Source organism: Poromitra crassiceps, assembly GCF_964638095.1.
Source record: "Poromitra crassiceps genome assembly, chromosome: 18".
NCBI classification, from domain to species: domain Eukaryota; kingdom Metazoa; phylum Chordata; class Actinopteri; order Beryciformes; family Melamphaidae; genus Poromitra; species Poromitra crassiceps.
In genome coordinates, this window is record NC_139636.1 from 28,084,930 (window position 1) to 28,153,453 (window position 68,524).

Genomic DNA, 68,524 nt, shown 5'->3' on the forward strand with positions numbered 1-68,524 from the left:
TCTGTGCCGCGGAACATACCAAGGTGGTGACCGATCACCGGCAAACCTTAGGGTTTTTGGTGAACTGGCAGAAGAGTTGCTTCGTCCCAGCGCAGGCGGCGACCTTCCTGGGGCTCGAGCTATACTTCCTGCGAGCCTTTCGCCAGAGCGACAGGCGCGCACGGTTCGGACAGCAAGCCAAGGACGTTAGGTCTGTGCCCTCGGTGTCAGTGCATCAGTGCACAGTAATGTTGGGCCTGATGGCCTCAGCACTGCATGTGCTCCCGCTAGGGAGGCTACACATGCTCTCGTGGTCCAAATATGGTTCTCAGGCTTCGCCTGGACTCGGCCGGGGACTGTCATCGCAGGGTTCCTCTGACAGGTCAGGCCTGGCAGGCGCTGGCTATATGGGCGGACCCCCGTTACCTCTCGAGAGGTACTCGGTGGGGCCCTGTCCCGCTCAGGATGGTAATTCGCACAGACGCCTCCCTCTGGGGAGGGGGTGCGATTTGCGGGCATTTTTCGGCGAACGGCCGGTGGGAGGCTCAGGAGCTTCGCCACATAAACGTGCTAGAGCTGAAGGCGATTCGCCGGGCTCTGCCTCAGGACAAGCCCACCATCAATGGCGCCGTGGGCCCATTGTTGGTTGGGAGCTCTCTTGGGGACCGCACTGCCGGACAAGTCCGCGTGCGGCCAGACTCGAAAGAGAACGTTGCCTCCGCAGTCCCCCCGGCCTGCGGAGGTAACACTTCCAGCGGCTCACACATGGGCACCATGTGCTGATTCGCTCGGACAATAGGGCAGCGATCGCCCACCTGAACAAACAGGGCGGTGTGCGGTCGGGGGCGCTGAACCATAGCGGGGATTCACCTGTGGGTGTTTCCCCGTCTCCTTTCAGTGTCAGCGGTCTATCTGCCGGGACGGCGGAGTTACGACCGGCCTGCTGTCTCGAGGCAATCCCCGTTATACGGAGTGGTGCCTCCACCCTCGGGTGATGGAACAGGTTTGGGCCAGGGTTGGTCGCGCCTGCGTCGATCTCTCGCATCGCGGCGCGCGACACACTGCCCACTGTGGTTCTCGATCCAGGAGGACAGCCCCCGTTAGGTCATGACGCGCTAAAAGCACACGCGTGGCCAAGGGAGGGGCTCTATGCGTTTCCCCCGACCCCTCCTGATCCGTCAGGTGTGGGACAGGGTGAGGGAACAGCGCCTCCGGCTCGTTTTAGTCTGTTTGGCACAGGCAGACATGGTTTGCGGACCTGGTCTCCCTGGCGCAAGATCCGCCCTGGGCATTGCCGGTACGGGCCGATCTCCTATCCCAGGCGGAGGGGGAGGTGTTCCACCCCTCCCCAGGCAGGTGGAAGCTAGCGGTCTGGCTCCTGAACCGGACCAGTTGCTAGCCCAGGGCTTGCCTGATAATGTGGGATGCACTATGCAGCAAGTAAGGGCGTGGATCCAGTGAACTGCAGTGTGCGACCAGTTCTCTGTTTCCTTCAGAGCCTGTTTGACGCGGGTCAGTCCCCGCAGTCGTTTAAGCTGTACGTAGCCGCGATTCTGCGTGCCATAGGGGAATTGAAGGGAGCCCCGTGGGGGCGTACCCTTTGGTCTTGCGCCTCATGAAAGGGGCGCGTAAACTGCGCCCGCCGTCGCGGTGCGTTTTTTCCCCCAAATCGGACCTGGTTACGGTGCTGGACGGGCTAACGGGTCATCCGTTTGAGTCCTTGGACTCCGCCGATTTAAGGGTTCTGTCTTTAAAGACCGCGCTGCTGCTGGCCTTGTCGTCAGGAAAGAGAGTTGGTGACCTGATTGCCCTCTCGGTGCAGCAGGCCTGTGTGGTAATGATGGGCGCAGGGTTACGTTGCGACCTAACCCGGCTTACCAACCTAAGATTATTAATGTCAGCTTTAGGTCTATGGTCATAGACTTATCAGCATTCTGTCCCCCGCCGTTCAGTTAGAGACGGGCGAGGAGAGACGTTTGCTCATGCTGTGCCCCGTAAGGGCGCTCTCGGCCTATGTGGCCAGGACGCGTTCTTTACGCATTACAGATCAGCTGTTGTTTTGCTTTGGGCAAAGGGCCCAGGGCGGACCCCTTTCCAAGGATCGCTTATCACACTGGATAGTGGAGGCGATCGCGTTGGCATACTCTGCCGTGGGCAAGGTTCCCCAGGAGGGTATCAAGGCGCGTTCTACGCGAGGTGTTGCGACATCCTCTGCGTTGTTGCGCGGTGTGTCGGTGGAGGACATGTGTGCCGCGGCCTCATGATCCTATCATCACACTTTCGTCAGGTACTACAGTCTCGACGTATCCGGTTCGCAGTTTGCGCACGCGGTGCTGTCGGTGGCAAGAAAGTAGTATCGTTGCCACTCTAATATGTCAGACGGTTAGGCATAAACGTTGCCGTATGGCCGTGGTTCACCGGTGCCTTTCGGGTCGCCCTGTGGGGTGCTCCCGGCAGCAAGGTCGGTTGAATGGAGGCACTAGTGAGAGCTTGAGTTCGAAACGAAGTAAAACGTTAGGGTTGTGCTACAACCCAGGTTTTACGAGTGAGAACGAGAGCTCTCACTACCCAGCCTTGCTGCGTCGATGCGTCTCTGGGTGCGTCGGATCTCAGCTGGCTGGAAGAAATGAGTGGCGGCCCCTGGGGTGACTGGCCGTGACGTAGTCACGGGGGCGAGGTGGGAGGCCCAGTCAGCCCAGGGGGGCACCACGTCACCTAAAGGGGCGTGGTCAGGTTTTAATGTAAAAGTAATTTTTGGAGCAAAAATGACAGTCTTCCATAATGCTGCGTACGCAGCGAAGTAGGCACTAGTGAGAGCTCTCGTTCTCACTCGTAAAACCTGGGTTGTAGCACAACCCTAACGTTTTCAATACATATTCTATTGAGATTAATTTAAGTTTCACTTGAAAATGTACGAAATGAAAGATAGAATGAAAGCAACAGAACGAAAGGACACCCCTTCTCTGTGATTCTCTTGTTTTACTAATTTTAACTTTATAGCAAAAAGTATAGTTTTGGTGTCTATTTAAGTTGTCTGTTTTCAATATATTTTCTAATGAGATTAATTTTAGTTTCACTTTCCCCCCACCAACTTAAATAATTAATAATTACATTAAATTAAATTAAATTAAATTAAATTAAATTAAATTAAATTAAATTAAATTAAATTAAAGAACGAACGAACGAACGAACGAACGAACGAAAGAAAGAAAGAAAGAAAGAAAGAAAAGAAAGGAACCCCCTCCCTCTTTGTGATTCCCTTGTTCTACTCATTAGGCATGTTAAGTACCAGGAATTCCAATCATTTCCTTGGAAAAGGCTTGTGAGTGGGCTGCTGCTGCCTCAAGCTAGCCTCCGGGCTTCTCCGAGTCTTGCCAGTCAATCCATTTGTTATGAGGGCAATAATGCTTCAATCAGGTTCCCATAGCAAAACCTTGACTCATTACTACACAAACAGGAACAAGTGGCGGGATAGCAGACCATGTGTATTTCCAGCGCCTGACAGTGTAGTAGTGTTACTGCTAGCGTCCACACAGAGAGGGATAAGCCCTGGTCGATGTCTCTCTCTCTCTCTCTCTCTCTCTCTCTCTCTCTCTCTCTCTCTCTCTCTCTCTCTCTCTCTCTCTCTCTCTCTCTCTCTCTCTCTCTCTCTCTCTCTCTCTCTCTCTCTCTCTCTCTCTCTCTCTCTCTCTCTCTCTCTCTCTCTCTGCGCTTCACACTGCTGAGTAAACACACATATCTCCACAGCGTAATGGGATCCATCGGCTCATGTTTATGATTGATAAACCTTGCCCTGGCCCTCCACGCAAATGTCATCACACAAACGCATACACACAAACACACGCACACGCACACACACACACACACACACACACACACACACACACACACACACGGGGGCACCACCACACATATCAAACGTGAGCCTGCCTCATAGGTTTCAGCAAGTGACGATGCAAGTTTGGGCTAAAGATCATTATTTAGCCAAATACCATTTTGATATAACATATCTTATGGAAGTCAAATATTTTACATTGAAATCCCTTAATCTGGGTTTTGGCTGACTTTAGACTTTCAGATTAGCCTCCAGCCCGAGCATGTGCATCAAAGCTGCACCTTTAGAGCAGATGTTGATGCTGTTTATCGAGGAGGAGGCCACAGAGAGAGAGAGCGTTTTCGGCGAAGGGACGTAATTGTCTCATTTTCCGGCCATCCAGCTGTAAACCCCGGGAAGGTTATTAGGAAGAGGAAGCCATTCCAGCCTCGGAGCTGAATGTGATGGAGTGCAGCAGCGCCAAGGCTGAACCTTTCATGTTAAAGAACCTCACGAGTTCCTGTCCATCAAAACGCATGTCCAGCATGTCCTGTGTGTTTGAAGCATGTCTAGAAGTATCTGTGATGGCTTTCCTCAAAAAGTCTATATCTCGCATGAAACATGTACCTACAGTAAAAAGCCAGGGCTTTGTATTGAGAAGTGATAACCATTCATATGCACTGAAGGTGTCAGAAGAAATGTAAATGTGTCAGAAATGTCCAAATGTTGGGGTTCTTCCAATGGGATCTCAGGGTTTCCACTAGTTCATGGACATTTGTACTGAAAAATGATCGCGAAACATCTGCTTTCATAGGAGACGGATATAGATCGATATGCTGCCCACCGCTCCTGGCCTGACCGAGAAGGAGGACGAGCCAGGATGGGATAAATGCGGAGGACATTTTTCACGGCGCCTCCAATTGCGTGTGTGTGTGTGTGTGTGTGTGTGTGTGTGTGTGTGTGTGTACTGGCTGCCGTGCACGTGTGTGCATGCGTTTCTGCTATTGCATAAAGAGATGCGTAATCATTCAGAAAAGGAAATGATCGAGAAAAGCGTCACGTTTAAATGTCCACTTGTATGCAGTTGTACTGTCGTTACAGCAGTGAGGGAGGGAGCGGGTCACTTATATTTTATTTATTTTCTTAAGCATGCATTTACCAGGGACAGTGTACATTAATCAACATGTCAGTTTGCACATCCATGTAAATGTACCAGAGTTAGCAAGACAGCTAATTTTCGTCTGTAGTCCCTGAGCATGATGGTAAAAGAACTAGGGTCAAGGGTTCATACTAAAAAGTAAACAAAGCAGTATAGCAAAGCAGTATGCAGTTGTACTGTCGTTAAAGCAGTGAGGGAGCGGGTCACTTATTCACCTTATTCACCACGCCCACTTTTTCTCTCTTCCGCGTTCAACGCAAACGTATTTGTTCTTCCGGTTCAGCGCTAGTTGCCTTCTGTGGCTAATATTAGCCGCTAGTTAGTTATGTTATATGGCAGTAAAATGCCACTGAATGACCAAATTGATATAACTTTTAACCATTTCGAGTAACACTGTTTCCATACGGATCACCAGCGTTAGTTTGTTGTTTATAACGTGGCTATATTCATAACGTTTCTATCTCGGATGCGTTATTTCGAATCGCACATAGGTTACGCCTAGCGCAACCTATGTGGGTTTCAGGACGCAACAGCCTCGACTCCACTAACGTCATCTTTAGAGCACAATATTCCTGGAATGCAAGTTTAACTAAACAGTTACATGTCCTCTGCATTCTACATAAAATTAAGATATTACGGGTTGTTTTATTTTGTATGTTACATACGTATTGGCCAAGATATGTTAGTTTATGGGGGAGTAATTTTGCCACTTTAGGAGGGGAGTGTGCGCGGCCATTTTGCCTGCGGGGTTTTTGGCAAGTCAAAACGGAAATACTATTACGAAATGACGTAATGCGGAAGCGTCCATGTGTGGGCAAAGAATAAGGTGAATATGCAGTTGTAGTACTGTCGTTACAGCAGTGAGGGAGCGGGTCACTTCCTGGTGTCGTATCCCTTCACACCTGCCACCTCACTCCGCCCCCTAATCCCCCGCATACTAGAAGTCATGTGACCAGCGATCTGGTGGGCCACTTCCCCTCAGTGGACCTCACTTCAAACACTGTGGATCAGATATCACACCCCAAACAGTAATACTACACTCCCCACCATGACAACTCTCACACAAAGACTCTCTCTCTCTCTCTCTCCTGCTACTTGAGGGACGAGCGGGCAGTAACACAGTCACACATACCTGCCAAATTTTACCATATTTTACTGTCAAATTTTGAAGCGCTTGTGCTCTCAGATCACATACACACACCACAAACACACACACACGCACGCACACACGTGCACGCACATCCGCGCAGCGCACACACACAGTCACAAACACACACCACAGAGTTTTCGGTTATACCGATGGACAGTTGAGGTGCAGTCAAAGACATATCTCCAAAACAAATAGTATTCTCCGTTACAACAATTACAGAGAACCAAATATTTAATGACTGGATGAAAGACATGGAATAATGAAATGGTTTCTCGCAAGATTCGGGAAATTGTCTACGATTCTCCGGAGCCACTTTAACTTTGGAGAAGATTCTTGATGCTGGTGATTCGTGAATCCTCCGTTCAGGACGGATCCACACACTGGCGCCCAATAGCCCTCACGCCCATAGCCAGCAAGTGCTTCGAAAAGCTGTTGACATGTTTTGTTGACATCACCAAATAAAGTCAGTCAGTCAGTCAGTACTCCACACCGCCCTCTCTCACCTGGAGGGGAAGGACACCTATGTGAGAATGCTGTTCGTGGAATACAGCTCAGCATTCAACACCATAGTACCCTCCAGGCGGGTAAGCAAGCTCAAGGATCTGGGACTAAACACAGCAATGTGTGACTGGATCCTGGACTTGCTGACAGACCGCCGCCAGGTGGTGAGAGTGGGCAACATCACCTCCTCCCCACTGACCATCAGCATAGGAGCGCCCCAGGGATGCATCTCCAGCCCCTTCTGGTACGACCTCTACACCCACGACTGTGTGGCGACTCAAACCCACGACTGTGTGGCGCACCCCCCCCCCCCCCCAATCACAATCAATGGCACAGTGGTGGAAAGGGTGGACAGCTTCAAGTACCTAGGAGTCAACATCCACCAGGACCTGACATGGGCCAGCCACACCGCCACTGTTGTCAAAAAGGCCCAACAGCGACTACACGGACTCAGGCACCTGAAGAAATTTGGGCTAAGGCCAAAAATCCTCAGGGACTTCTACAGAGGCACCATTGAAAGCCTGCTGACTGGCTGCTTCACCACCTGGTACGGGAACTGTACCACCATGGACCGCAGGGCGCTACGGAGAGTGAGACGCGCGGCCCAGCACGTAACAGGATGTGAGCTGCCAGAACTGCAGGAACTGTACAACCAGCGGTGCCTCAGGAGGTCCCTGAAGATCATCAAGGACACAAACCATCCCCACAACAGCCTGTTCTCCCTGTTACCCTCAGGGAGGAGATACAGGGTCCCAAAAGCACCCACAAATCGCTTGACAGTTTCTTCCCGCAGGCCACGAGACTCCTTAACACACACACAAATAAACAATCATGTAGTAGCTGTACTGCAGCTGCTACCATCACGTATGTTTAATTATGTCTATGTTATTTGCACCTGTGCAAACAGAATGTTTAATTATGTTTAAATTTGTCTATGCTATTTGCACCTATGTGCAGTGAATGTCACTGTTTCTGGCTTGTTTTTATTGCTTTACTGTTATTGCTTGTTGTTTCTCTTGTTTTCCTGCACCTATATGCCCTGCTATTTTGCACTATGTTGTAACGGAGACTACAGCACAAGAATTTCACACGTGATACTTGTACTACGGAGTGACAATAAAAATCTTGAATCTTGAATCCCACACACACACACACACACACACACACACACACACACACACACACACACACACACACACACACACACACACACACACACACACACACACACACACACACACACACACACACACACACGCACACACACACAGCGTTCCGTTGCTACAGCGAGGGCTATCCATTAGAAGAGCTAACATTTGCAATCATCTCACAAACTGTACAATCCTCCACGGGCTATGAAGCCGGCAGTCCATGAAGATGTATGTGCGCCTGGCCAGAGACTGCATATGAGCCAATCCAGTGACGGGCCACTTGAAATCAAGTGTTTAATTAAGCATTGTGAAGCTCAGCTGGCGGCCTGGAGGACAGCGTTTGACTGAACAGCGTTTGACTGCGGTCTCACAAACTAGCCCACTGACACACTTTCAGGTCCTCACACACACAGGGGCACGCCACTGACTCAACGCCGTCACGCCACTGACTCAACGCCGTCACGCAGAGTCCTGCTGCAGGACGCAGAGAGCTCCCTCTCTCTCTCTCTCTCTTTTGCACATGCACATGCACAGGTGCACACACACACACACACACACACACACACACACACACACACCATAGGGCTACGAACACTGACGACACTTTCTCGCCGAGGGTGAGACGCGGCGAGGCATTCCAACATCACCGCTCCATCAGCCCAGGCAGGGTTGGGGGATGGGCAGAGCATCATGCAGAGAGAGAGAGAGAGACAGAGAGAGAGAGAGAGAGAGAGAGGGGGAGAGAGAGACAGAGAGGGAGAGAGAGAGACAGAGAGAGAGAGAGAGAGAGAGAGAGAGAGCGAGAGCGAGAGAGCGAGAGAGAGTAACCATGTAGCCCTACTCTAGGGCTGGACAATATGGACCAAAGATCATATCTCGGGATTTTTAGGGCGAATGGCGAGACAAGATATATATCTCTGTATTTTCTACGAAGTGCGCTAAATACCAAGTGGGCTAAATGTTCAGTTGTAAGGCAAAGCTACATGTGAGATGTCCCCAGTAGCGATATGGACAAAATCCTTGATCAAATACCTCAATATGGATATTGCGACATATTGTAGGGATGACTATTGGTGCTGCAAAATATTTACACAATGAGATTTTTGGAGAAGTAATCATCAGTAATGTGGATATAAATGACAGTCGGGTAAATTCAGAAAATGACATGACTTTACTGTGATGCAGTCTTTAAAAGCAGGAAAAGACAACACTTCTGCCATATCACTATATGACAACATCCAACATTTAAGACGATACCTAGACTCATATGACAATATTGATATAATATCAGCCGTTATGGAGTGGGGAGCCTTGGAGTCAGAGTACACATTGGAGTCAGTCGCTCGACCCCACGCTGTCTGTCACAAGCAGAGCTAACAGCTTTGGGACTCGACCCCACGCTGTCTGTCACAAGCAGAGCTAACAGCTTTGGGACTCGACCCCACGCTGTCTGTCACAAGCAGAGCTAACAGCTTTGGGACTCGACCCCACGCTGTCTGTCACAAGCAGAGCTAACAGCTTTGGGACTCGACCCCACGCTGTCTGTCACAAGCAGAGCTAACAGCTTTGGGACTCGACCTCACGCTGCCTGTCACAAGCAGAGCTAACAGCTTTGGGACTCGACCCCACGCTGCCTGTCACAAGCAGAGCTAACACAGCTTTGGGACTCGACCCCACGCTGCCTGTCACAAGCAGAGCTAACAGCTTTGGGACTCGACCCCACGCTGCCTGTCACAAGCAGAGCTAACAGCTTTGGGACTCGACCTCACGCTGTCTGTCACAAGCAGAGCTAACAGCTTTGGGACTCGACCTCACGCTGCCTGTCACAAGAAGGCAGAGCTAACAGCTTTGGGACTCGACCCCACGCTGCCTGTCACAAGAAGGCAGAGCTAACAGCTTTGGGACTCGACCCCACGCTGCCTGTCACAAGCAGAGCTAACAGCTTTGGGACTCGACCCCACGCTGCCTGTCACAAGCAGAGCTAACAGCTTTGGGACTCGACCTCACGCTGCCTGTCACAAGAAGGCAGAGCTAACAGCTTTGGGACTCGACCCCACGCTGCCTGTCACAAGAAGGCAGAGCTAACAGCTTTGGGACTCGACCCCACGCTGCCTGTCACAAGCAGAGCTAACAGCTTTGGGACTCGACCCCACGCTGCCTGTCACAAGAAGGCAGAGCTAACACAGCTTTGGGACTCGACCCCATGCTGCCTGTCACAAGAAGGCAGAGCTAACAGCTTTGGGACTCGACCCCACGCTGCCTGTCACAAGAAGGCAGAGCTAACAGCTTTGGGACTCGACCCCATGCTGCCTGTCACAAGAAGGCAGAGCTAACAGCTTTGGGACTCGACCCCATGCTGCCTGTCACAAGAAGGCAGAGCTAACAGCTTTGGGACTCGACCCCACGCTGCCTGTCACAAGAAGGCAGAGCTAACAGCTTTGGGACTCGACCCCATGCTGCCTGTCACAAGAAGGCAGAGCTAACAGCTTTGGGACTCGACCCCACGCTGCCTGTCACAAGAATGCAGAGCTAACAGCTTTGGGACTCGACCCCACGCTGCCTGTCACAAGCAGGCAGAGCTAACAGCTTTGGGACTTTCCCCTGACTTATTACACCTCCGTCTGCCATTCAAGTTTCCAGGCAGGAGCGGCATGTCCTCTCTCAGTCATGAATAAGTGAGCAGGAAGGCCGTGTGCGCGCGGCCTGTCCTGCACGGAGCGGGACAGAGGGTGCCTGTACACTGCACCAGCGTGCCGGTGACATGTCTATTTATAAAGCACTCTCTCATAGTAGCAGTGCCAAGTGATGAAGTTAAGTGTGAAGGCTGCATTGGCCTCTGCACTGCACTGCCGGGCCGTGGAGAGGCCGCCCGCGTCAACAGCACACAGCCAATGAAAGCGTTCACAAACTCTCTCCTCTTCCAATCAACAAAACCATGTCTGTTTCCCTGGCAAGTGTATTTTTGCACATTCTATTTCAAAAAACACCAAGTCAGTCGCTCTCTCTCTCTCTCTCTCTCTCTCTCTGACTTGTTTGCTGCATACTTGGAAGCCATGGCATGGAAAGTTTACTGTGGTGAGAGTTAAAAGGGAGCTTAATTACATTTTATTGCCGTGGACAGATTATTAAAACGAACAGAGCAAAAAAGTTTTCAACCCCTAATGGAGCTCTTGTTACGGTTACATGGATCTTTCTTTCTTTCTTTCTTTCTTCATCTGCAAGTGATGATAGAACCTGGAAATTCTGACCTTGGAGTAGGGCTGCACGATATGACAAAAAAAAATCATATTGCGATTGTACTGACAGATATTGCAATATTGTGATACGATTTTAGTGGGAATGGCAATTTTTCTATTTCTTTTTCACACAAAAATAAAATAAGAATGTGATGCGATTTTTACTGGGGTCGGTACAAAATAATCATGTTCCCTGGAGAATCTGGAGAATATATGATTTGTAGGCCGGCACGTCTCTGTAGCTCCACAATGCTTCATACAATGGTGTGTTGTGACACATTTTTCCTTTATCAAGGAAAAATGTATTGCAGCTCCTGTGATTTGGATATTGCACTTAGGCATATTGCGATTTGGATTTGGATTTGATTAATTGTGAATCAGTCCCAAGTAATAAACTGGGCAAACCCATCCCTCCATATATTCACCGTGGTCTTTGTCTTTGAACGCTTTGTCCTGTAAATCTAGAAGCTCAAGGTTCAAGAGTAGCCACTTTTCTCCCGTCCCCCCAAATGCGTTCATGGGTATCTCCCTCGCTCAGCGGGGTGCAGAGAGAAGCGCACCCCCGTGTGATTCGGGTCACACCTCTGGTCAATAGGACTGAATTCAAATTTTCTTCCATTTGAATGATAATAGAGGGCTCATGTCTGCTTCCCATGTCAAATGATCTTCACCATCCCACGTCCCTTCTAAGGATACAGACAGACTCATTAAGGTCACGTGATGGCGCCAACGCAAATATAAAGACACAACAAACCACACCAATATCCCATATGAGAAGAAGCAGCCATGCATGATATGTGGCTTCAAAGTGGCTTTACTGACTATAGCCTACCATCATGCAACTGATGATGAGCTGCTGCTTGGTCCAGCATACAGTAGCAACACATGAAACATACAATGATGCAATTGGTCATATCTTTATCAGTCCAAAGTCATTGGGAAATGCCACCAGTGAGTGAGGAGCAAAGTTTTGAACTAAAAACCTCACTTTTCTTATTATGCACAAATTGCACATCATATTCCTCTCCATGTTTATGGAGAACAAATAATGATGACGAGATTATTTATTTTACAAATAGTCTAATTAATAACCCTATTTTTTGTTTTTTTGTTTTACTGAGCTAAATAGTTAGGCAAAATAGCAAGACTTTACTAAATAACCTATATATAATCCAGTTTGTCTTGGCCCAATGTATGTTTTTTAGGACAGATTCAGATGCGGTCCTTGTAGTGTCCATGGTTCAAGGTGGTATTTACTCTGAAAGGTTCCACTAAGCAGCTTAAAACATGATCAATGACAGTTGCAGAAACTAATTCTAATGTCTAAATATAGTGGCAAGTGATCAAAAGAAGAAGCAACTAATAACGTGACCACTGTTTCTCCTGACCCTCACTGTCTTCCCTCTTGCAGAGTTATTCTATTTGAGATTTGGCCACACACAAAACACACACACACACACACACACACACACACACACACACACACACACACACACACACACACCAACAACAACAACAACAACAACAACAACAACAACAACAACAACAACAACAACAACAACAAAAGGGTTTGGGGTGCTTTTTATACATCCAGTATTGGAAAGTTATTTTAAGCTAAAGATTAGATTAGAAAACGTAAACAAATTAGATGCCCTATTAATGCATTCTCAATTTCAAATATTAAAACACAGCACTGAAAAGATCATATACACACTATAGAGCAATGGTTCTAAAATGGGGGGGGGGGGGGGGTCCTCCGAAAAAAGGGGAATAATCTAATCACTAATTCCATTCATAATTAACATGATGACAGAATGTATGTTTGGTTATGGGTTTCATAAACGTTCTGTAATAACACATCTATGACAGAATGTATGACTGTTTTGGTCATGGGTTTCGTACACTTTTTCTGTAATAAAACATCTCAAAGCTAAAATCTTATCAGATGGGGGACCCTGGGACAAAATCTTATCAAATGGGGAGTCTGTGGTTTGTGTCAGTTTAGGGGTCCATGAAGTGAAAAGGTTTGAGAACCACTTATGTGGTTTAGCTTAGTTTAGGAAATCCCATTAACCCATTGATACCTGATGCAGCATTTGTGTGTATATCCCTCATTTGTGTGCGTATCCCTTTAAGACCGCAAACCTCGTTAACGCGGTTCGCGGTCTTAAAGGGATACACACACAAATGCTGCATCAGGTATCAATGGGTTAACAATAGTTAATACAATCACACCATTTGACTGAATGAGTGAAATGTGTAAAAAGTAGGCAAACAGCATGAGGTGCTGCTCATGAAATGGAATGCCCAACAAGGGATTTTTTTATGCTGTGAGAAAACCTCATCTCGCTGTGAATTTCCAATTTAAAGAATGAGTAGAACTGTCTAGTAGGGTCTACCTTACTGCTGAAAATACTCTTGTTAGAATAATTTGCCTAGAATTCAAATTTTTAGCAGGCTATTTAATTTTCTGGATTTGTTTGCATGCAAAGTGCCAAATCACATTTCTTTTTTAGTGTTGATTTGGGATCCGGGGAGCAAACCCATCTAAACTATATTCACTCAACTTTTTAGGCTGATAGCCTATATTAGCTATAGCCTATGTAGGCTATTAGGCTACATTATTTTTTATACCAGATCTAGTGAATAGGTTTAGATGTCAATTAAGTGACTAATATGCTATCCTATTTTATGGAGAGGTGGGGGTAAACGAATGCCTCAAAATAGAAGTGCGCTTTATTTAATGTATATTGGTGATTGTTTGCCTTTACAACGAGTAGGCTACAGGCTATATTAGCATGCCTTTCTGTTAATTACCACTAGGCTATATCACTTAGCAACATGGTCCTTAATCAAAGGGGAAGATGTTATCTCATATAGGCGCTGTTCATGCGCAGCAACGCCACACTACGAAATGCAAAATGGCCACATGGTCGTAGTAACCTTCACCACTGGTCCATGGATTCATCCTCCGGTTTCAGGATGTAGGCTACGTGCATGCCGACATGTGCTCGGTGATTTCTGAATACAAATCCAAGCTTTACCAAAATATATTGTTGTATTTCTACATAGCTATAGCCTACTCACAATTCAGCCTTGGTTAAATGTGAGTCCACCTACTGACTGATACCGCATGGTCTTCTGTAATAGCCTGTAGCCTATAACTAACAAGCCCTTATAGTGTAGCAACCTCATCATATTGAAAAACACTGTCACACTGTCAATACGGATTTGACCTATATGATTTTTTTTGTAGCCTATGTTTGGAATATTAAATGTTTAACTTTTGCTCCGAGGCATATAGCCTCTCAGGCTATAGTTACGCTGAGAGGGGCAAAAGACTAGGCTATTTGCTTTATGAAATGTTATTATACAAAACTGTTTATTACACACATTATTATGCTAAACATTTTACAAAACATTATAATAAAATATACTTACTCTCTCCATTTGCGGACCATATGCAGACACTGGAGACAGACAGCATCAGACCCAAAAACAAGGTCGGGCTACCCCTCTGTGTCTCCGATCTCATATTCCTGTTTCTGGAAATTATTCTCCTCTCAAAAAAAGGAAAAAGGGAAAAGGAAATATCTTGATTAGGCTCTTAAAAAGGAGCCTTATTAAGAAAAAAATTAATCAAATGTATATAGTCCCAAACAGGCTACTAGCCTACTCTCTGGTAGCATAGAAATGCGTGGTTGCTCGTCTATCAGTGCTTTTGCTCCTCCAGAAAATATAACTTGTTATTATAGGGAATTCCTTTGAAGAAGAAGAAAAAAAAAACTAAACAAACAGTTTGTTATTTTTGCCAAGCACACGATACTTTGACGTCGGCTGGCAGCAGCACGCACAAGCCACTGATTTGACTGGATAAATGGTAATCCCCATCTTCAGTCTCCATCTCTTGAGAAAAAAAAAGCAGTAGCCTATGCGTACAGTCTGGCCTGGTACTAGTAATAATTTTAATTATTATTATTATAATGATAACAGACTTAGATGTTGTTTATGATGATCATTATTCGACCGTCCGCCACAATAATAATCCAAATGTCACTCGCAATAATTCCCCGTGTGAATGACTGTGGGCTATATGAGGGTGGTGGGGGGGGGGGGGGGGTAGGTTGCTGGTAGAAAACACGTCCAGATCCACAGGGGTGGTGGCTGGGAGGATGAAAAATGAATGAAAACCCCCTTTTTGCGCCTATGCCATTCAGCCAGCACAGGCACTCGATCCCCGGCCCCGGACAACAACCAGTTTCCCTGCACCTCCTGGGCGCACCACACTTCAGCTTTCCCGTCAGGCGGACGGACTTGCAGCTTGAAAGAAAATAGCAGACTTGTGCCACGCAAGAAGAGAATCGGTCTCCAGCTCCAGCGAGACGACCTCGGCTAAGGGTGGAGAGAGGGAGAATACTTCACGTCCCAAGGAGTTGCCCTTTTTACAGTTTGTTCATCCTCTGGAGGGTAAAATGCAACAGAAAAACAAAGTAGTACTCCCGGTCGTATGCAGCTCAAGAGGCCAGAAATCCTACGGCTTGCCCTCGGTTTTAGTCGGCTGTGTCTCCGCTCCTCCGTGGAATCACTGCTGTAAACAAGAGTCGGCTTCTCTCACACAGAAACAGGCTAGTGCTGCTACGGATAAGGTGGCGGAAAGCCGGAGAGAAAAACCGGACTGGATTAAAACCCGGGATTCCCAAACCCCTTTTCAGAGCCATCCAGGACACACCTCCTCCTACTCTCCCCGCCCCCAGAATAAAAAAAACGGCAAATAGGATTGAAGATTCATTTGAATATATTGTAGCGTTCCTGATATTTCATGAGGCAGAGGCTTCTTGCTGGTACAGGTTCTTTATTCACAGTTATTCATATTCACAACTCTCCGCTGTTGTCATGCTCATAGATAGCAGCTTCCCCCTAGGCAGTGCGCGGAGACTGACTGCACATGCTCAGTCTCCGTCCGGAAGTGGTCCCACAGCATAGTGCTCCCCAACATAACACTCCCCCACACAGTTCCTATCTGTAGTGGAGACACTACCATTGCTCACCACTATGTGTGTACTGCTGATTCGCTACAATATATAGTGAGTAAATAGCCTATTGCAAATGCGGAGGAATTTTACTTAGTGCAGTAGGCTATCTGTGCAATGACGATCACATCAATAGCAGAAGATGGAGCAAATAGAAAACGATCTCAAATTACCGGTAGGCTATAAATTTGGGGTTGGGGGGTCACAAAGTCCTGATTTGTGGGGGCTTCCGGGTGGCATTGAAGAGGCAGATGGCAGTTGGGTAGAAACGGTCCCTGTGATGAGATAGAGGTTCTGGTAGACTGGTACTACTACCAGTGTTGGGCAAGTTACTTCCAAAATGTAATATACTTTACAATATTACTTTCTGTGTAGAGTAACTCATTACTTATTTCACTACTTTTGCATTACTTTTACCAAAACAACAGCAGCAGCAGAATGACATTGCCGCCCCAGAACCATCCCGAAAAATAATTTCAACCGCCTTGAAGTCAGTGTAAGCAATCCAAATTTCTAAATGTTGTTATTTTCCTTTGTTATTGTCATCTATAGTGGTTATTTGCCTAAAAACACACAGTTTGATTAGGAAATGATTGTATCTTTTTTAAATATGTGCTTTGATTTAATAAAATGTAACTCAATTTGTAACTTGAGTTACTTGACAAAGTAACTGGTATAATATTACTGAAATCCTATAAGTAATACGTTATATTACTGAGTTACTGCTAAAAGTAATATATTACATGTAATATGTTACTTTTGTAATGAGTTACCTCCAACACTGACTACTACTGGTAGACTGGTAGTCTGACGGTGTCAGACATCAGTCTTCTGGCATGGCATGGGGGAGGACCCTGAAGAGTTGATGTCCTGCATTGGGTCGGCCCTAATTTCCGGAGACCGCTTTAGCATCCTTGCAGTGTGTAGGTCCTGAATGGATGGCAGGCTCCTCCCGACCACCTTTTCAGTGCGACAGATGATGTGCTGCAGTCTGGACTCTGGAGATGTCCTTGCAGGCAGCAGCAGCATACCAGACGGTGATGAAGGAGGTGAGGATGGACTCGACGGTGGAGGTGTAATGCCAATGCTGCCTTGACACCTTGAACTTCCTCAGCCGCCAAATAAAGTATATTCATTTGAAAACCTTGCAGCCTTTTCAACATTGAACACAAAATTAACAACTTTGATTATGTGTAAAACAATTTTAAGGACTGGCATGCTCAATTTCAAAGGGACCTCTCACCTCAAAATATCTGAATGAGAATGGGATCTATGGGTACATCGTACATACATCGTAGCCTATATGATCTTCGTCTATTCTATTTGAATATTTCTGCATACTGGGCTCGCAAAACAGTCTGAGATCAAACAGTAGGCTACAGATCTTGTTACCCTGTAGTTATACTATAAGTACATATCTTGTTACCCTGTAGTACTATAAGTACAGATCTTGTTACCCTGTAGTACTATAAGTACAGGCTTGTTACCCTGTAGTTACACTATAAGTACAGTCTTGTTACCCTGTAGTTATACTATAAGTACAGTCTTGTTACCCTGTAGTTATACTATAAGTACAGTCTCGTTACCCTGTAGTTATACTATAAGTACAGTCTTGTTACCCTGTAGGTACACTATAAGTACAGTCTTGTTACCCTGTAGTTATACTATAAGTACAGTCTTGTTACCCTGTAGTTATACTATAAGTACAGTCTCGTTACCCTGTAGTTATACTATAAGTACAGTCTCGTTACCCTGTAGTTATACCATAAGTACAGTCTTGTTACCCTGTAGTTACACTATAAGTACAGTCTTGTTACCGTGTAGTTACACTATAAGTACAGTCTTGTTACCGTGTAGTTACACTATAAGTACAGTCTTGTTACCCTGTAGTTATACTATAAGTACAGTCTCGTTACCCTGTAGTTATACTATAAGTACAGTCTTGTTACCGTGTAGTTACACTATAAGTACAGTCTTGTTACCGTGTAGTTACACTATAAGTACAGTCTTGTTACCCTGTAGTTATACTATAAGTACAGTCTCGTTACCCTGTAGTTACACTATAAGTACAGTCTTGTTACCGTGTAGTTACACTATAAGTACAGTCTTGTTACCGTGTAGTTATACTATAAGTACAGTCTCGTTACCCTGTAGTTATACTATAAGTACAGTCTTGTTACCCTGTAGTTATACTATAAGTACAGTCTTGTTACCGTGTAGTTATACTATAAGTACAGTCTTGTTACCCTGTAGTTACACTATAAGTACAGTCTTGTTACCGTGTAGTTACACTATAAGTACAGTCTTGTTACCCTGTAGTTATACTATAAGTACAGTCTCGTTACCCTGTAGTTACACTATAAGTACAGTCTTGTTACCCTGTAGTTATACTATAAGTACAGTCTTGTTACCCTGTAGTTATACTATAAGTACAGTCTTGTTACCCTGTAGTTATACTATAAGTACAGTCTTGTTACCGTGTAGTTACACTATAAGTACAGTCTTGTTACCCTGTAGTTACACTATAAGTACAGTCTTGTTACCGTGTAGTTACACTATAAGTACAGTCTTGTTACCCTGTAGTTATACTATAAGTACAGTCTTGTTACCGTGTAGTTACACTATAAGTACAGTCTTGTTACCCTGTAGTTATACTATAAGTACAGTCTTGTTACCGTGTAGTTACACTATAAGTACAGTCTTGTTACCCTGTAGTTATACTATAAGTACAGTCTTGTTACCGTGTAGTTACACTATAAGTACAGTCTTGTTACCCTGTAGTTATACTATAAGTACAGTCTCGTTACCCTGTAGTTACACTATAAGTACAGTCTTGTTACCCTGTAGTTATACTATAAGTACAGTCTTGTTACCCTGTAGTTATACTATAAGTACAGTCTCGTTACCCTGTAGTTATACTATAAGTACAGTCTTGTTACCCTGTAGTTATACTATAAGTACAGTCTTGTTACCCTGTAGTTATACTATAAGTACAGTCTTGTTACCCTGTAGTTATACTATAAGTACAGTCTTGTTACCGTGTAGTTACACTATAAGTACAGCCTCGTTACCCTGTAGTTATACTATAAGTACAGTCTTGTTACCCTGTAGTTATACTATAAGTACAGTCTTGTTACCCTGTAGTTATACTATAAGTACAGTCTTGTTACCCTGTAGTTACACTATAAGTACAGTCTTGTTACCCTGTAGTTATACTATAAGTACAGTCTTGTTACCCTGTAGTTATACTATAAGTACAGTCTTGTTACCCTGTAGTTATACTATAAGTACAGTCTTGTTACCGTGTAGTTACACTATAAGTACAGTCTTGTTACCCTGTAGTTACACTATAAGTACAGTCTTGTTACCGTGTAGTTACACTATAAGTACAGTCTTGTTACCCTGTAGTTATACTATAAGTACAGTCTTGTTACCGTGTAGTTACACTATAAGTACAGCCTCGTTACCCTGTAGTTATACTATAAGTACAGTCTTGTTACCCTGTAGTTATACTATAAGTACAGTCTTGTTACCGTGTAGTTACACTATAAGTACAGTCTTGTTACCGTGTAGTTACACTATAAGTACAGTCTTGTTACCCTGTAGTTACACTATAAGTACAGTCTTGTTACCCTGTAGTTATACTATAAGTACAGTCTTGTTACCCTGTAGTTATACTATAAGTACAGTCTTGTTACCGTGTAGTTACACTATAAGTACAGTCTTGTTACCCTGTAGTTATACTATAAGTACAGTCTCGTTACCCTGTAGTTACACTATAAGTACAGTCTCGTTACCCTGTAGTTACACTATAAGTACAGTCTTGTTACCCTGTAGTTATACTATAAGTACAGTCTTGTTACCCTGTAGTTATACTATAAGTACAGTCTCGTTACCCTGTAGTTATACTATAAGTACAGTCTTGTTACCCTGTAGTTATACTATAAGTACAGTCTTGTTACCCTGTAGTTATACTATAAGTACAGTCTTGTTACCCTGTAGTTATACTATAAGTACAGTCTTGTTACCGTGTAGTTACACTATAAGTACAGCCTCGTTACCCTGTAGTTATACTATAAGTACAGTCTTGTTACCCTGTAGTTATACTATAAGTACAGTCTTGTTACCCTGTAGTTACACTATAAGTACAGTCTTGTTACCCTGTAGTTATACTATAAGTACAGTCTTGTTACCCTGTAGTTATACTATAAGTACAGTCTTGTTACCCTGTAGTTATACTATAAGTACAGTCTTGTTACCGTGTAGTTACACTATAAGTACAGTCTTGTTACCCTGTAGTTACACTATAAGTACAGTCTTGTTACCGTGTAGTTACACTATAAGTACAGTCTTGTTACCCTGTAGTTATACTATAAGTACAGTCTTGTTACCCTGTAGTTACACTATAAGTACAGTCTTGTTACCGTGTAGTTACACTATAAGTACAGTCTTGTTACCGTGTAGTTACACTATAAGTACAGTCTTGTTACCCTGTAGTTATACTATAAGTACAGTCTTGTTACCCTGTAGTTATACTATAAGTACAGTCTTGTTACCCTGTAGTTATACTATAAGTACAGATCTTGTTACCCTGTAGTTACACTATAAGTACAGTCTTGTTACCGTGTAGTTACACTATAAGTACAGTCTTGTTACCGTGTAGTTACACTATAAGTACAGTCTTGTTACCCTGTAGTTACACTATAAGTACAGTCTTGTTACCCTGTAGTTATACTATAAGTACAGATCTTGTTACCCTGTAGTTACACTATAAGTACAGTCTTGTTACCGTGTAGTTACACTATAAGTACAGTCTTGTTACCCTGTAGTTACACTATAACACATAACACTTCGCAGAAGCAACCGTCCTCGGCTTTCACCTTGGACGGTTCACGCCTCCGCGTCGTCCATTAATTTCTGATAATGGACACCTCGTCGTGCATTAACCCTTACATATACAAGGGGGTAGCTCCGTCTGTGAAAATTGAAGCCAATGCGGAGGTCAGTTAAACCAGCATTTTTGGTGACCCACTGGTTTGTGGACTTCCGTTTTGGAGCCTCAAGTATGGCATTTTGGCCGTTGCAATCTTAGTTCTTGCATCGTTTTGAATTAGCCCATTGAGTTCATGTTTAGTTTTATCAGTAGGCCTAACGGTATGTCTCCACATGTGTTTTCATTGTGTATTGAAGACAGCTGCGCAATGCATTGTGGGGCAGGCGGGGAGGTCCACGAGCGGGGAGAAGCTGTGAAGCTGTGTTCACACCGAGATATTTATTTTTCTCACTGTCGCTCGAGTCAACCCTTTGGAATCGCTCTGCCGCTGTGTTTAAATCGCTCGTCAAAAAGCACGGGGTATGGTGGTGCAGTGGTAAGCGCTGTCGCCTCACAGCTCAAAGGTCCTGGGTTCGATTCCCACCTGGGACGCTGTGGGCGCTGGAGTTGTGCCCCCCCCATATCTTCAGTGCCCACTGCCCAGGTGGGCTATCTCGTCGAAAGGGCCTTTCTGTGTGGAGTTTGCATGTTCTCCCCGTACCCCCCAGGGGGTTCCTCCGTACATAACCCCCCACTAAAAACATGCAGAAGATCGTCATCCGACCAGTGACGACAACATCTGAAGTTGGTCCAATGATGGTCCAATGAAGGTCCCCGGGCGCTGGAAAGAAATAGCGACCACTGCTCCTGGCCTGCCCCCTGGAGGAAAGGACAAGCCTGGATGGGTCAAATGCAGAGGACATATTTCACCGGCCACGGTCAGCATATGTGTAGTGGCCGCATGCATGTGTTGTAGTGTGACAATAAAAGACGGGCTGCCGTCTGAAAATCGTGTTTTGAAACAATTCTCTGTCTCGCTTGTATGACATCATCGGAGCGATCGCGCCCCGGCCTGGGATTCCTGGGATGTTTGTCCACTATGAGCCACCGTAGTTGTTTACAAGCTAAGCCTATCAGCGCGCTCCTAACGTGAGCTCTATACCGGTAGTACAGACTTCACTTCATGTCAGCTGTCAGCCTGTCAATCAGCTGTCAATGCGGTTTGTTGCCACACAATAAACCAGCGGTTTGTTCCAAGCCAGTGTGATCCTTGACTCACTCTCACACGGCAGCCAATCAGCGTTGAACAGCGAGTGGCTGTTGGCAGCGAAATTTCGCTCTCGAGTTGGGATATTTCATCTCGGGCGACGAGCGAATTTTCACCCTATCGCTCTGTCGCTGTCGCTCGGACGCCCAGCGATTTTTCTCCCGGGCGAATATACGCTCAATCGCTTGTTTGCATTGACTTTGTATGTAAACTCGATGCCAGCGAAAAACTTTAATAGGTCGGTCTGAACGCACCTTTAATGGACACCACTGGCAGAGTGGTGACAGCACACGCCTGTGATTTTGGGTGCAGATCTCTCTCTTTGTTCAGTTCGACAATCATGGTCAACCCAGACATACCCGAGGCCTTTCGACTGAGGGCCTGGTATGACTGAGGAGGGCTATGCTCTAAACAGCCAATACTTGACAGAGATGAACAAGGTCTGCGGGCAGTGGAGCAAGGGTCAACCGAAGGCCGGGCCCACACACAAAAAAAATTGACATGTTATTTTACTAAAAATAATGCATTTGACCATCATTTCAAGTAGAATGATACCACCCAAGCAAGAATATTTCAAGTGTTTCAAGTGCTTTACTGAAATATTTGGACCATATAATGATAATACAATTATCTCAACCTTAAAAGGTTACATATAGGTGCCAAAAAGCCATAAAATCACATCAAAGAAAAAGAAAAACAACAACTATAATTCAAGTTTAAACAGTAAGTGTGCAGCTGTAGCATTTATAAAAAAAAAAAAAAAAACTTTTTAACTGAGCATGCAGACAATTAAAATAAGGGTGCAATGCATGCTTTTGCACCCCCGTAGAACCGGGCCTGCGCTGAGCATTGCAGTTTCTTCTGTACATACAGTTTTACCAGAGAAGAAGATTAAAAAAAAATAATAATAATCAGAACAGATACAATAAGGATCCACGCACTTCGTGCTTGGACCCCTAATAATAATGCATAAATGACCTATAATGAATGAATGAAGAATGTAGTTTTTCTTGTCTTGCTATACAGATCATGTGCTGTAGCCTAGGCTACACTACAACATGCAATGTTCTGAAATCAGAGTTAGCCTATCTCAAATTGGGAGTTGTTGGATTAGGCTAATATAGAGAGGACCATCCAGAAAGTGATTTAACAACCATTCTGCCAATGTTGTTATTCAATTCAAGTTCAACATCAAAAGTAGGCTAATAACAATGATTCTAACCATGCTACTTTAAAGCAACAACTGCTAGTTAGGCTACATCATTTAGTGAAAACTACAGTCCCAATTTAACTAAATATTCTATAGGCTATAACTACAATATTCCCCTCCCTCTCTTTTATACCTATATAGGCGTATTCTACTTGCTTTCTTATGAGGTGAAGTGAATAGAGCCACTTTCTACCCCTCAGTCCCATGCAGTCTATTTTGTGCACTGGTGCTGTGTACGATAGGTTACGCTCCGGACACCACCGTCACAGTCACAGGCCTAAAGTAAAATGTGACATGGAGCTTCATTCAAGTGTCTGGACAGGAGTCAGGGCTGCTGGCCCGCATTTTATCATTCATTCATCCGATACATCCAGCAGGGCCAGCGCAGCGGAATGGGCGTCGCTATAGGCTACTGTAAGTCTGTAGCCATATGACTCTATACTGCAGTTTAGTTTATTCATAGAACTGGACTCAGTCCATTGGACTCAGTCCATTGCATGTAGGTCTACTCAGAGCCGTATAATAGAAGAGTTCTGACATCTCCATTCACTCCAATGGACCAATTTTTTTCCAGGAAGTAGAAAGTGGAACTCTTCAGTAAAAAAAGCAGCACTGTCGAGTTGCATCAAAATAGACAGTGTTGTACTTTGAAAGGGTTTTTCATCCCTTGAAATGAATCAAATTGTACATTATCGGCTTTATTTTAGCATGCAAAAGTAGCGCGAGACCCATTCCTGGCTGTTCATTGGCTAATGATTCTTGCATTTTGGTCCTCCGCTGACGCCACTCTCTTACTAGAGGACACTAGGTCTACTTGGTCAAATGCAGACCAGACTGGTCTGCATTTGACCAAGTAGGCCTACATGCAATGCAATTCACTGTTTTTGAGATGTTGAGGATTTCAAGAACGTTTTAATTCCTTTCATTTTCAGATTATTATTTTTTGCCATAATGATGCACTGCTATTGAAACTCGCTTTTAATAGGATAATTGTCGATTTTCCCGAAATAGAAATACAGACATGCAGTCTAAAACAATAATTAGGCTAGTTTTGATATATGTCCAAGTAGGCCACACTGCATATGATTATCTACGGCACCTATTTGGTAGTAGCCTAATTAGCCTATAGGCTACTGCCTGGTATTGGTCTGGTATGGTCGTTGGGCTTTTACACTCATCCCCAGGAATGTTGTGACTAATGATTCAGGGGCGGAGCCAGGCGTTGTAAACATTCAAACCTATATAAGGGAGTCCCATCTACAGCAGCACTATTTTTCAAGTCTTTTGAGATGATAGACTGCCTAAAAACAGAGCATCTGTGAAAACACGATAGTTGCCCTGCATAAAGAAATCCTAGACCTATATCTACTTTGTATCTATCTAATTGTTCTCCAACTATCATTCTGAAACCATACCAATTGTGGAGAGTGGCTCATTTTCCCTAGCTCCTGCCACCTAAGAGGCAACAAGTGTCAGATGTTAGTATTTTGTAAGTTACATAACAGAATTTGGCATAAACAGCATGACTAATCTTGAAACCTGAATGAATGATTAGCTGACAAATCTGCTATATTTGAATCCATGACATAATAATCTGGGCTGCTCTAATTGCAAATTAAGGATCCCGAACAGTGCCAAGTAACAACAACAACAACAACAACAACAACAACAACAACAACAACAACAATGATAATAATAATATAATAATAATAATAATAATAATAATAATAATAATAAACTTTATTTGTATAGCACCTTTCAAATGCAGCCCAAAGTGCTTTACATGCAGAAACATTAAAACAAGACAAAATAAAATTATAGCATAAAAGAAAATATTAAAACCAATTACACATAAAAAGGAGCAGAGAGGATTCTGAGCAGCCGAAGATGGCGAGTTCCACCTCAGGCTGAAGGGTTATTTTATAGACCTCAGAGTACCAATCAAATATTTTGGCCCAGAATCCAGATAGTGAAGGGCAAAACCAAAAAGCATGGGACAGTGTACCCTCTAACACCTGACACCTATCACATAGTGGTGACACAGAAGTGTAGGCCTAGATCTTGTGCAACTTAGAAAACATTTAAAAAAAGTATGTTCATTTGGGAGAACTTCAAAGTCATGAATCTTGGATCGAACATAATGTCTGACTTATAGGTATCCGAGCCAGTGCGTGTTGGGCAACTCAAATTCCCTCTTCAGAAGTTCGTCTTTTCTTCTTATCTCACCCTCTTTTCTGAGGTAAAATAATGGAAGCGCATTCACACATGAAACAAGGAATTCATTCTGAATACTTCTGTGTTGAAAAATTGTACAATTTTAAAATGATTTTTTAGACGTTTATGGTTAAATCTGGTTTATGAAGTCAACAAATGCAGAGTCACTGACAGAATCTGAGCAATTAAGACTTATGAGGCTGGGTCAGGCTGCTGTGGTCCTTTCAATGTTCAAGAGCTGCCCTCTGCTGCTGCAAGGGCGCCATTGCAGTTGCATTGTAGTTTTGTGGATCATACACCATGGGGACTTCAAAATACACTAAACGAAGGCAAATGCTTCAGATTGTATAAACAATAGCCCTATTGATTGTCATTTAAACAAAACGTACAGCCAAATTACTTTTGTGTGGTCGTCATTCCACCTTTAATATAGGCTATTGGAATTAGGTGTCTGATGAGTCAAAAGTTTAGACAGACACATTTTTTATTTATTTTCAACTCTAAACTGTGAAAAAACACAATGGAATTATGCAGCAACCAAAAACGTGTTAAACAAATCAAAACTAACTGAAACCAAACTATGTTCAGATTCTTTAAAGTAGCCACCTTTTGCCATGATTGAAAGGAAGTCTATCCAAAGAAATTGTTGAAACACACACACACAAAATAATTCAATGACCACCCTGTCAAAGACCAAAGACAGTTTATATCTTCTTTTATAATGTGAATATTTACAGTCACAAAAACGACTTCAAGTCATTTGAATTTTAAAACACTAAGAAAAATAAGGTGTAATTCTATAGGGTGATATTCTTCAGGGATGATCCTAAATACTACTAAAACCCTGATACCCAATCCAACCCCATAGAGACAGCCTCCACTTGTGGAATGTTCTCACTGAGGAGCAGTCAACCTCACTGCCTCAGGTATTTGCCATCACCAGTAGCACACATCAGCATTTAGGCCACTGTCAATAAATGCAGACAGGCACACTTGCCTGTACGAGAGCATGGGCAGCGGCTAGAGAATTCAATAACGTCACCTGGGTCAACTTTACCTTCATGAGAGCCACTGCAAACAACTGAGAAAAAAGACGTTCTATGTACAATGAGATATCTAGCATTTGAAAAAGCTTTTTGGTTGGTCAAAAGTCAATCACACTTTGGATTATTGCTCAAGCCATGTGTCATGCTTAAAGTCACACTTAAATGAAAAAGATTTTCTGCTTTTTTAGCCAATTCCATCTTTCATATCATACAGCTATTTGACAATGTATGGCAAAAATAAAAGAAAGAAGTGCTTTAAATGCATTTTCATATCAAACTTGTATACGTTTGCTTCATGGAAAACAGATAATCTTAAGTGGTGACTTCATCATGTACCAGGAGCATACATACAAAATCAAATAAAAAAATCCAAGTAATAAAACCATCACATAACCATTCCTTTAAACCAGTGGTTCTCAAAGTGGGGTCCGGAGACCCCCAGGGGTCCTTGAGGGGGTTGCAGGGGCTCCCCAGCAAAAGGGGAATCATTTATTTTCACTATAATTCCATTCATAGTAACACAATGACAGAATGAATGGCTATTTTGGTCATGGTTTTCATACACTTTCTGTAATAAAACATCTACAAGCAAAAACCCTATCAGATGGGGACCCTGGGACATGGGGACAAAGTCTTGCGGGTCCGTGGTCTAATTTGTGTCAGTTTAGGGGTCCATGATGTAAAACAGTTTGAGAACCACTGCTTTAAACAATTTGCCCCTCTGATCAAATAAGACTATACATGTTTCTGTCCCTAACTGATCAATGATCCGATCCCACACCACATTACAGACCTCAACATCCTGCAGCAACAGGAAATACATCACATTAAGGAACTTTACTTCAAGCAAACAACTTACATTGATAAGAACTGAAAGCTAATAGGTCGTTCCATTGCGACATGGAACCACATTAAGACCCACCCTACTCTGCCTCTGATTGGCTGGCATGGTTGTGTGCTGTTGTCCTATTGGCACAAGGAGGCGTTTTCAGGCCAAAATGGCGGCAGCGATGTTGTCAAAAAAGCACCGGACTTCCAGCTCTAGAGTTCTATACTCTTTGCTTCAAGTAAGTAAAGTCATATTAAGACCTTTGCTTAGTTACAAAATAGTTAGTGTTAAGGAGGATATAACGTAATCTATCTTTTAAAATGTGAATTTCAGAAAGCTTTGTTTCGATTTAACAAAATCAACATTTCTTTTTACCAAAATCTACATTAGAACAAAACATTTTTCACAAATGTATTTCATGCATGTTACAGATAATCAATAGCTTGCCTAATATTATAAAACCTGTCTCCAACAGCTTATTATGGCAAGTAAAATATTCTATTATTTTGTGCAATACGATATGATGTGATTATAGCACATCATTATCAAAGTGTATAATTTCTGATCCAAGAAGTACAGAAAAACAATGTGGTTGTTTAGTGATTGAGCATGTTATATCATAGTTCAAGTAATTCCAAGGTCCATCAATTAATGCATAGAGGGCCAACTTTTTGTGTGTGTGTGTGTGTGTGTGTGTGTGTGTGTGTGTGTGTGTGTGTGTGTGCACGTGCGTGCGTGCGTGTGTGTGTGCGCGTGCCTGCACTCTGTGCAGAGGAAAAAAAGCAAATGAGAATATGCACGAAGAACGGCTTGTGTATCTTTTGGTTAAAGTTGTCCTAAAGTTCACACTACAAGTGGGTGCTATGGATAGGGTTCAGTTTCTCTTGGGGAGTAGGTTTTTCCTCGCTCTCTGACTCGCACACTTTCTCTCCAAACACTCGCAGCACATCCCAGGAGTGAGGCAGCAGGCGGCGAGAGAAGGCCAGCTCGGCCAGGCAGGACACTGTGGGAATACACAGCAGAGAGGCGAGCATGGCCAGAGTCCTGAAGGGGAAGTACTGTCTGATCACCCCCTCCTCCTCCCTCCATCCGGGGAAACGGATGACCGGAGGGATCCTCAGCAGCGGCTCCCCGCTCAGCGTGCGCAGCAGCAGCCCCGCCGCGTAGCCGCTGATGGCTCCGTAGCTGTTGGCTCGGCGGACGTGCAGCACGCACACCAGCTGCGGGAGGATCATGCAGTAGATGAGGTCCCCGCTCACCAGCCAGAAGGCAAAAACACTGTCGTCGGCAAAGGCCAGGCCCGTCCCCGCCAGGCCCACCACCAACACGCAGGCACGGATCACCCACTGCAGCTCCCGCTCAGAGGCCTGCGGGGAGGAGAGAAGGGGGAGGGAGAGGACGATCAAAAGAGGGCCGCATTTATGCTGGTGCTAAACCACACACACACACACACACACACAACACACACACACACACACACACACACACACACACACACACACACACACACACACGCACACACCTGTATCCTCAAAGTCGTCTTGTATATGTTTTGGGTAAACATGGATGCAGAGGATAGCAGCACAGAGTCCATGGAGGACATAACTGCTGCAGCCACAGAACCGATGCCCAACACTGCCACCCAGGAGGGTGTGAGGTACTGCAGGGCCAGGGGCAGGATCTTCCCTGCCTCCCCTCGCTCATAAGGAGGGGGCAGACCATACGCTGTCTGGTTCCAGTCTTAGAGAAAGGAGATAAGAGAAGAGAAGAAGAGATTGATAGAGAGGTGTGGAGAGAGAGAGAGAGAGAGAGAGAGAGAGAGAGAGAGAGAGAGATAGACAGAGGCAAGGAGAGAATAAATAAACGCGGAGGGTTGTAAGTGCTAAAGGTTAGGGTGAAGGTTTGCTGGGAATTTACAAGCAATGGGCGTGGAGGAGTGAAGGGTACAAAACACTTGAGCACATTGAGTATGCCTACAGGTACGCATGCTTGTAGACTCGCATGCCGAGTGTACGTGTGTGTGTACGTTTGTGTGTATTTATGCACAAATGTGTGCTTGCATTCACGGGTACCTGTGGAGGCGGCCACTGCGCCAATGACCACTGAGGGGATTCCCATGATAAAAACCAGGCCAGCAGCAGCAAAGCAGGTGAGCTGAGCCTGCACAGAGGAGGCTGCAGAGAGGAGCCGCTGGTGCAGAGCCTGATAGGCCAATCCTCCAAGAGCCTGCAACACACACACACACGCACGCACGCACGCACGCACACGCACGCACACACATGCATGCATGCACGCACGCACATGCACGCACGCACACACACACACACGCACGCACACACACACACACGCACGCACGCACGGACACACGCACATGCACGAGCGCACACACGCGCGCACACACACACGCATGTGCGCACACACACACACACACAATTGATGACGTGTTATATAGTGATGTGTTATATATATATGGGTTATGTAATATATGGGTTATGAAACTACCACACTTGCACACGCGCGCGCACACACACACACACACACACACACACACACACACAAAGGACTAAAATCTGACCAATAGCAGCATCTCGTCCGCCCATCTTCCTGCATCCTCCAGTTTGAGCTCCCCCATCCATGGCTCATTATTTGATTGGTTGAGAAAGGCTGTGTGTGTGATGTCAGTGGAGGCAGGGTTGAGAACCAAGAAGGGAATGCAGAGCCACTGAAAAGGAAGAGCAGCAGAATCAGAGACATCCATCACATTGCCTAACATTGTCCATGAATGCCTGCCTGTCTCCTTCCCATTACTCGCTCTTCTCCCCTCCTCCATCCCTTCTGTCACTCCGCTGCCCCCCCCCCCCCCCCCCCCCCCCCCAAGCGCCCCTCCCCCGCCCCTCCCCTCCCACCCCCGCCCCTCCCCCGCTGCCTTTATATCTCACCAGGCTGAAGAAGATGAAGGAGAGCTGAATGATATCAGTATAAGCGACAGAGTAAAGACCGCCCAGAAAGGTGTAGGTGATGGACACGGCCGCTGAGATAATGATGGAGAAGGTGGAAGACAGCCCAAGAATGACACTCATCGTCCCCCCTGGGAATCACAAGAGAAAATTAACTTTAGGGACGGTAAGGACAACTGTCCATGTTAGAATCACACAGGGTGAAGACAAGAGATTGGGGGCTTTTAGTCAGACATGAAGTGTTTACTAACCCAGAGCAGCGAGGATGCAGGCGACCCACAAGATATCGCTGATCAGAGCAGGAAACAAGAGCGCTGTGGTGAAAGCGTTGCCATAGCGACGTTGAAATGGGTCCAACATGGTCACGTAGCGCTTTGATCTCATTGGTTTGGCAAAAAATAATCCTCCTGTAGACAAGGATGTCAACAAACAACAAATAAAACAAGCAGAGATCATTAAGAAAAACAGTTGAACTCTCTCATAGGAGATGATTTAAAGCAGCCTACACACATACATAAAGAAGATCCTATTGTTTGTTGAAAGATCATATTGCATAGAATCAGGGGAGCATTTTGAGAGAGAGAGAGAGAGAGAGTGTGTGTGTGTGTGTGTGTGTGTGTGTGTGTGTGTGTGTGTGTGTGTGTGTGTGTGTGTGTGTGTGTGTGTGTGTAGGCTAGGAGTCTGTGCATGGTGCAAAGCCTACATTTACGGCCTCGACCTTATTCAACATTTGCTGAATCAGACACTTCCTGTCCAGGGATTCTGCCCAGCTTCTGATCTCTGTCTGGACTACTGTGCCTCCTCTCTGGAGTATCAGCCCTCACTACTCCTACTGTGCCTCCTCTCTGGAGTATCCTGCCTCACTACTCCTACTGTGCCTCCTCTCTGGAGTATCCTGCCTCACTACTCCTACTGTGCCTCCTCTCTGGAGTATCAGCCCTCACTACTCCTACTGTGCCTCCTCTCTGGAGTATCAGCCCTCACTACTCCTACTGTGCCTCCTCTCTGGAGTATCAGCCCTCACTACTCCTACTGTGCCTCCTCTCTGGAGTATCAGCCCTCACTACTCCTACTGTGCCTCCTCTCTGGAGTATCAGCTCTCACTCCTCCTACTGTGCCTCCTCTCTGGAGTATCAGCCCTCACTACTCCTACTGTGTCTCCTCTCTGGAGTATCAGCCCTCACTACTCCTACTGTGTCTCCTCTCTGGAGTATCAGCTCTCACTCCTCCTACTGTGCCTCCTCTCTGGAGTATCAGCCCTCACTACTCCTACTGTGCCTCCTCTCTGGAGTATCAGCCCTCACTACTCCTACTGTGTCTCCTCTCTGGAGTATCAGCTCTCACTCCTCCTACTGTGCCTCCTCTCGGGGGAATCAGCTCTCACTCCTCCTACTGTGCCTCCTCTCTGGAGTATCAGCCCTCACTACTCCTACTGTGTCTCCTCTCTGGAGTATCAGCTCTCACTCCTCCTACTGTGCCTCCTCTCTGGAGTATCAGCCCTCACTGCTCCTACTGTGCCTCCTCTCTGGAGTATCAGCCCTCACTACTCCTACTGTGCCTCCTCTCTGGAGTATCAGCCCTCACTACTCCTACTGTGCCTCCTCTCTGGAGTATCAGCCCTCACTGCTCCTACTGTGCCTCCTCTCTGGAGTATCAGCCCTCACTACTCCTACTGTGCCTCCTCTCTGGAGTATCAGCCCTCACTACTCCTACTGTGCCTCCTCTCTGGAGTATCAGCCCTCACTACTCCTACTGTGCCTCCTCTCTGGAGTATCAGCCCTCACTGCTCCTACTGTGCCTCCTCTCTGGAGTATCAGCCCTCACTGCTCCTACTGTGCCTCCTCTCTGGAGTATCAGCCCTCACTACTCCTACTGTGCCTCCTCTCTGGAGTATCAGCCCTCACTGCTCCTACTGTGCCTCCTCTCTGGAGTATCAGCCCTCACTACTCCTACTGTGCCTCCTCTCTGGAGTATCAGCCCTCACTACTCCTACTGTGCCTCCTCTCTGGAGTATCAGCCCTCACTGCTCCTACTGTGCCTCCTCTCTGGAGTATCAGCCCTCACTACTCCTACTGTGCCTCCTCTCTGGAGTATCAGCCCTCACTACTCCTACTGTGCCTCCTCTCTGGAGTATCAGCCCTCACTACTCCTACTGTGCCTCCTCTCTGGAGTATCAGCCCTCACTGCTCCTACTGTGCCTCCTCTCTGGAGTATCAGCCCTCACTGCTCCTACTGTGCCTCCTCTCTGGAGTATCAGCTCTCACTACTCCTACTGTGCCTCCTCTCTGGAGTATCAGCCCTCACTGCTCCTACTGTGCCTCCTCTCTGGAGTATCAGCCCTCACTGCTCCTACTGTGCCTCCTCTCTGGAGTATCAGCCCTCACTACTCCTCCTACTGTGCCTCCTCTCTGGAGTATCAGCCCTCACTACTCCTACTGTGCCTCCTCTCTGGAGTATCAGCCCTCACTACTCCTCCTACTGTGCCTCCTCTTTGGAGTATCAGCCCTCACTACTCCTACTGTGCCTCCTCTCTGGAGTATCAGCCCTCACTACTCCTCCTACTGTGCCTCCTCTCTGGAGTATCAGCCCTCACTACTCCTACTGTGCCTCCTCTCTGGACTATCAGCCCTCACTACTCCTACTGTGCCTCCTCTCTGGAGTATCCGGCCTCACTACTCCTACTGTGCCTCCTCTCTGGAGTATCAGCCCTCACTACTCCTAAGCCACTTCTTAACATGCAGTGGAATCCGTATTATAACCCGCTCCTAGCCGGTTGGCCTGCATGTTAAACAACAATTAGCCGGCCTACGCGCACTCCCGCGAGTCCGTATCTTATTCATCTCGGTCGCCGGTGTAGGATCCGGATTAGCGCAAAAGCAGCTGCTGTTTAACTCTGGCAGCTCATGATCCTGATCATGTAGGCTAGCTGTTATGTGGGTGGGTGGTGGCACTTCACGTTCACGTAGTTTATTAATTAATGAATCGTTCGGGCACTTGTTCAGGCCACAAGTGCTGCAAAAACGGCTTGAATTGTTTGGTAGAGGGATCCCAACGCGCTTCAGCTATGCAGGCAGCCAGGTCCGGTGCATCAGGAGGGACGCTTACTGCTGCGCTGCTTGCTTGCTCCCATGTCAGAAAAAGCCTAACTTTTGTGGGGAGAAATACATTGAAAACTAGTCAGATATGACTTGAATGCCACTTGTAAAATAAACCACCCACAGTGATTGACGACGGTCCGACCACTATTTTGACTGGGCGGCTTTATGTAGCCTAACAAAGGCGGAAGCGCTCATTTTTGGCACATTGCCACTAGGGGTGGGGGAAAAAATCGATTCACCTAAGTATCGCGATTTTTAATGTCACGATTTTTTGGATCGATCTTTTATTCCAGAATCGATAATCGAAAAAAAAAAAAAAAAAAAAAAAAAATTGGGTGCTTGCAGTCAGGCCACTCACTGAACAGCAGGCCAGGCGCCGCCTACTGGTTTACTAGTGGTTTTATTACTTTATTAGTTAGTCTGAAGTAATAATTACACTTCAGGGTTAAAGTGGGTGCATCTCATTGTAAAATTGGACTTCAAACGGCCCAAATCTGGCTTCAAACGGCCCAAATTTCACGCGCGTTGGCCCATATCGGCCTGGCCTGCTTGGTATCTAATGCCCGGCCTGAATTATGATCCCAGTCCGCCCCTGTTTTTAACTATATCGCCCAGCCCTACTCATGATATATAATATACAGTCTCTAGTGTATGATTCAACTTTTCCCATGTTCTAATCTAGTGTAAAAAAGCAAACAAACTGAAAAAAGAAAAGAAAAAAATAAACAAAAATCGCAATAAATCGTAATATCGAATCGCAATAATCGTAGAATCGCAATACTTAAGAATCGCAATATAAATCGAATCGGCACCCAAGAATCGTGATAGTATCGAATCGGGAGATAAGTGAATCGCCACAGCCCTAATTGCCACCCTAATTGCCATGGACTCCGTTAAAACGGCATGTTTTTGAATGGAGTTTGGTTAAAGATTCGATGAAGCCGTTTCAATTGAGCACAGCGCCGCCGCCGCCGACTCACACGACACGACAACTATTTGCCTTGTAGGGAATAACGTGCATGCTCCCGCACCCCCTCCCCCCCGCCCACTGGCAGAGAGAATACTGACCATTTCCAGCTGTTTCTAAACAGAGACCCCTCATGTTTAAAAAGGTAAAACCGGAAAATATCCTGCTCTGGCTAGGCAGAGATGATCCAGACTTCATGTTTAAAAGCCACTCTTATTGTGCCTCCTCTCTGGAGTATCAGCTCTCACTACTCCTCCACAATGCTGCAGCCTGCTGCACAATGGCCCCTTTTTCTTGCTTATATTAAATACAAACCCCTGGTGCTGGTATACAAGGCTGCTCAGACAGAGCTGGTGTTGGTATACAAGGCTGCTCAGACAGAGCTGGTGTTGGTATACAAGGCTGCTCAGACAGAGCTGGTGCTGGTATACAAGGCTGCTCAGACAGAGCTGGTGCTGGTATACAAGGCTGCTCAGACAGAGCTGGTGCTGGTATACAAGGCTGCTCAGACAGAGCTGGTGCTGGTATACAAGGCTGCTCAGACAGAGCTGGTGCTGGTATACAAGGCTGCTCAGACAGAGCTGGTGCTGGTATACAAGGCTGCTCAGACAGAGCTGGTGCTGGTATACAAGGCTGCTCAGACAGACAGAGCTGGTGCTGGTATACAAGGCTGCTCAGACAGAGCTGGTGCTGGTATACAAGGCTGCTCAGACAGAGCTGGTGCTGGTATACAAGGCTGCTCAGACAGACAGAGCTGGTGCTGGTATACAAGGCTGCTCAGACAGAGCTGGTGCTGGTATACAAGGCTGCTCAGACAGAGCTGGTGCTGGTATACAAGGCTGCTCAGACAGAGCTGGTGCTGGTATACAAGGCTGCTCAGACAGAGCTGGTGCTGGTATACCAGGCTGCTCAGACAGAGCTGGTGCTGGTATACAAGGCTGCTCAGACAGAGCTGGTGCTGGTATACAAGGCTGCTCAGACAGACAGAGCTGGTGCTGGTATACAAGGCTGCTCAGACAGAGCTGGTGCTGGTATACAAGGCTGCTCAGACAGAGCTGGTGCTGGTATACAAGGCTGCTCAGACAGACAGAGCTGGTGCTGGTATACAAGGCTGCTCAGACAGAGCTGGTGCTGGTATACAAGGCTGCTCAGACAGAGCTGGTGCTGGTATACAAGGCTGCTCAGACAGAGCTGGTGCTGGTATACAAGGCTGCTCAGACAGACAGAGCTGGTGCTGGTATACAAGGCTGCTCAGACAGAGCTGGTGCTGGTATACAAGGCTGCTCAGACAGAGCTGGTGCTGGTATACAAGGCTGCTCAGACAGAGCTGGTGCTGGTATACAAGGCTGCTCAGACAGAGCTGGTGCTGGTATACAAGGCTGCTCAGACAGAGCTGGTGCTGGTATACAAGGCTGCTCAGACAGAGCTGGTGCTGGTATACAAGGCTGCTCAGACAGAGCTGGTGCTGGTATACAAGGCTGCTCAGACAGACAGAGCTGGTGCTGGTATACCAGGCTGCTCAGACAGAGCTGGTGCTGGTATACAAGGCTGCTCAGACAGAGCTGGTGCTGGTATACAAGGCTGCTCAGACAGAGCTGGTGCTGGTATACCAGGCTGCTCAGACAGAGCTGGTGCTGGTATACCAGGCTGCTCAGACAGAGCTGGTGCTGGTATACAAGGCTGCTCAGACAGACAGAGCTGGTGCTGGTATACAAGGCTGCTCAGACAGAGCTGGTGCTGGTATACCAGGCTGCTCAGACAGAGCTGGTGCTGGTATACAAGGCTGCTCAGACAGAGCTGGTGCTGGTATACAAGGCTGCTCAGACAGAGCTGGTGCTGGTATACAAGGCTGCTCAGACAGAGCTGGTGCTGGTATACAAGGCTGCTCAGACAGAGCTGGTGCTGGTATACAAGGCTGCTCAGACAGAGCTGGTGCTGGTATACAAGGCTGCTCAGACAGAGCTGGTGCTGGTATACCAGGCTGCTCAGACAGAGCTGGTGCTGGTATACCAGGCTGCTCAGACAGAGCTGGTGCTGGTATACAAGGCTGCTCAGACAGAGCTGGTGCTGGTATACCAGGCTGCTCAGACAGAGCTGGTGCTGGTATACCAGGCTGCTCAGACAGAGCTGGTGCTGGTATACCAGGCTGCTCAGACAGAGCTGGTGCTGGTATACAAGGCTGCTCAGACAGAGCTGATGCTGGTATACAAGGCTGCTCAGACAGAGCTGGTGCTGGTATACAAGGCTGCTCAGACAGCAGTCCAGCTCATACCTCTGGGCCAAGTCTAGCTTGTGACTATTGCTCTGCTCCAATCGGCTGCTTAGCTCTCCCTTTCAGTGAACTGTCCATGGCTCTATTTAACCTCAACTCTATCCAACCTAAACTCTATCCAACCTAAACAAGATAGTACAGTGGTCACTCGACTCCTTCTCTGAAAACCGATCTATCCTAGCACCTACCCTAGTGTCCTAGCACCTACCCTAGTGGTCTCCTAGCACCTACCCTAGTGTCCTAGCACCTACCCTAGTGGTAGGTGGTAGGAGAGATCAGTTTCCAGCACTAATAAACATCAGGACTCATTCGAGGCACGGGAATATCTGGTACCTGCTACATCACTTGCTTGTTTTGGCTTTAAATCGAGCGGGCCCTCATATCGGTCGCTTGTAACGACGGCGATCTGGGAATGTACGATTATTGTACTGTTGACTTGAGTCAGTCCAGATATGAAGCAAAACTGACACGAAATTAAAATGTACATGACAAGTCTTTGGCCAACTTGTAGTCGATCAGCTGGTGTGCTGCTTTAACAGCAGGTGCCACTGGGGGGGGGTGTGTGTTGACATGCTGTATTGAAGACACAAGGCCACGGTGCTGCTTACCCACAAGGAAATTGATGAGATAAGCGAGAGGTCCCATGGCCCAGATGAGACCTTGAGCGGGAGAATAAACAGCCTCAGCGGTGCCCAGAACATAACCTCCTCCAACCCAGGTGGCTGGAGAGGAGACAGGGCACAGAGCAGAGAAAAACAGTGAGGAGGAGCAGAGCCAGAAAGTACTTCGCAAGAAGAAGCACAGCATTATCCAAGTACTACAAAATGACTACAAAATTGCAAAGAGAGAGTGTCACCTGTCATGGTGAACACCCCCACCAGGACATTAATGTTGCGGCCCCCGACGATGGTGACCTCGCTCTTGCTGCTGTCACATTTCTTCTCCTCTCTCTTGGATTTTCGAGATGCCCAGATCCCAATGGCCAGAATGACAACATAAAAAACCAGCACGACCAGCAGCCCGGGGACGTCCACCGCCATCTTCGCTTGGTTACACAATACACAACATTCACCTCCAATCAAGTCAGGCGGCCCGTCACATTGATGAGGGCAAACATAAACAACACAATAAAGTGACCTAGACACACAAAGACACATGCATACAAAAGAGTTAGACATACGGTTAGATAACATATATTTGCCTGGTGTGTCTCTCGAGTGTTTTTAGAACTTACAAAAAAACATCGCCAGAGTGCCACTTACAAGTGTTAGCAGGGTCTCCCAGCAGGTCCAGAGCTCACTTGTGGGAGAAACTTGTGGGAGAAACAGTTTCTGCCACAAGTTTAGTGAGCTCTGGACCTGCTGGGAGACCCCGCTAACACCAGTAAGTGGCCTCTGGCCATGTTTTTTGGAATTCCCCCCCGCCATCAAGAGCACCTTCTATACAATCTTAATACTCGACACACTGAGCCTGCCAGCTGTTTTTCACTGTTGAATGTTTTTGGAACCTCTTGTAGCCTACGGTGTTTGGTCATTGGATCCTTTCACACTACAGTGGATATTGTGTTGACTTATTTAGACTGGTTCCCTCCCTCCACCACAAGACCAGCTCAGTGGCCTTGTGGTCTGAGTGTCCCCCCTGAGACTGGGAGGTCGTGAGTTCGATCCCCGGCCGAGTCATACCAAAGACTATACAAATGGGACCCATTGCCTCCCTGCTTGGCACTCAGCATCAAAGGGTTGGAATTGGGGGGTTAGATCACCATATGATTCCCGAGCGCGGCGCACACTGCCGCTCACCGCTCCCCCAGGGGATGGCACAAATGCGGAGAACAAATTTCACACATTGTGTGACAATCAGTGGGACTTTACCTTTACTTTTCCATGATCATAATACTAGTTGAAAATACATACAATAAATACAATAAAGAATTTGCAGTTTCATTCATATAAAAATGTAATTAAATGAGTTTGAGATGGCATAAGATAGATCCTGTACAGGCGCATGGCTATATCAAATTTGGTGCCGACGTCAAAATCTAAAAAGTAGATGTCACATTACTACTTCCAGTTCCAATGTAGACAAAACTTCTTATTTGACTAGTGGTCTACAGCCTCCCTGAACATGCTACCAAATCCTATGCAATTTCATCATCATAGTTTTTTTTTGCCATTTGTAGCGCCCCCTACTGTGCAATTGTAAAACAGCTATGCATAGTCATTGATGATATCTGAACATGATCACAAAGTTTCGAGATGATTGGATTATTGGTCAGTTATGACAATTTAGCAGACAGGCCATGCCCTCTCACAAATGTAAAAATGTATATCTTCAACAACCTTTTAACAAATTGTAATGAAATAGGTCTGTCGATACATGAGAAATGTGGTGGTGATCGGACAAACGTGTAGGAGATGTTTTAAAAAGTTTCAAAATATCGGGGGGAAAAAAAAATCCAAGCAGACATTGAGGGTCCGAGGGAAATTTGTAGAGCAAGATCAGCTGAAGACGTGGATTGTTTTCCAGTGAAAATCTGACTTACGTGTGGAAGTTATGCCTGTCAAAGTCTGACATTTGAACCTTTAACTATAGTGCACCCGTCAGGCCGATTGAGGAAGTATTTGTGGAGCTAGTAATGATTACCAATATCTGTCATTGGGCCAAATTTGATGTCTCTGTGATGCCAATGTACCAATTCACAGGAATTTCCAACCTGGACACCTCAGTAAGTAATGACTGACTGACTCACCCTAAAATGCCTCCTTATGACCACGGGTTCGCTAGCGGGCGCCGTGGTAAAAAAAGAAAACACCTTTTCATTGATTATACACACACACACGCACGCACGCACGCACGCACGCACGCACACACACACACACACACACACACACACACACACACACACACACACACACACACACACACACTTTACTGTTTTCTGATGTTTACATTGGTTTACTTTGTTTTCAAATATTTATTAAATTAAATGCCGTTTTCACAGGAGGATTGCTGATTTCATTGCAATTTGTTTATTTATTAGGGCTAACTGGCTATCTCTGCCACTTTTTCAGCTAGGGTTAAAAAACCAAGTCTGAAAATAGATTATTTGTATGACTTTTATCTAATTTCAATTAGCTAGTTTTGAAGGCAGATTTGATTTCTTAGCAAGTTTCACATTTGAGTTTTTTCATATTAGCAGAATATTTTTTCAGTGTAGTTTAAAGGATTTGACAACATTTTGTTGCCAAAATGTAACATAGACGAAGAGAAATAGAATAGAACAATATGTTTCAGCAAATAATTTTAGGCCTAGCCTAATACAGCCCATTGACCATTCATCCATCTGACTTCAAATCAAATCACCGATAGCCATGCGTTCCTGTTTGATCTCAAACCTCCAACATCTAATCTCTATAAACATCCAATATTTATCAAAGTCTAAACTTGATCAAACATTTCAATATTACCTGTGTTGTTGTTGGTCAAGTCCTTTCTGGCAAACGGCTGTCTCTCCAGTCAGGTAGCGATCCTAACGGTAGCCTATTAGAGGAGGTTTGGTAGCAGGTTGGTATAATGCACTGCTTTCCTGCTGCTGCTGCTGCAATCTACACGGGATGCCAAGATGGCTAACAGCCATGCCTTCTTGAACCCACCATGAATAAAGCAGCTAGATGTTCAGATGAGGAGCACCTCCCACCACACATTAACATACTGTAGGTATAATGCAGCCTGAAATGTGACACCATACTCCAGCCTCGCGAACAGAACACGTGCGCTGCTGTGCAGTGTGCACGCGGAGCACACAATTTAGAGAGATGAGGAAAACCAACGGCTATCTCACATCTCTATTTCTTTGTTCGCGCACATGTCCCCCTCCATTGTCTCTTGTTTCATCATATCTAGGCCATTTATCCCTCTCTCAATCGGGCTCGATTGTCTTTTGTCGTGTGGGAGCGCATACGCGTGCACGCGCTTTACTCACAACCCTCCTACCTTCTGTCTGATGATGTGTGGACCGCTGCCAGGGATGCTCTCAGCAGGACATGCGTTGACTGCCATCTCTATGTAGGCTATATTATAGGGTTCTACCACATCAAAGAAATAGCCTACTACTGTCACGACTCATCACAGCCGGTGACAGAAAGGCTAGATGCGCGCGAGAGATCCGATAGTGTGCCCTGGATTCTCTGGTCCGCGAGCCCCATCGACGGATACCGGGAGGACAAGTTGAGCCAAAGTCGACGTGACTTCCTGTTTCAGCATGCGCACCAAGAGATACACCCGCAATTTATTTTCCCAGGGCCTTTTCGTAAATGCATATAAAAAATAGTTTGATCTATGTTGCATTCCAGACAACTGGGACCTTCTGGGACTTTCTGACATCCTATTAAGAAAAGTGCACAGGAACGGCACTCAAAGTGGGAGCTGACTTGAAAATTGGGAGAGAAAAAAGTCTACCCCCACTAGGCTGGGAATCAATTGTCTGACGTCACACAACAATGGCCGCAAACATGGAGTAATGTAGTCCAAAGTATGAAGTGCCAAAATAAAATGTAGGCTATAATGTAATAATCTGTAGCGGATGACGTGCCATTGCCGCTCCTCGTTTTCGTTTAAATATGGAGGGTGCTCCGCTTGTTAAGCTGTCTTGTTATTTGCCCAAAAATAATTTGTTTTGTTGCGGAGCAGTCCACCATGTTTCTTGTTTGCATTTGGCCTTTGTGCAGTGGAATGCTTTGAAGGTGGGGGGTGGGATTTTTCCACTGGGAAACACTCCCGTCCCAGTTGTCTGGAAGGCCAAACGATTCAGCTATATTTCGAATCAGGAGAGAAATTTCACTTGGACAAAAAAGAAAAAAAAGTGTTTAATACGCTATTTTTAATGTTGTGGTCCAAGCAGGGGCGGTTTTAGGATGACACCTTTGGGTGGGCTCAGCCCCCAAAGAATGTATATGGTGGACCGCAGCCCCCCTAGGGGGGCCCGGGGGCATGGCCCCCCGGGAGATTTTTTTTTACATTTTAAAGTAAAAATGTATCAATCTGGTGCACGTTGAGATCAAAATGAAGAGACTAGATCTATGAAGAAACTTAATCAATTTATCAGATTCACTCTTCTTCTTCTTCTTCTTCTTCTTCTTCTTTTTCTTCTTCTGTGTGTGTGTGTACTTCTAGCAGATACAGCTTCTTCTCACAGTTCCTCTGTTCTCCACCTTCACACAAAATCAATAAAACAATAATCTAAGAGTGACTTGAGGTTAATGAGGTACCAAAGAAGTTAAAGGAATTAACTTTATAAACTGTATGGCAACCATGAATAAAGCTAACCTTCACACATAGCAAGCAACACTCCAACAGGCATATCAGTGGCTATTCTAAACATTGACTACGATTGAACACATTACCAAAATGGCTGGCCACTTAGCATTATGCTAGTGTGCATTTGCATATCAACAGACTCATTAACAAACAGCTTAGCACTAGTAGCCTAGTTTGACTAGTGACTGATATAGCTATTTCTGATCATTTCTGTGTATTTCTGAAGCACGTCTGCCTGTAACCACAGGGACAAACAAGAGTGCCAGTGCCAGGCAATCATGTAGCCTGCATTTAAAGAGACACGGGGGCTTGTTTGACAGGAAAGACAAAATGTCTGAGAGGAAATAAGAGAAAATAAAACAAAAAAACTTGTTTGACAGGAAAGAAAACAACCACACACAAAACGCACGCACGTGTGCGCGCGCACACACACACACACACACACACACTATCCCTACTCTGCTTGGCATCACTCATTCTCAGCAGCTTAGATTCTGCATGAGGCCAGGCCTGACCTTAATTAGGAATAACATCACTGTTAGGGGGCTTGCACATCTACCTTGTTTGGTCCGGACTTTCCATTTTGATACAAAACCACCCTCCAATCCAACCTCTCGCAAACAGCCGAATCTTGGTCCGATGAAGAGAGGTGGATGTCTCTGTCCGGATCAAACTGGACCATGGTTCGGTTCATTTGTAGTGTGAAAATATTTTTTGGATGGTTCGGATTTTCTGACCAATTACAGGAGGTTCCAGCAGGCTATCAGAGGAAAAAGGAGCCACGGTAGTACAAGGAGGAGAGTTTTCAATTGAAATGTGATCTACTGTACATTTGGTCGGAAAGAAAAATCAGACGATGCTATAAAGTCAACTGAGGGGGGGACCATATAAATGATAACACTTTCAAGGTATTTTCAGAGAGTACACTCATACTCTCTGAACTTCAACACCCGGGTGTGATTTGTTTTTATTGAGGAGAGTGAGCCTACACTGCACAAGCATGTGAAACATCAAATTGCCTCCTGGTCCCTGAATAAATAAAAATGCTATTGCAATTGCTAAATTTGCACTGGAAATGATCCAAAATGCCCCGAAACATTTTAATTTTCCCTGTTACTGTGATGTTTTCTATGACTTATCATAACAATATCGCCCAAAAAGTTTAGTTTCTGTTTTAGCCTCTGCTCCATGCCTGATAGAGATAATGTTGTTCTTAATGGCTGTCACTGACACTTCTGTCACATTCCAGAAGCAGTGCACCTTATGCTGTAACAGTTCAGTTCTTTGCTATGGCAGCCAGCTGGCAGCTGAAAGGGTTTCGTGTGGGAGTACCACCTGAAGATTCCTGCCACTGTTAAGTTTCTGTGTTGTCTTTGTTTAATCTCTGAGAGAGAGAGAGAGAGAGAGGGCACGGGTCGAATTCTAACCCAGCTTGGCCGTGTGAAGGACTAATAGTCTAGCAAAAAAGGCCCTCAGATTTTGAGATACCCCTACCCGAGGTAGAACAAATGACAACAATGATTTTTCGTATCTTTAGGGTCTCCCATTAATGAAATTGATTGTTGTCACACAAAAAAAATTGGGGGAATTTTTTTTTTGGCTGTTCTTTAGAACTACCCCTACCAGATATCTCCATACAACTACTGGTCAGTGTTCAATAGCACCCTAGACAACTCCGTAATGGTATATTTTTCAGGGATTTCAGTTTTTCTGATAAATGAGAGAAAAGTGATGGAGTCCTATGTTCCTATCACCACAAAGTACAATTTCCGCCTAAACTAAAGCTATATTTACAGGACTATAATTCATTATCTTTTTAGGTACATCCTTTTCTGACTATTTGGTGATGTAGGGCAGCCACCTGCATACCTCAGCAAATCTGGTGAGGAAAAGAGTGAGCATTCTCAAGTTATTGGCTTTTTTGTCACCTTTCCCCTATTCGGACTGGCCTAATTTGGCTCTTTTTCAGGGATTGGGGTAGTTCTAAAGAACAGCCAAAAAAACATTTTTTCCCCCATTTTTTTTGACAACAATCAATTTCATTAATGGGAGACCCTAAAGATAAGAAAAATCAATGTTGTCATTTGTTCTACCTCGGGTAGGGGTATCTCAAAAACTAAAGCCTTTTTTGAGGACTTGCTGCCTTTGTGGTACGTGCCCTACCAGGTCAGCCACCGGGACGCCCTGAATTTCTGAGGTGGTACTTACTTGGTATAAACAGGTTGAGAACCACTGCCCTAAGCCAGGGATACTCAACTTGCTTTGCCCGGGGGCCACTTTTGTAAAATGACAGGAGGTTAGGGGCCACTTAATAAACACAGATTAATATACATTTTTCTGTTGGAGATTGTTGGTTTTTGGGGGTGTCAGCCGGCGTTTAGTAGTTTAGACAATTTTGTGCACTCAGGATAGTTGGTTAAGTTAGTTAAGTACATACAGTACATGTAAGTGGCTGGGTGGCGAGCAGACGGCGGTATTTGACAATTTAGCTGGACCTCAGTCAAACTTTATTTAACATTAGTTTTCATTGTGAATTAGAAAATGGTCGGGGGGGCCACTCTGCACCCTATCGCGGGCCGCATCTGGCCCCCGGGCCGCAGGTTGAGTATCACTGCCCTAAGCCATTCCAGCCACTCTTCCCGTCAAGGAGGGGCCGTGGAAAAACTCTCAGAAATGATCCCGCCTGCTGTCTTGAGCTTGGCCTTTATCACAGTCCTGAGTAATCTGAGGAGTATCCAGCAGAGGAGATGACTCACTCACAGCAGCTAGGTCAGGGCCATCGCACAACTTTCACTCTCAAACCCTCCTCTGTTTGCTCCAACACATAGATCACACGTGACTCTCATCAGAATCACATGGTGTGTCGCTATCAAGACTCGGAGGGGCCCAAGAGAAGCCCTCTAACGTCAGCAGAATTTATGACTCTTGGGTCACTCAGTTTCTCATGATCCACAATAACACCTCATCTCCACCTAATCTGTCCCCCCCCCCTTCTTAAACACTGATCTCAGACTCCATAACCTATATATTCCTGTGCCAGAAAATAACCTCCAGTCAGTGGAAAACACAATGAAATAGTCACAACAACAATGAAGGACTTTATAGTGAACTCCCTAGAATGTGTAAAGCAAGGAGAACTGGCGAAAAGTGGTGATTACAGATATCCGTCTTCCTGGCGTCTGAGAATATGGACACAAAGTCTATTCTGATAGTGTCGCTCTCGTGTTTTACATCGTTATACATAGTGATTGTTCCCGGTGGGAAGAGATTAGTGCCAGTACAGAGATTGTATTGTCATGCTCAGCTGGGAAAAAAATAAAAGATTTGTTGAATGAATTCATTTGAAAATTGAATTTTGTAAGGCACAATTTAAAACTGAATATAATGGTGTGAAACTGATTTTGATTGGCACAGAATTTAAGTGTAGCTGTAATTCTTCTTAATTTTTTCAGATTCAGCTTCCCGAGAAACCGAGAAACACATCCAGGCAGAAGGCCGCACCTACACCTATCAATATATCCTGTCTTTCTTCATTGACTATACAATAAAGGGGGAAAAGCTTCTTTGTACAGTTGAGTGAGAACTGTAAAATGTAAATCTAGAACAAATCGATAACCCAGACCCAGAGAAACCATCTTTATTTTAAAAAGTGTTGTTGATGTCAATGATGGTGTTGTATCCCTGTGCCCTTTTGTACTTGTCTGAGTGGATTGGTTTTGGGCTTACAGACCAGTGTCTACCTGTGTGAGCTCCATGGCTTTGGCCGCTGATTGTGGGCGGTCAAGAAGTAAAAGCCCTTCTCCTGCAGGGTCAGAGGTGCATAGCACCCAGTGGTTGATCTCCTTCTCAGCTTTGTGGGAGTCCAAGAAGGTGTGGGCTGTCACCTCATACTCATTGCCATATGTAGTCCTGCAGAGACAAGAGTGTTGTCTGTCAACAGTGTCTTAAGACAAATACGTGTCTTTTTTTAACAGCATTTTTGCCTTAAGACACTGTCGACAGATACTTATCTTAAACCATAAAACAGCCTTTACCCAAAGCGCTGTAGATGGCTTTTAGGCAACGCACTAGAGGTCTTCAGCTCTTGGGCTGTCAGCTGGTTTAGTTTCTGGTACAACTTACCCCTCTCAACAGAACTGAATAGGCATGGTTAATGCCGTTTTGACTGAGAACTGATCATTTCGCCACTGATGCATCTAATCATTTGTCAACCAATCTGATTTGCTAACTAGGTAAATCTAGTAGAAACTAGCGTGAGCAGTGGCCAAACCAGGCGTTTGTTCAGGTTTACTGAGCTGATATTCTCAAGCAGCACTGCTCTGGGCGTACGGATAGGGTAGCGGTAGATTCCCTGCCTACCAACACGAGGGTCGCAGGTTCGCGCGGCCGCGCCCCTGTGTTACATCCGGCATCCATACAGGCACGATTGGCTGGCGCCTCCTCTGGTCGGTCGGGGGGGACTGTTCGGGGCGCAAGGGAACTGGTGGGAATGGCGTGATCCTCCCACGTGCCATGTCCTGCCGGTGAAGCTCCCCGCTGTCAGGTGAAAAGAAGCGGCTGGCAACTGCTAGTCTACGGCTCTCCCCAGATCGGCAGAGAGGGTGGAGCAGCGACCGGGGCAGCAAATTGGCCAAGTACAGAAAATGGGGGGGGAATCAGAAGGGGGAAAAGCAGCACTGATGATCTGAGTAGACTGGCAGTAGGCTATAACAAATCCACCTTATCGGACAATTAACTTTTACTCTTACAACATTGCTGACCCATGCCCACACCACAACCATCTTTCTCGGGTAGGTTATGTCTATCTTTTCCTAACACAGGTTTGGTGAATTTTGGCATTATTTGCACACAGCCAATTGCCCAGTGGACTTCCATGATGGTGTCAGACATTGTTGCTGTAACTGCAAAGCCTTTGTATTGCATACGTGACAATATATGTGTGACTTTGTTTGAGTTTATTTTAAATAGAAAGACGAAGTTACCAAAGGACTTGATCGCCCAGAACAGCCAGAGCCTGGTTTGTCTTGCAGTGTATGATAAGCACCATAACATTTGCCTGTAGGGTATAAACAAGGAAGTACATGTTAAAATAACCAACCCCATATACAGTATGTTTGCATGTGAATTTTGAATGCAATACAAAAAAAAAAAAAAAAAAATATCAGCATATCATCGCCATGATTTCTTCCCTAAAACGAAAATGGTTTGGGTACACCACTATCTATGCTGAAGCGACTATGTATTCCAGTAAAAAGTGGAAAGCACTAGCCTTGATACATATTGGTGTAGCCAATTTTTAACGATGGAGATCAAATATTTTCAGCTTGTAATAGTATACTGTAGTAGTAGCTACATGTAACTACTCTAGTGAGTAGGAGTGACAGGTGAAACCGTTAACCGGGGAGGAGACTTACGGGAACAGGTCGACCCTCATATTCAAGCCTCTCTTGGGGGTCAAAGTGCACAATCTTCCACCACGACACAAAAGAACGATCCTCATCCAAACTCACTTCCTGGAGGCGGGACTTCTTCGCGCACTTCAAATTAAGTCACAATAGTTTCAGATTGACAGGATGGCAACGATACAGTAGAAAATGAAAAGCTTAAAATGTTGCATTCTACCTTTGACCTTTTCATGGATGTAAACAGCCTTGTCAAATAACTTGCAACACTTGTCTTTCCCTTGCTTACACCACACTTTGATTTACAACCAAATGTGTATTTATGCACTACATTACTGTATGATAACTGTGCACATAAGTTTCCTGCAATAGTTCTGTTACACACACATGATCCTTTGGTGATTACTGGGGAAATTATCATTGTGTTTGTCTTTAATAAATGATGAATGTCAATCACCTTGTGAAAAGTCCGCAGGTCGCTGGTCAAATACAGCTGAGGGGAGAGGGGGAGAATGTTCACAACCATACTGAGAGGTGACACGTGATCACAATGTGATTCATTTAAGCAACAAGTCTACGCAAAAGTGAACCGTCTTCGCATTTCAATAATCAGTGTAAACACAGCCTAGTTGGCTTATTGCTTTAATTAATGGATGTAAAACATAACTGCAATAAATAATGCAAAGTGCTGCACTTACTCAAAGTGTGTGTGTGTGTGTGTGTGTGTGTGTGTGTGTGTGTGTGTGTGTGTGTGTGTGTGTGTGTGTGTGTGTGTGTGTGTGTGTGTGGTGAGGTTACTCACTCCTCCAGCAAAGCCACTTGTTGTTTTCAGGGCAAAACATTGCTCATAACACAGAGCCGATCCCTCAGGACTGCCATCTACACTAAACACAGACAGTCAGTGTTAGACGCAGTGTTGTAGTCCAAGTCCTCATTTTCAGGACCCATGACTCCACTTGTGAGGTGTCACGTGATTGCTGAGCTCTATTGTGACTTCACTACAACACCGGTTACAGGTTGTCTATGTGTGAATGAAACTAGTAAACGACCACGTGTGGTGGGGGTGTGCCGTGTGACTGTGTACCTGGTGATGATGAAGGCAGTGCGTGTGCAGGGCTGCACATTTCTTCCTGCACTGACTCCACATGGGGCTTGAATGACAGGCTGAGGAGTCTTTGTCAAACTGTTGATGTCTGCATTGATGCTGACTGCAGTACACTCCCTATCAGGCCCTCCCATATTCACCAACATCACAACATCCCCGAAGGACAATCCACCATCCTTGGACACTGAGATATTCACCTGCGCGCGCACACGCACGCACACACACACACACACACACACACACACACACACACACACACACACACACCATAATTATCATTATGATCATCATCTCAATATTATTTATCATCATCATCATCATCACCATCCCAACTCATTAGCATGATTGTTGTGGTGTTGTGGAGTATAGTGTCACCCATTTTACCTGGCTCAAATTATTCTGTTTGAGGAAGGCTACTTTCTGGACAGTGAGCTCACCCCTCTCTTTTCTCTCCAGGAACTCTTTCAGTGCATCCTTAGGAGAGAAACAGCATCATGAAAAGCATGTAGCTATAGGTAGGCTAATTAAAATATCTCCAGTCTCCACCAGTCCATAGTTGTCAGCACAATAAATAAGAACTTAAACACTGGTCATTGCACGGTTTGCCTTTTCACTAGGCTATAAGCCCATTCACTTTCTAAGTGTAACCAAACAAACCACAGCAACAAAATCAAGGTCGGTAATCGCAGCTTTCTATGATGATAAGATTCAAACGGCAATATCTCAAACTGCGAGAGCTAGCATTTGGTCAGTTACCCACCCACCAGAAGATGAAAAATAGACAATGGACCCAGAAATAGAAATAAGCTAGGCTACATTGCCAGTAGGCTAGTAGGTGGAAAATGTGACTCAACTGGCAATTGCCTATAGACAGTTTTAACTTGACAACAATAACAACCGTCACAACCCACCTGAATATCCGGTTTACTTCCTGTATACATAGCTGAGCGCAGGCTGATATTCGGCTCTTATTAAATGTTAACGTTAGGCCATGGCCCCCTTCCAATACCCATACTTGTACTTCTTTCTTGTAGTATGTACTGCCGCTGCCCTCACAAAGTATGGATTGTAGTGTGCAGCATGCATGCAAAATGCATACTATTGGGACACACTACAGCTGTCGTCACGTGAGCTTCCTGAACTCCGACCTCTTGCTCACTTCCGCCGACGTCCGCAGCGCCACATTTGATTTTTTTTTTTTTTTTTTTATTCAATAAATAAAGTCTGGCAGTAACAAACAGTACATTATACAAAAAATTCAGACTAAACATTTACAAAATTGGAACAGACAATCAAATAAACAAAATAAAATAAATAAAGCAAAAACATTAAGTCAGAGTTCTAAACAGGAATCAAGATATGCATGTTTTGGTACACACCATGCTTGTTTGGTTTTAACATATTTCAAGGCTTTCTTAAAGTTAATTATCTCATTCATGAACACGCAGCTCAGTCAGTGCGACGTAACTCCAGTAGGTGGCGGTAATGCACAAAAAGTTGTTTGCCAACCGCCATTAAACATTAGAAGAAGAAGAAGAAGATGTAACTTCCTGCTGCGCAAAGGATTGTGGGGAAGATTGGCTGACAAAGCATGCATCGATGCATACTCCGAAATAGGAGCTGATGTAGTACAACATCCTGGTACTCTTGGCATACTGCATCTGACATACTATGTATTGGGACATACTAATTCTTTTTTTGCCTACTAAATAGTATGGAAGTATGGGTATTGGAACGGGGCCCGTGTCTCCGACAGACACATTAACAAGGTAGCCTTCTTCTTCTTCTGTTTGGTTTTACGGCGGTTGGCATCCAAAATGTTGCATTACCGCCATCTACTGAACTAAACCTAAACTTATCTGAATTGACTGGATTTTGATGTCTTCATCATATTGAAATCCATTTACAATGTTCATCATGTATCCACCCATAGTGCTCCCATTCACGATATATTATGTCCATTCTACGACTCAGTCGGCGGGAACTCATCCCTCAGCGCCTTCTCGATCTCCTCTCCAGAAATGTCAACAACATTCAAGAACCTTCTAGCTGCATCCATCATCATCTTAATCTTTTCCTTTTTTCCTTTGACCTGTTCCGCACAATTAATTACCATGGCCATGAATGTCAAAAATCCTTTCTTGTCCACACAAATGTTTCGTTCAATTCCACCAGTTCCACTCTTCTGCTCCGACTCATTTTGCACTTCCACTTTTTCCTTTCTCTCAATCTCCCTGCACTTAACAGCCTCAGCATACGACACTCCTTTCTCCTCTCTGATCCTGCTCACTTCATTCTCCTTAACTCTCCGTGGACACTGCACTGACCCTGTTCTGTGACTCCCCTCACAATGCAGACATTTTACCTCATCTTTACATTTCTCCCTCCTGCACTCCTTTCCACCACACCGTCCACATCTCCTTTCTCCTCTGCACACTGCAGCAACATGACCATACTCCTGACATGAATAACACCTGAGAGGAGCCCTCTCATACTCCCTCACCCTATAGCTGACACACTCCAAAAATACTCGATCCGGGATTTCTCCTTCAAAACTCAAACACAATGAGGTACTCTCCTCGCTTACACCATAACCTATTCATTCTCTTCGCCTCAAATACACCTTCCACTTCTTTAAATAAATCACAATCAACACTTACTGGCACTCCACTGATCACTCCTTTATTCACTGTCACTGGACCCTTTCCAAGTCGGAAACACCTCACTATACAAGATTTGAACATACATACATCTAGAACTTCCTCCTCCTGCTTCTTCGACACACAATCAATAATAACTATCCCACCTCTCGTTATCTTGACAGACTTCAACAAGGTAGCCTATTTCGGTCTTTATGTCTTGTAGTAGTTAGTAGTAGTTGTTGTTGTTGTTGTTGATAGTTGCCATAACAACCACCCCTGTCGGAAAGACGTGCACACGCTGGGTAGGAAGCGTTGTTGTCCCGGAGGCGATATTCTTTTTTCGGATGATGGCGAAGGCATAACCCGCCCCTTTCTGCCTCTGATTGGCCTAGCGTCAAACTTCCATCCAAACACATTCGCTTGGCTATCCTGCATTACATCTCTTTCTACAGTCTGTGGTCAGACCGTCAAACTCAGTGGGTCAGACTCAGACATACAGCAGTTACGCTTGCTAGCCTGCATGAAAGACGCCAGTGTGTTTATGTTTTTAATATAGTCATATCTATGGTTTATAACGCTGCCACTAATCAGAGGCAGAGAGGGCCAGGGGTGGGTTATGCCTTCGCCGTCATCCAAAAGAAATATCGCTTCCGGTAAGCTAGCTAGCTAGCTAATGTTAGCTGCTGGTTGGTTGGCTAACTAGCGAATGTTAGCCGTTAGCTAACGTTAACACATTAACTAGACAAACACAGACATGCAGAGCTCCAAAAACAGAGCAATTCGTGATTTTGTTACTGTAGTTTCTGCAGAGTAACGTCCATGTCACGGATCTGACTGATAGTGCAGTAACAGTCAGCAGCTATGATAGCGCAGCCAGGGGGGGGAGGAAGTCCATATATGGTCCATCCGGTCATGGGTCATAGGACATTACGTCATCACAGGATAACGCGATTGGCTGGCTCAGATCTGTTCAAATCTGAGCCAGCCAATCACGTTGTCCTGCGTTGTTTGAGACGTGTATAAAAGGCGACCGCGGATGGGGGTGGGTGGGGGGAACCAGAGGAGAGGAGAGCAGAGGGGAGAGAGGAGAGGGGGAACCAGGGGGAGAGGAGAGAGGGGGAACCAGAGGGGGGAGAGGAGGGGAGAGGAGAGAGGGGGGACCAGAGGGGAGAGGAGGGGGGGAACCAGGGGGAGAGGAGAGGAGAGAGGGGGGACCAGAGGGGAGAGAGGGGGAGAGGAGGGGGGGAACCAGGGGGAGAGGAGAGACCAGAGGGGGGAGAGGAGGGGGGGAACCAGGGGGGAGAGGAGAGAGGGGGAACCAGAGGAGGGGAGAGGAGAGAGGGGGAACCAGAGGAGAGCAGAGGAGGAGAGGAGAGAGGGGGAACCAGAGGAGGGGAGAGGAGAGAGGGGGAACCAGAGGAGAGCAGAGGAGGAGAGGAGAGAGGGGGAACCAGAGGGGAGAGAGGGGGAGAGGAGAGAGGGGGAACCAGGGGGAGAGGAGAGAGGGGGGACCAGAGGGGAGAGAGGGGGAGAGGAGAGAGGGGGAACCAGGGGGAGAGGAGAGGGGGAGAGGAGAGAGGGGGGACCAGAGGGGGGAGAGGAGAGAGGGGGAGAGGAGGGGGGGAACCAGGGGGAGAGGAGGGGAGAGGGAGAGGGAGAGGAGAGGGGCTGGATCCCTCCAGGGGCACTGCCATCCCTCTGGGCGGCCCTGGTAGTGGAAGCGATCATCTTGCTCTATAATGACCAGAATGGGTGTTGTTCAAACTGAACATTTATTTCTTCAACATGCTGCAGCAGAAAGGGAGATAAACAGCGGACACTATTTTCGTAGTTAAGCTATGAAGTAGCCTACTTCCCCCCGCAGCATCGTGACATTGAATGAAAGTATAGGCTCGTTTGAGATGACTTCTGGCTCGCCTGGGAAGCAGCCGAGAGCAGCCGAGTGCAGTCAGCAAATTAGAGGCAGAGAGGGGCGGGTCATGCCTTCGCCATCATGGGAAAAAAAAGATTGCGTCCCGGAGCTAGCCTGAGAGGCTAATAAAAGCTACATGTTACAGAGTAAGCTGACTATCAGTACGTTATTGCACGCATAGGCCTATCTTTACATTTAAACGTTTACATAGCAAAAATAGAAATAGAAGTAGGCTATGTCAGTGTTTTCCCCGAATAGCTGAGAAAGTGGACACTGTCAATAGTTAGCACTGTGAAGCTGATACAATTCAGGTGGCGGTAATGCAACATTTAAGGATGCCAACCGCCATAAAACACAGAAGAAGAAGCTGAGAAAAAGGAAGTGCTGTGGGGTTGCAGCTGGTGAAAACCGTCTATATTATTTTATTTACAAACCTCTTGCAGGCGCAGGTCCTCGTTCCAGTTTCTGACTCGCACACTTGGACAGTAAGTTCTCACAGGAGTCATGCTGAGTAGGCTAATTCTGCCCAACAATTCGTGTACTCGTAGATTATTTATTAATAAATTAAGCAATTTAACTAACGAACCAAGTCTAACTATGCGTGGTTTGGTTTGTGTGTAGTGGAATCCATGGTAACTGACTCTGACTGACGTGTCACCTCCGGTCATTTCCCGCTAATCGTCGCTAGAGGGCGTGCTGATGCAGGTAAAAAGAAGATGAAGAAGAAGCAGCAGCAACTTGTATGCTGTTATCTGCTGCTTCCCACATTTATTCTGTAGCCTATCATGTCATGAATGGATTTCGAACCATAGTTCTACATGATCTTATAGAACACAGTGCCTTTGTTTTTATTTACACAATCATTATCATCATCGTCACCATCATGAAAGGCAAAACCACTTGCTCATTTTTTGGCAGTTTTTTGTGTGTAGAATGACACAATGTATATTGTACATTTATATTTAACATTGGATTCAGAGAACTCCAGAAACCATGCAGTTCCAAATCACATGCATTTTCCTTCACAGTTCCTTTTAAAAATTACATTGTCTGCCTACTAAGTATATTGCCTCCTTTCAATGTTATTAAAGCAGGGTTAATCACATGTACGTGACTCAATTCACCATCAGGCTTTAAAAAAGTATGCAGCTTTGCGCACACGCACGCGCGCACGCGCACACACACACACACACACACACACACACACACACACACACACACACACACACACACACAGGAAGAGGTTTATAACACATGCAGCAGTGATGTCACTTATTGAATGAACAAATTAATATCTTGGCATGACCATATTTAAGTACAGTACCAGGGGTTCTCACACCTGTTCATGGCAAGGACCTCTAAACTGATACATATTAGACCACGGACCCCCATTTGATAAGATTCTGTCCCAGGGTCCCCCATCTGATAAGATGTTTGCTTTTAGATGTTTTATTACATAACGTGTGTGAAACTCATGACCAAAATAGTCATACGTTCTGTCATTGTGTTACTTATGAATGGTATTATATTGCTGGGGACCCCCTGGAATCCCCTCCAGGACCCCTGGGCCTGGGGGACCCCCACTTTGAGAACCACTGGCCTAAGCTATAGAGCTGAACAGTCATGTGATATTTCTTACCCCAGAAGAGAGTTCTCCATTCATTTCTCCATAGACATTTCGAAAAATCCTTATATAACGAGTTTTAAGGCTGGAACCAAGTTAACCCATGACCTACTGAATCATGAGTGACCACAAAACATTTCAGCATAAACAAAAAATACAGACGGGGGTTGAGAGAGAGAGATAAAAAGAGAGAGAACGAGATGGGGGGGGGGGGGGGGTGCTGCTGCTCTGGACATGCAACGGCAGGTGACCGCAGTCAGTGTTAATTGGCGTGACAATTGTTTGGGCAGCGTGAGCGCTAGCCTCGGCTAGCCTCGACGCTACACTCAGCCTGCATTCTGAGTGAGCATGTGAGATTGAAGGCGGAAGAGTGTGTCACCCCCCAGAAACTTGTGAGTTGGCAACCCTGTGTTAAAGTCCCTCTGTGGGCTCTTCTTGGCAACCGCTGACATCTGGACTCAGAAGTCTATCTCTCCGTCCAGGTTCGTCTCTCTCTCTCTCTCTCTCTCTGGATTTCTGTCCGTCTGTCTGTGTCAGTGCCCGTTGGCCCGGCCTCTGGCTCCAGAGCCATTTCTGTGACTCAATCTGTGCTTCCTCTCCTTCGATGAGTCACGATCCTCCTCCTCCTCCTCTTCCTCATAACTCCTGTCGTCCCCTTCCAGCTGCAATATGGAGATAAGCCACAGGAGGAGGAGAGATGGCAGAGAAAGAGATGAGCGAGACAAAAACACGTCACTTGCAGAACTGATTTTCTAGCTTTCATACATTATCCCCTTGACCCTTGACCCTTGGTTACACACAGCCAGCCACACATGGATATTGTACACCACCTTGCTGAAGAGGAACTTGCAAAGCATTCGCGATATAAGAACGGCCCAATAAAGGTGGAGTATCTGGAGAACCAGCAACATGCCGTTGAAGAAGTAGTAGCCAAAGAAGGGAGGGAACAGCTGTGTTGGGTACACCCACGTACAGTGGATCAGCCTGTTGAAGATACGCACACGTTATAACACTGCCTGAATTATACATCATGCGTCATGCTACTTCTGTTTTCACTCAACTCACCAGAAAGGCAGAATGACAAGTCTCGTCGCCGCAAAGAGAATTGTAAACACCACAAACATGGCGTTAGCAGTCTGCTGCCACTTGGCATAGTTGAATACCTTCGCCCCCTGTGGGAAGATGAAGTCAAAAACAGTGAAAAACATCAGGTTGGAGTCTTTTTGTCTTAACCCATTGATGCCTGATGCAGCATTTGCGTGTATATCCCTCATTTGTGTGCGTATCCCTTTAAGACCGCGAACCGCGTTAACGCGGTTCGCGGTCTTAAAGGGATACACACACAAATGCTGCATCAGGTATCAATGGGTTAAAGGAATAGTTCCCCCCAAGCTTAAACATTCATTCATTGAAAACTGCTGCTGGCAGGATTTCTACATTTTATTTGGTGCCCGAAAGGCGAAAGCAATGTTGCTGAGAAACATATAGGAGCTAATAAAAGTAAATATTGGACTTTATGCAATCGTTTTAGCTACAAAACACTTGGATTAAGCTGTTTGGAGAAATCTGATGGATATTGTATGTAGTTTGGGGGGGCTGTAAAAAGATGGCTTTCTAAATGTTGAGATGGAACTAGGGTGATAACTGTCCGTACACATTTAAAAATGCCATTTTGACTGACATTGGAGTGAGCAGTTAATGATGTAGTTGTAGCACAGTGACAACGCAGTATCGCAGACGCCGGAGTTTAGGAAAGTAAAACATCTTGGTTGGCGGTAGGTAGGGTTTGGGTTGGGATTGGATCCAGCTCCCTCGTGATGATAAAGTTACAATTCGGTCACGCTACGGGTATACAGTACCTCACATATCAGCTGACACCTGCACTAGCCTATCACAATCAGTCTTTACATCAATTGGCATGTGCTGATGGGAGAGCAGAACTGACCTCTAGCAGTATATCAGCAGAGTCGTGAACTGCCATAACGAGGGTGCCAATACGGATGTAGTTTGACGTCCAGGAGAAACCCAGAAGAGTCAAAGTGGCTATATGGTGAATCACCTGTTCTTTGAAGTCCTACACACAAAGCATACAGTAAACATGTATGCACACACACACACACACACGCACGCACACACACACACACACACACACACACACACACACACACACACACACACACACACACACACACACACACACACACACACACACACACTTTGAGTAAGTGCAGCACTTTGCACTCAATTGTTATACATCTGGACACATGCTGTCCCCTTACCTTTCGTTTCACATCAAATGTGAGGCTGAGGAGCAGAGAGAGGTAGAAGCCCATTTCCAAGAGGTAATACCAGTACTGAGATGGCAGCATGGACTATATGAACACACACACCCACGCACACGCACGCATGCACACACACACACACACACACACACACACACACACCCACGCACACGCACGCACGTGCACACACACACATGATGGCGAGATGGTTTACTTACACTATACTATATTGTATGTGTTATAGCCAAATTATACAACAGGTAGTTCCGGCCGAGCAATTTGATTGGACAAGAGGGATCCTACGAGTGCCGTTATTTCATGATAATGCACTGGCGCTTCACTGTGTGTAGATCGCTTCACAGCTGTAGAGTAGACAGTAGTAAAGTAGACAGCCTGCAGTTAATTCGGCTGATTAGGCTACATTTTCAGCAAAGCAGAAAGCTGAGGGGACTATTTTTGTTGGCGGAGGAATAAATACAGAAATCATATATTTTCTCAGCTTTTTGTCATTTTTTTAATCAGCTTTGTTTAATAGAACTGTTGTATAAAAGCAATATCACACTCGAGGTCGTGCTGTTGTTGTCTAATATCGGCACTGCTGTGATTATCTTCGACCGAATCACAGGAGTGCCAATATTAGCCAACAACCGCACTCCCTCTCGTGTGATATTGCTTAAGTAATGGGGGTAACACTCACCTGTTTAGGGAAGCCTGCCCAAACCTCCCTCAGATTATAAAACCAAGGCTTCTAAATGCAGCAGAAACAGAGAAGAAGAGGAGCGTATGAGGGGGTGGAGAATACTGTATGCTTCAAAGCACCATCAAGGGTAAAAGTGAAACATTGGTCAGGGGGGGGGGGGGGGGGGGGGGTCCCCAGGGGGGTCCCCTCAGCACCAAAGCAAAATATTCAAGCAATAGAAAAACTGTCTGATGCAAGAAATAAACATGCCAAACAATTCCTGTGCTAAAACTGGGAAAAGCAATACCCATAAATACTCACATCATAGAGAGCTATGACTCCGCCCACAAATGCAAACAGGTAGAACACACATCTCCAACTGTTGACAGGCAAGAACATCATAATGTCACACATCTACACATACGCACGCACGCACACACACACGCACGCACGCACGTGGGCACGCACGTGTGTGCATGCACACGCATGCACACACACACACACACACACACACACGCACGCACATGCACGCACGTGGGCACGCACGCATGCACACACGTACGCACACGCATGCACACACACACACACACACACACACACACACACACACACATACACATTAGTGTACAAACACACACACACGCACCTGGCCTCACAGAATCGCTTGCGAAGCCCTGGGTGCTCCTGATTCCTCCTCCTCCTGAACCAGACTTGAACTCTTCTTTCTGGCCAACTGGTCTTCTTACAGAGAGATCTCACATCAGCCTGGACACACATGGGAGAAAGGGTCCACATGTTACATACTGGTCTTCTTACAGAGAGACCTCACATCAGCCTGGATCCACATGTACTACCCTTACATAAATGCACTCTGTGGATCCAAGTTACACACCAAGCACAGATTTTGGCTCCCCGGTGAGCCACGTTTGATACAAAGTAATAATATATTTTCACTTCACCAAATATTTGTGTAAGGAAAGTGAACTTGATAAGAACAAATTTTTCTTCTAACCGTAGGTGTCATGCACTTTCCAAGAAAGGTTGTCACATCCTTGGTTCAATAGAATATTTTGTTGTAATGCTTTGTTTTGATTTGAATTTCTAAGAAGAACTACAGGAGTGATGGAGGGACTGGAAGCAGCGATTGACTCTGCCGTCTTGTTGAACCTGTGCTTCGAGGTGTGCATCAAAGTGGACAAGTGACGTGATTGGACACTGGGGGGGTCGACTCCAAAGTGAACCTGTGTTCAAATGTATGGCAACTATTGATCTCAAATGAGGTGTCATAACTTCGGCTCATATACTTACTGACTTATTTGAGTTTGGGCTGATCGGCAGTTAGTGATTTCAAGTTTCTTGCAGATCACCTGATGTGCCAGTGACTTTTAGAGTAAAAGCAAATAAAAATGGCTAAATCTTGTGGGTTTTCATGTAGGAGAGAGAGATATTCTATATTTCTCTGTGATATTCAGAGAGATTTAGTTGATTTGGAGAAATGGAGGGAGCAAGAAAGAGACCAAGGTCATCAAGAGTGACAATTAGTTTTCTCAAAATAAATAAATCAAATATCAAAACCCTCATCTAGCCCCAGTCATACAAACAACCCCCGACACCATCACAGAATTTCCTGTTCCATGCACTACTTTCATACGCAAATTAATTTTAAAGTATTTCATATACAAAGGTATAAACATATAAATGCCTTCTTATGGCTGAAGTCTACAACATAAACATAATTATTGCATTGAATTGTAAATATAAGCTATACACATACTTTACAAAAAATAATGACCAGTTCTTGGAGCATGCAATTACTAGCCTGGTAAACCAGCCGGTCACGTGAACTCACATTTATGCAATCACTGTGTGTGTGTGTGTGTGTGTGTGTGTGTGTGTGTGTGTGTGTGTGTGTGTGTGTGTGTGTGTGTGTGTGTGTGTGTGTGTGTGTGTGTGTGTGTGTGTGTGTGTGTGTGTGTGTGTGTGTGTGTGTGTGTGTGTGTGTGTGTGTGTGTGTGTGTGTGTGTGTGTGTGTGTGTGTGTGTGTGTGTGTGTGTGTGTGTGTGTGTGTGTGTGTGTGTGTGTGTGTGTGTGTGTGTGTGTGTGTGTGTGTGTGTGTGTGTGTGTGTGTGTGTGTGTGTGTGTGTGTGTGTGTGTGTGTGTGTGTGTGTGTGTGTGTCTGTGTCTTCCCTTAACGTACCTGTGAGGGGGCTCGCGATTGGCTGCAGAAGTAGTTTTCTAGGATGGGGTTGGTCTCTGCTGTGAGACGGACCCTATCCCTAACTCCCCAAACATCAGCCAATGGTGTGGCCAGGTACCTGAAAATAAGGAGAATGCAGCCTATTACGAGTCTGGTCATAATCACAGACACACAGACACACTCACACTCACACACACACACACACACACACACACACACACACACACACACACACACACATACACACTCACACACACACACACACACACACACACACACACACACACACACACACACACACACACACACACACACCTCTCAAACAGGCGTCTGAATAAAAGCAGGCACAGGGCGCAGGGCAGCACAGCATAGAGGTGAGAGGGTTTAGCATAGATGCGGTCTTCATGGTCCTGTAGGTCAGACCAGGAGATGTTGGCTGGCAGCCACAGGCGCTCCCACCACAGCCAGTCGCTGAGCGTCTCCAGCATGCTGCTGGGAAACATGGAATATGCCAAGTCAAACATTCATTGCTATGCTGTAACACATCATTGAGTTTCACACTCAGTGTCAACATCGTTTTTTTTTTTTTCTTTAAACAAATTCGGAGATAATTCCACTTGTTTCCGAGGCAGGTTAAGGAAGATTCTACACTGGTATCAATGAAATTACACTTGATTCAAGAATAAATCTTGAAAGAAGATCAGAACACACATCAGAAAGAGGTGAAATTACCCCCCCCCCCCCTCCAATTGGGAGTTTTTCCACTTGCCTTTTAGAGAAATACAATTTTAAGAATCAAACATGACTCGTTAAAGGTATGTTGAATATTTTTTGCAGTATATACAGTATTGCATAAAACAATGTCAACTGTTCAACTAGGCAAGTGGATTCAACCAATTAAAGCCCCAGCCAACACAATTTTCAAAATAGGAAAGACTGAACAGACTGGTGCTCTGCTGAAGTGGCTTGTAACACTTGACAGATTTGCCATTGGTTGGTTAGTACCAATTTCAAGCTGTGGTCAATACAATTTCCTAATTTGGAGATGATTGTTTTTATGGCATTTCTGCTTTATTGCATAGTACAGTGGAGAGAGACAGGGAAGAAGAAGCAAGAACGAGGGAGAGGAAGATGACGGTGACAATGCGACGAAGGTCCTGGGCCAGATTCAAACCCTGGACGTCACGATTAACATGGTACGTGCCTTAAAACACTTGAGCCACCAGGACACCCCATTTTCCAATAACCCAAATGTATGTCATGCCTAAGATCCTGACAGTAGAACTGTTATTTGAACATGCATGCAGACATGGCAGGAAGAGTGATTTGGTGATAGAGAAGAAGAGGTCAAAGGGCAAAAGAGATAAAGGATGTGAGGAGTAATGCTAAAGATTAGAAGATCACTCCCTCCTTTTCTGGACTCTGCCCATGACAGACAGTGCAGATAAAGCAACACTCGCCAATAGAACAATCAGACAACTGCTGTCCTAATGTGTAAAGTCAAGGGTCTGTGTCAATTCAATTCAATTTGATTTCAGTCCATGTCTAAATGGTGTCAAAACAAAGAATGGTAAATGTTGACATGTTGTTGAGGTCCTGAGATATAATATGTCATATTAGTGCATCTCTAAACTCCTTAGTTACTGCAGGCTGCTGCCTTTGGAATAGACACGTTCCAACAGAAGAGAGAGGGGCGGCTGAGGCAGGAGGAGGGTACAGACGTGTGTGTGTGTGTGCGTGTGTGTGTGTGTGTGTGTGTGTGTGTGTGTGTGTGTGTGAGAGAGAGAAATGAAGCTCACTGAAATAACATGCATGAGAAACCCATACCCTCAAAAACACACCCATATGTATTATAGAATCAAGAGGATGGAAGGTAGGTTACAAATGAGAATGTTTGATCTTTTAGTCCTTATTGATCATGCACCTCTTTTGATTGGTCATGAAGTGTGATGCTTTTTTGTGATGTATGTATATTATGCTCATGTTTTGTATTATGCCTGTCTGTCTGTCTGTCATGTTCATGTTTTTGGGCTCTCTCTCTGCAGAGCAAATTCCCTGAGGGGCAATAAAGGTTTCATTCATTCATTCATTCATTCATGTGAACCCATGTCCAATCCCTATTATTGCCTGAAGACCTCAGATCTGCCCCAACCTTACTTACTTTTAAAAATAGACTAAAGACTTTTATGTTTACCGTCGCTTTTAACTGCTGACAGCTACTATGCAAACCCAATGAGTCTATATCCTCTATAAGTTTTAGCTCTTTCTGCAACTGCTGTTGCTTATTGCACTTTTTAAACTCTTTTTTTTTTAGTTTTGTTGTGATGCTTTTAAATGTCCATTTTATTTCTTCTTTTCGTTTATTTTCCTGTCAACCATTTTATGTGCTTAATGAAGTTGCTTAATGCACTTTTTATACTCTTTTTTTTAAGTTTTCTTGTGATGCTTTTAAATGTCCATTTTATTCTCTTCTTTTCTTTTCTTTTCCTGTCAACCATTTTATGTGAAGCACTTTGAATTGCCTCTGTGTATGAAATGTGCTATACAAATAAACTTGACTTGACTTGACTATTATACCTGAGATCCCAAACACGCACAAATAAACATTAATTTATGCACGTGTTGCATAGGAAGTCCTCCAAACCACCGAATACCTCCCTATGGATGAGTGATCTTATGCTCTACTTAAGTCTTGAAAAGATTAAATAGACACTTAGGGGGTCCAAAGACCACTTCTACTCCACCTGGACGAAGCCAGTGATGTCTTATCTCAACAAACTAAAATCCCTCCCTGATAATAACTCATGAATGTTGCGATGACACACAGCCCAACACAACCATCTCATTCATTTAATTTACTCTCTTAGAAACCTCACTCAGAAAGTAACTCTTTCTCTCTTTGTTTAATTATTTATGTATCTGTTTGTTATGATTACATATTATTATTATTATTATCATCATTCTTATAATTTGTAATTTATTTAATTTCCTAAATTTGGGATGCACTACTTGGGATTTAGTGGGATGGAATGGGAAATGTATGTATGTTCTTTGAAAAATGAAAAAAATAAAACTTTGTTTTTGTCTGCCAATTCTACCTTGCTCTCAATTTAAAAAAACTGTAAAAAAAGTTATGCACATGCGCATGTACACACACACACACACACACACACTCACCTTCAGTATGCCCAGCGTGGCTAGTGCAGTCGTCCAGGGACCGGTCTGTGAGAAGAAAATGTGTGACCTGTACAGTCTATGTATAGATAGACTGTACTGATTCACACCAGATAACAGTGCTGTTAGATCCTATACCTGAGGCAGGTGTTCCAGCTATTGTGTAGCTATTCTTCAAAGTGTCAAAGGTAAAGAGGGAGGCAAATGTTTGCTTATGCCCTCTAACACCTCCTCTAACCTACACATTACAATGTAGTGTATATGCATGTGAGGCAGCATGCTCCATTGAGCATGCGTGGTATGTGATGGCTCACCTGGTCAGAGGAAATGGGCTCCTTTTCTCCCTCCCTATCACTCTCTCTGCCTCTGTGATGATCACAGCCTTGCACTTCAGTCCTGTAAGGTGAGCGCTCAGCACTGAAAGCCTAGATGCATTTTGCATCCAAACAGCTGTGTGCATACGGATAGCTGCGGCGGTCATCTGAGCGCGAGATTGTTTGCATACCCTCACCTGCAAGAATTCCCCTGGAATGCTGGGAAGCCCCCCCACAAAGGCCCCATTCACTGCAGGGGCAGGAGAGGAGGGGCTACTACAGGTAATGGAAGAAGGGAGAAAAGGGTGAATGTTCGCATACAAAGGGAGAGATAGAGAGAGACTAGAGAGAGAGATATAGTGTAACATCAGTCTGCGTAATTTGTTACCTAGGCAATTAAGATAACAAATATCAATAGAAAGGACATGGCCATGACCAAATGCATTGCTGCCCCTCTCCATAGTTAGTCAGAAAGATTGACACAGTATAATGGCTTATGGCATATCTGTGAAGTTAGGGTCGAACGATCAATTGCTGAGATACTTTTACTTTTGCAGGACTGCAGTGAAAATGTAAGAATATAGAAGCAAAGCAATAGCCACATCTCTAGGCATCCATATTTAAAATGTGGGACACAGAATAATCTGGTGCTGTTCCACTCTACACCAGAGGGGGGCAATAGAGTCAACACAGTGTCAGTGTCGATCCTGGCGCCATCTTCCTGCAGGATTACTAGTGAGATTGTTTTACTGTTGTTGCCATCGACATAAATAAATAGGTTGCTGCTGTCATGTTTGGGCCTGCTGCCAGTGAAGTGTGTCCTGAGAACTGATTTGGCGAGGTTATTCACCATCATGATGACGTGTTTCTGCTCACCACCGCGCTGAATAGAAGCACCTCTAGACGTGTGTGTGTTTCTCACCTCTCTGTCTCATACATTTGATATCAATCATTTCTTAATCTAAAATGCAATGAATATAATGGTGCATCCCCTTCCTTTCCCTTATCCAAGCACTTGTGTGCCACAAGTGCCAGGTAACATGACTGAAATGTTCACCATCAAACAGGTTCACCCCATGACCTTGAGCGTTCACAAGGAACATTTCAAAAATGTGTTATTTTATTATAACTTTGAGTATTTTTATATATCAAAACACTAAAAAATAATAAATAGTAGATCGACAAGCATAACTCTTTTGATTGATACTAGTGCTGTATATAGTTTCCATCTTCCTCTGGTCGACAAGGCAGCACTGCTGCATGTGTTTGACTGAGACTAACAGAGGATTAGTGGCTATTGAGCTGTGGCAATAACAAACCAACAAAAAACACAACCAAAACATAGTAGAAAGAGTCGTAGTTTCAATGGTAAATGTCTTTAGGCATGGCAAAGAGAGTTCCAGAGCACTGCAGTGTAACTCTGAATTGTCCACCACTCCCCTTGTCCAGATCAACACTAAACCGTTGAGCGGTATAAACGTCTGTCTCCATGAAGATTAAGAGGATAAAAAATAATTGTCTGGATGGTCTCTTTATAGACCCCAGCTATTGTGTATGCAGTTAGGGAGGCCTGAGGGAGGGGGGAGGCTCCAGGCACAAAGGGAGGTGAGGCTAATCTGGATAGTCCTCACCCCTCCTCTCCCACCCTCTTTCCCTGTCCGTTGCTGTCTCCCTCTTCTCATACGTGAGGGTCACGCTTCAGTTCACTGCGCTCTCCCAGCCTTGTGAAGCTGGTGGAGTGGCTAGGCTTGGTGGTGCACTCCTCGGCCCCGGGGCCTCTCTGACGGGCAGGCAAGGTGGAGCAGCGGCCTTTGGCTCTGGAGCGTGGCTGCTGGAGTGGAGGGCCTTTAAGCATGAAGAGTTCACTGGGTGAGGGGGCTGTGGGCTGTCGGGACTCGGGGTGGCCAGGTGGGGGCTGCGTGGGATGTGGGGATGTAGACGGTGTGTGCGGAGACGAGGATGGGTTGGATGAGATTGACGATGAAGGGCATATTAGCACAGGAGGAGTTACTGTGGACATCTGCAGGAACTCTGTGAGGCTGGTGGAGTGGCTGGGGCGCGGCATGCTGTAACAAACTTCAGCACCTCTCTGGCGGGAAGGTAGGGTAGAACAGCGGGCCTTTGCTCTAGAGCCTGGCTCTCTTGGAGGAGGACCAGTTAGTGAGAAGAGCCTGGGATCTGATGTGTGGGATCTGATGTCTGCCTTGGAGCCCTTAAGACTGTGGGACGAGTCTGTCTTAGATGATTGATCCGGGCGTGCTGGGAGCTCGTAGTCTTCGTGGTACTCCTGTTTGGAGCCTGAGTGGGGCGGCTCTCTATTTTTAACCATGCTGGATGAGGGTTCCTCATCTACATGAAAACAATTTTAAGGCAAAAGTTAATCACAAGGGATCCACATGATACATCCACTTCATATAACATGTGACACATTGATAGATATTGCAAAATATACAAGCAAAGGTCTTTGCAGAAGACTACATTCCTACATAAATTCCGCACTATAAGCCGCACCGGAGTATAAGCCGCACCTGCAAAGTTGACTGTTTTTTACATATATAAGCCGCACCGGACTATAAGCCGCGGGTGTTTTAATGGTTTTTTTTTTTTTTATTGTGTTTTAATGTTTAATTACCATATGTAAGGGTTCATGCACAGAGGGGATTGTCGGGAAAGAGATGGCTGTTTGAGGAAGCTCCCATTTATTAACATTTCAACAAAACAATATAACACAACACCACCTGTGTTGTGTTATGTTATGTTATGTTGTTAAAAGAGGGCAAGAGAGGAAATTAAAACAGAAGTGGATTTATAGTTAGAAAGAGTGCTAAAAAAGATTTTTTTTTTTTTTTTTTTTTTTTGAAAAAATCCATAGATAAGCCGCACCGTTATATAAGCCGCAGGGGCCAAAAAAGGCCAAAAAACGGGAAAAAAGCCGCGGCTTATAGTCCGGAATTTACGGTATATAAAATAAATAAACATTAAGTTGTCTCCTCTCACCTAACAGGCCCAGCTCCCTCATGAAGGAGTCAAGATCAAGAGAGAAATGCCGCTCCTCTCCTGCCTCCACTTCAGCTTCATGTTCTTCTTCCCTTCTTTCTCCTCCCTCCTCTTTTTTGGGAGAAGAGGATGGGTTGGATGAGATTGACGATGAAGGGCATAGTCTGGCAGGAGGAGTTACTGTGGACATCTGCAGGAACTCTGTGAGGCTGGTGGAGTGGCTGGGGCGCGGCATGCTGTAACAAACTTCAGCACCTCTCTGGCGGGAAGGTAGGGTAGAACAGCGGGCCTTTGCTCTAGAGCCTGGCTCTCTTGGAGGAGGACCAGTTAGTGAGAAGAGCCTGGGATCTGATGTGTGGGATCTGATGTCTGCCTTGGAGCCCTTAATACTGTGGGACGAGTCTGTCTTAGATGATTGATCCGGGCGTGCTGGGAGCTCGTAGTCTTCGTGGTACTCCTGTTTGGAGCCTGAGTGGGGCGGCTCTCTATCTTTAGCCATGCTGGATGAGGGTTCCTCATCTACATGAAAACAGATTTAAGGCAAAAGTTAATCACAAGGGATCCACATGATACATCCACTTCATAGAACATGTGACACATTGATAGATACTGCAAAATATACAAGCAAAAGGTCTTTGCAGAAGACTATAAAAGAAATAAACATTAAGTTTTCTCATCTCACCTAACAGGCCCAGCTCCCTCATGAAGGAGTCAAGATCAAGAGAGAAATGCTGCTCCTCTTCTGCCTCCACTTCAGCTTCCTGTTCTTCTTCCTTTTTTTCTCCTCTCTCCTCTTTTTTGGGAGAAAAGGATGGGTTGGATGAGATTGATGATGGAGGGCATAGTCTGGCAGGAGGAGTTAGTGTGGACATCTGCTGGAACTTGGTGAGGCTGGTGGAGTGGCTGGGGCGCGGCATGCTGTAACAAACTTCAGCAGCTTGGGAAGGTAAGGTAGAACAGCTGGCCTTTGCTCTAGACCCTGGCTCTCTGGGAGGAGGACCGATTAGTGAGAAGAGCCTGGGATCTGATGTGTGGAACCTGATGTCTGCCTTGGATCCCTTAAGACTCTGGCCTGTCTTAGATGATAGATCCGGGCGTGCTGGGAGCTCGTAGTCTTCATGGTACTCCTGTTTAGAGGCCAGATCAACAGATAAATGTTGCTTCTCTTCTGCCTTCACTTCAGCTTCACTTTCTTCTTCCCTTCTTTCTCCTCCTTCCTCTCTTTCTATTTCCTCTTTTTCCTCTTCTGTCCATCCCTCTTTACCCCCTTGGCCATCCCCTTTCACTTCTCCATCTCCTCCCTCACCTCCTCCCACTCCTCCATCTTCTTCGACTTCTTCAACGGACCACCCACGCTCTGGATCACTGCCGCTGTTCCCTCTGGGTTCATCCAGATTCGTCTCAATCTCCACCTCCTCCTCCACTTGATCCCTCTCCTCCTCGTGCGGTGGCGCCTCCACCACAATGTCTATGTTTGTGGGAAAGCGCGACTTGCGGCTCTTTGAGGCGTGACGTCCCGCTTGCTCGTCGCTCAGCAGAAACTCCATCAGCATGGCGTTCTCTTTCTTCAGCTGTTCCCGCAGAGACCGTGGCACGTCTGGGATCATCCAGGCAACCAGCATGCTAAGGAACATGGCCAGGTTCTGCAGGGTGAAAGATAAAGGGAGTTAGGAAGAGGCTATTCCTAATTCATATTATAGCTATTATTAGCCTATACTGTAACTACACACCCTAAATCATTTTCTTGCTGTGGGCCACTGCATTTGCATGTGTGCTTGGACCCAATTTCTTTTTTAAAGCAGCTACGAGGAACTTTTTTTTGTTTTTTACACTTTAGTTTTTATTGAGTTTCGTTTTCTGAACAAGTATACATATAAAGGACAAGACTTATGCAAAAAGGACATACATGACAAAGAAAATGAAAATGACAAAGAAAAATTACTGTTTGGGTGCTACTTTCATTTTTTCCTTTTTCCTTTTCCTTTTCCAATCGCCTGCTTGTTTTATCAGTTATCTTGCTACGAGGAACTTTTAACTGCTAAATGTAATACTGATGCCTCATAGCTTACTTACATCAGTAAATGAGACCATCAGAGAAGAGATCTGCAATTTCCATAGTTTTTCTAAATGCCTGTGCGCTGGTGAGTCAGTCAGTCAGTCAGTCAGTCAGTCACAGACATTCATTGG

At 45.3% G+C, this 68,524-nt stretch overlaps 5 protein-coding genes across 5 annotated transcripts in view; all 5 read right to left on the reverse strand.

Annotated features, from left to right (window-relative positions):
- igf1ra (insulin-like growth factor 1a receptor) overlaps window positions 1-14,534 on the reverse strand; it is a gene marked incomplete at its 3' end in the record, with an annotated part of 164,779 nt that extends 150,245 nt beyond the window's left edge. Inside the window, exon 1 of the mRNA XM_083654296.1 lies at window positions 14,432-14,534. Coding sequence (XP_083510422.1) covers window positions 14,432-14,525 — 94 coding nt within the window. The 5' untranslated portion in view covers window positions 14,526-14,534. The remainder of the gene's footprint in view (window positions 1-14,431) is intronic.
- A 13,713-nt stretch (window positions 14,535-28,247) lies between these two features.
- On the reverse strand, window positions 28,248-40,280 carry LOC310793055 (high affinity choline transporter 1-like; the record flags this gene model as incomplete). Its single annotated transcript, XM_083654802.1, has 9 exons — window positions 40,161-40,280; window positions 37,550-37,830; window positions 37,302-37,415; window positions 30,608-30,763; window positions 30,339-30,487; window positions 29,975-30,121; window positions 29,472-29,625; window positions 28,922-29,139; window positions 28,248-28,766 (listed from the first exon to the last, which is right to left on the reverse strand). Exons 2-9 carry the CDS (start codon window positions 37,731-37,733, stop codon window positions 28,248-28,250), a joined length of 1,641 nt encoding a protein of 546 aa, XP_083510928.1. The 5' UTR covers window positions 37,734-37,830; window positions 40,161-40,280.
- cfap161 (cilia and flagella associated protein 161) lies at window positions 37,772-53,576 on the reverse strand (the record flags this gene model as incomplete). Its single annotated transcript, XM_083654803.1, has 9 exons — window positions 37,772-37,830; window positions 45,740-45,918; window positions 46,992-47,065; window positions 47,424-47,546; window positions 47,869-47,904; window positions 48,214-48,295; window positions 48,496-48,713; window positions 48,901-48,990; window positions 53,505-53,576. 9 exons carry the CDS (start codon window positions 53,574-53,576, stop codon window positions 37,772-37,774), a joined length of 933 nt encoding a protein of 310 aa, XP_083510929.1.
- A 1,651-nt stretch (window positions 53,577-55,227) lies between these two features.
- cers3b (ceramide synthase 3b) lies at window positions 55,228-60,340 on the reverse strand (the record flags this gene model as incomplete). The annotated part of the gene is made up of 10 exons (XM_083654298.1): window positions 55,228-55,356; window positions 55,525-55,678; window positions 55,760-55,866; window positions 56,640-56,768; window positions 56,974-57,066; window positions 57,674-57,724; window positions 57,977-58,034; window positions 58,302-58,420; window positions 59,853-59,970; window positions 60,168-60,340. 10 exons carry the CDS (start codon window positions 60,338-60,340, stop codon window positions 55,228-55,230), a joined length of 1,131 nt encoding a protein of 376 aa, XP_083510424.1.
- A 4,678-nt stretch (window positions 60,341-65,018) lies between these two features.
- Window positions 65,019-68,524, reverse strand: part of LOC310793057 (anoctamin-1-like) — a gene marked incomplete at its 3' end in the record, with an annotated part of 27,459 nt that continues 23,953 nt past the window's right edge. Inside the window, exons 25-27 of the mRNA XM_083654804.1 lie at window positions 67,020-67,980; window positions 66,338-66,856; window positions 65,019-65,689 (exon numbers count right to left, since the gene is read on the reverse strand). Of these exons, the coding sequence (XP_083510930.1) occupies window positions 65,019-65,689; window positions 66,338-66,856; window positions 67,020-67,980 (2,151 nt within the window). The remainder of the gene's footprint in view (window positions 65,690-66,337; window positions 66,857-67,019; window positions 67,981-68,524) is intronic.